We start from the raw sequence: 72,089 nt of genomic DNA on the forward strand, positions 1-72,089 counted from the left end.
ACTCAGCCAAATAAAATCCTAGTTTATCTTTAGTTATTTTTTGTTGTTGTTGTTGTTTTGAGACGGAGTTTCGCTCTTGTTGCCCAAGCTGGAGTGCAATGGCGCAATCTTGGCTCACTGCAACCTCCGCCTCCTGGGTTCAAGTGATTCTCCTGCCTCAGCCTCCCGAATAGCTGGGATTACAGGCGTGCACCACCACACCTCACCTGGCTAATTTTGTATTTTTAGTAGGGGCAGGGTTTCTCCATGTTGGTCAGGCTGGTCTCAAACTCCCGACCTCAGGTGATCCACCCGCCTCAGCCTCCCAAACTGCTGGGATTACAAGCTTGAGCCCCACCGCGCCCAGCTTATCTTTAGTTTTTTGTTTGTTTCTTGAGATGGAATCTTGCTCTGTCACCCAGGCTGGAGTGCAGTGGTACGATCTCAGCTCTGCAACCCCTGCCTCCCTGGTTCAAGCAATTTTCCTGCCTCAGCCTCCCGAATAGCTAGAACTACAGGCACCCGCCACCCTGCTAATTTTTGTATTTTTAGTAGAGACAGGGTTTCACCATGTTGGCCAGGCTGGTCTCGAACTGCTGACCTCAAGTGATCCGCCTGCCCCAACCTCCCAAAGTGGTGGGATTACAGGCGTGAGCGATCGTGACTGGCCGGCAAGGTTTTCTTGAAGTTTGAATTTTCCTTTTTGGCTGCCTGGTCATCCTCATTGGTCTTCTGCTTCTTGGTAACAATATTGTCATCCTGATCATTTTCAGCAGCCAGTTTGCCCTCAGCAGCCTCAGCTTCCTCATCTTTATCTCCATCTTCTTCCTCACCATCAACTTCCTCCTCCTCCCCCTTCCTCTCCACTTTCTTCTTCTTCTTTTTTTTTAAATTTAATTTAATTTAATTTTATTTTATTTTATTTTTTTGGGACAGAGTCTCGCTCTGTCGCCCAGGCTGAAGTGCAGTGACACGATCTTGGCTCACTGCAAGCTCCGCCTCCTGGGTTCAAGTGATTCTCCTGCCTCAGCCTCCCGAATAGCTGGGACTACAAGCGCATGCCACCACGCCTGGCTAATTTTTTTGTATTTTTAGTAGAAATGAGGTTTCACCATTTTAGCCAGGATGGTCTCGATCTCCTGACCTCATGATCCGGCCACCTCAGCCTCCCAAAGTGCTAGGATTACAGGCGTGAGCCACCACACCCGGCCCTCCACCTTCCTCCTCTTCTTTGTCTACCTCATGGTCAGCCTCCTCCTCCCCATTGCCCTCATTAGTATTCCTGTTAGCAGGGGCATCTCTTTCATTTTCCACCTCCTCCACAACTTCCTCCTTCTCCTTTAAGTCTTGGTGGTGATCTAGGAGCTGGTGTCCACGGCTGCGTCTGACATGGGGCACACAGGTGATCTGATGAAGGAGATTAAAAAGAAAGTGAGATTCGGGGACTGGTGACAAAGCTGCCTGCCAGAGGTGGCAGCAGTGAGCAGGGAGCCTGACGGCAAATAATACAAAGATGGCTTTTCAGAGCAGCCAGTGGGGGCTTCAGCACTTCTCATTTGCTTCCTTTTTCATGTATATTTCACAAATGTTAACTCCCCCTGCAAGAACCAGACTTCTCGGAGTACTCAGCATCCTCTGTGGCTTGTGTGGTAGCTCTGACTGAGCGTGGTTGGTTTGTGTTGTCACCTGGATAATTACCATGGCTGGCAGCTTCCTGGTAGATGTAGAGTGCTGGGATTATGGGTGTGAGCCACCGTGCCCAGCCCCACACTTTATTATTATTATTATTTTTTGAGATGAAGTTTCACTCTGTCGCCCAGGCTGGAGTGCAGCGGCACGATCTTGGTTCACTGCAACCTCTGCCTCCCAGGTTCAAGCAGTTTCCCCTGCGTCAGCCTCCCAAGTAGCTGGGATTACAGGTGTCCACCACTATGCCCAGCTAATATTTTAATATATTTAGTAGAGACAGGGTTTGTCATGTTGGTCAGGTTGGTCTTGAACTCCTGACCTCAGGTGAACTGCCCACTTCGGCCTCCTAAAGTGCTGGGATTACAGGAATGAGCCACTACGCCTGCCCCCCACCCCCCACTTCTAAACCACCAGATCTCATGAGAACTCACTATCATGAGAACAGCAAAGGGGGAAATCTGCCCCCATGAGTCAATCACCCCCACCAGGTCCCTCCCCAACACTGGGAATTACAATTCAGCATGAAATTTGGATAGGGACACACAGGCAAACCATATCAAGGCCCATGACCCAAGCTTAGCCAGAGTCCTTCCCTGGGACTTGCCTAATCCCTGGTCATGATGCCGTACGGCAGTGAAGCTGCACCCGTGTGACCAGGGCCCTCCTCAGGGAGACAGCCATTCTGAGACTCAAACTGACTCACCAGGAGTGGCAACGACAACAGAAGGCCCTTCGAATAGCAATGTTCCCATTTAGTGGACACGCCCGACGTTTTTCCTAAAGCCTCCACCAGCATTAGTTTCCTTTTCTGTAAAATGCGGATGACGACGTTCTGGGAGGCTAAGGTGCTTGTCCAAGATTTCAGCATGGCAGAGCCAAGGTTCCAACACAGAGAGGCTGCCTGCAAACCCTGCAGCCTCTGAGCTGGCCCGTGAGATGCTGCCTGCCACCCATTTTGGGGAGTCCCCTGCCTTAGACCTTGTTCTTGGCCCAGGAGAACTGAGGGCATCCTTTGTATAGCTCTGTTTTCATAGTGGGTGAGGGTGGGCACATGTCTGGCTGAGCGTGGGGTGAACAATAGACCCGGTGCCAAGGTTTCCAAAGCCCTCCCTCCCACCCCTCCTCTCGCTCCCTCAGGGCAGATGCATTTGGGGTCACTGTGGAAGCTACTCTCATGAATACCAGTGTGACAAAGGGCTGCTTCATGGAAGAGAAAGTCTCTTTGCCCAACACTAAGCCCAACGCCAGTTAAACAGCTGTAAAGCACACCCATTCCAAGGAAGCATTAAAGAAAAAAATCCTGTATCTCCCACTTAGGTAGGCACATCCCAGGGATGCTGGGGCAGGCTGCTAATGGCCAGGGGAATGGCTGGCGCATCTCTCAAAACTGGATCACACTAGCTCCTGGCTCCATCAGCCAGAACGGGATGGCGTGCACTCCCGAGGGGGCTCCGCGACCCTGGAGCAGTGCTGGGGGGCTCTCTGGAGGACAGGAAGGCCCCCGTGCGCCAGATTTTCAGCAACATCAGGATGTGGAGAGAGCCCAGCTCACCACATCCCCTTGGCGAACTATGACAAGAAACGCACCAGCTTTCAACACAGCTCTTGTTCTCCATCAATGGGTTCCATTGTATGCACGAATTCCCCAGCTCTAGGAGTTGGTTCTGTGCCCTGGCCAGAGTCTCAAACCAAGGGACCTGGTCTCCTCCACTCCCTTCCTCAGTGTTGTGCAGCATCCGCAAAATTTGGTCAAAGAGCTTCACCTCAGGGAGTGTCCTTTTACTTCTCTCTGTGGAGGAGCTGGGAGGGTGGAGAGCCACAGGAACCACTTGGCCATCCGTCCTCGGGGCACTTGAGCCTTTGAGGTTTTCCCCACTGGCCCCACCTCACTGCCCTCCACTTGATATTCCCCATTCAAGTCCAGGCCGGAGATTGGCAAACTACCACCTGTGGCCCATCACTTGTTTTCCTAAATAAAGTTTTATTGGAACACAGCCCATGCTCATTGTTTATATATTGTTTATGGCTGCTTTGTCCTTACAATGGTAGAGTTGAGTAGTCATGACAGAGATTGTACAGTTCACAAAGCCTAAAATATTTACTATCTGGTACTTTTTATTTTTATTTTTTTGAGACGGAGTCTCGCTCTGTTGCCCAAGCTGGAGTGCAGTGGTGCGATTTCGGCTCACTGCAAGCTCTGCCTCCCGGGTTCATGCCGTTCTGCTGCCTCAGCCTTCCAAGCTGCTGGAACTACAGGCGCCCGCCACCGTGCCTGGCTAATTTTTTTTGTATTTTGATAGAGATGGGGTTTCACCGTGTTAGCCAGGATGGTCTTGATTTCCTGACCTCATGATCCACCCGCCTCGGATTCCCAAAGTGCTGGGATTACAGGTGTGAACCACTGTATCTGGTCCTTTAAAGAAAAACTTTATCTTCCCATGATCTAGGTCCAAGAAGAACTACAGAGAATTTAACTTTTGGCATTTCCATTGTTTTGGCTCAATTGACTGATTCATTCATTAGACAAATATTTCTTGAGAATCTAATATGCATTAAGCTCTGAGCTAGGTGCTCAGGATACAGAGATGGACAAGGCAGACATGTATGTGCCTGTCCCCAAGGAAAGCAGAGGAGATGGCCACTGTGCAAGCAGCTCACACATTGTTAGTTACAATTGTGTTGAGTGTTACAAAAGAGAGGGTGGTGTGCTCTGTGGACCTAGCCAAGGGGACTCTTACTTCCCGGTGAGAGTAATTTGTCAGCTGAGACCTTGAGGTTGAGTAGGAGTTAGCCAGGTCAATGGGCTGGGGAGAGAGGATGGAGACTCCTCTAGACAGAGAGCCCAGCCTGGGCCAGGCAGGACAGAGCATGGCTCCCTCCAGGAGTAGAGTGAGGTCCTGGGAGAAACATGGAGGTTGAGCTTCCAGAGATGAGCCGTCACTCTACCACGACTGGATCTGATGAGGGACTGGGATTGACCCCTTCTTCCTCAAGACACTGAGGTTTCTATTTTCCCTATGCAAATCTCAGTCTTCTTCTTTTTTTTTTTTTTGAGACGGAGTTTCGCTCTTGTTGCCTAGGCTGGAGTGCAGTGGTGCGATCTCGGCTCACTGCAGTTTCCACCTTCGGTTTCAAGGATTCTCCTGCCTCAGCCTCCTGAGTAGCTGGAATTACAGGCACCTGCCACCACGCCCAGCTAATTTTTGTATTTTTAGTAGAGTCGGGGTTTCGCCATGTTGCCCAGGCTGGCCTCAAACCCCTGACCTCAGGCGATCTGCCCGCCTTGGCCTCCCAAAGTGCTGGAATTACAGGCATGAGGCACCATGCCCAGCCAAAGCTCAGTCTTAATTCAGATCAACATATAGTTTGTAAAGTGGGATTGCCCAATTTGATAGCCACTAGCCACGTGTGGTAATTGAAATCTAAATTAAAATTAATAAAAATAAACTTTAAAATGTTCAGATCCTTGGTCATACTAGTCATAGTGCAAGTGCTCAAGAGCCAGTGACACCCCTGTCGGACAGTGCTGCTGGAGGATATTTCCAGCAGAGTAGAACATTTCCCTGGACAGCATGGCCTCAGGAAGGGCCCTGCCCTGTCCTCCATCAAGAAGCCACCATGTGAGGACTTGTCTTTCTTTTTTTTTTTTTTTTTTTTTTTTGAGACAAGAGTTTCGTTCTTGTCGGCCAGGCTGGAGTGCAATGGCGCGATCTCGACTCACCACAACCTCCGCCTCCCGGGTTCAAGCGATTCTCCTGCCTCAGCCTCCCGAGTAGCTGGGATTACAGGCATGTGCCACCACGCCTGGGTAATTTTGTATTTTTTACAAATACAAAATTAGAGACGGGGTTTCTCCATGTTGGTCAGGCTGGTCTTGAACTCCCGACCTCAGGTGATCCGCCGGCCTCGGCCTTCCAAAGTGCTGGGATTACAGGCGTGAGCCACCCCGCCCGGCCTGAGGACTTGTCTTTCAAATGGAAAAGTAGATTCTGGGCATTGGGGTTTCGGATCTTCTGCCCATGATCAAGTCGTGTGATCTTGGGCGAGTTACTTAATTTCTTCAAGCCTCAGTTTCGCCATCTGCAATACTGGCCCAGAGCAATGTTTGGTGTATTATAGGTAGGGCTCCCTAAATGGCAGCTGAAATAGTTTTAACTTTTGTAGTAGAGTAAAAAAAAAAAAAAAAAGTACAACCTTAACAATGGCCCCTAGGATCTCTATTAGAGAGAAAATTGTTTTTGTTTGTGAGAGCATTGTGCTAAGTTGCTGTTGGGGGAGGCTGGACTCTGGGGGACGGGATGTTTGAGTCTGCACTGGGAGATCAGGAACCTGTGCGTTATAGGAGCAGGGAGGAGGCAGAGAAGTGGCAGGAGGCTGGGAATCAGGAGGGATGGAGTGGATGTGTGGCAGGCACTGAACATCCTCATTGGCTTGAACTGGAGCTTAGCTCTTCATCCGTCCATCCATTCATTCACTCATAGATCCAACAGGCCTATTTTGGCTGCATGGGTCCAAAAACCTAATTGAAGGAAAGAATTAATGACTTACGTGACAGAATCATAAGCCAGAGGTGAATCAAATCTGGCTTTAGGGAAAGCTGGATGCAGGGCTCTAGCTGAACAAAAGGATGAGGTTTCTCTCTCCTCTGTATTGGCCCCACTTTTTCCATCTCACAAGATGGCGGCCAGGAGCTCCAGGGCCACATGGGCTTCCGGATTCCAGAAGAAGGGAGCAGCAAGAACCTTCCGGGGATCCCGGTGTCAGTCTCCTTGTGAGTCTTTGGGTTAGACTGGGTCACGTGCTTATCCCCGAGCTCATGGAACAGAACGATCTGCTTGGCTCCGGCTCTCAATATTCCCCACGGGCTGGGCCAAAGAAATTAAGGAACAAAATAATTGAAGGGTCAACAAATTGAGGAAACCAAGGAACATGGAGAAAGCTGAGTGGACGCTGGGTATGGAACAAGAGATGTCCACCATAACGAATTCACTCAACCCTCTAGGGCTGGGCTCTGGGGGCAACAGAAAACAAGCTGAGCCCTCAGCCTGCATGGAGCTTATGTTCTATTAGAAGGAAACAGCCTCATCCTGACGGCCCTTCTCTCCCTCCCCTGGGGAGACTGGAGACAGAGCCTCCTCTCCCTCCTGGTCTGAGTCCAGCCCCAGGAAAGGAGTGAAATTAACTGTCCATTGTTTTAGTGACACTTCCTGGGAGCAACAAAGGGCCTTTCACAGTGAGAAAGTGAAGCAAGTAGATGCGGGATGACCTGGAAGTCACAGAATGTGGTTGTCGAGGTGCCAGATGGAAAATGCCCAACAGGTCATGTTCAGAAATTGGAGCCGAAACAGACACACTCTTGAAAAAATATCCATATATGGTTGGCATTTCAGATGCACTTTGTGAAGTCAAGGACACTAGGCTGGGTACTCAGAAACAGGAAGCACCTAGAAGGTCTTGGAAAAATCAGTGAGCAATGGGATCCAAGTTCTCTTTCAGGTCCGCCCTCACTCTGCTGGGTCCATGCAGCTGTGGACCAAGGGAGAACTGAAGCACCTGGCATGTGGCCTCAGTCCCCATCCCTCTCCCTGCCATGCAAACCCCTCTCAATGGAGAATTCTAGGCAGAGGGAGTATCAAGAAAATAGACGGTGGAGGCCCGGAGCACGGAAGAATCAAGGGACTAAAAGCAGAGAGCAGAGAGGAGGACGGCAGGCGGGGCATGGGCCGGGCTGGTGAGCTGGGACAAAACTTAGAGGAGTTTGGAAGCCAAGGACATGAGCCTCTTCATTATCCCGAGAGCCCCCAGATGCTTGGTGGGAGTGAAGCTGGGGGGCGGGGGTCGGGGGGACTGTGTTCATCTCCTAAGGCTGCCCTAAAACAACAGAAATCTATTCTCACACTTCCGGAGGCTACAAGTCAGAAACCAAGGTGCCGGCAGAGCCACGCTGCCTCCAAAGTCCCAAGGGAAGTCCTTCCTTGCCTGGTCTGGCTTCTGGTGGCTCCCATCCATCCTGGTCTTCCTCAGTTTGCACCTGTGTTGCTCCCGTCTCTGCCTCCATCTTCAAATGGGCTTTGTTGGTGTATCTCTGTGTGTCCTCTCCTCTTCTTATAAGGACACCACTCATTGGGTTTAGTGTCCGCCCTAATCCAAAATAACTTCATCTTAACCAATTACGTCTGGGAAGCCCCTATTTTCAAATAGTCACATTCTGAGGTTCTGGTGACATGAATTTTGGGGGGAACACCATTCCATCAATGACAGTGGCCAGTTATGATTTTCACTTGGCAAAAAGGACTCTAGCAGCATGAAGAAGGCTTGAAGGAGGCCAGTTTGGAATCAGGAGACAGTTAGGAGGCAGGAGAGAGGTGGAGGGGGCCTAGGCCAGGATGGGGATGGCAGGAGAGAGGTGGAGGGGGCCTAGGCCAGGATGGGGATGGCAGGAGAGAGGTGGAGGAGGCCTAGGCCAGGATGGGGGTGGTGACGAGGGAGGAAAGTGCATGGCATTGAAAGATGTTGAGGAAGGAAAATCCAAAGGATGGGTGGGATGTGGGGCAGAGTGAAAGGTGGACTGTGATGACACCACCCAGGCCGAGTGTGGTGGCTCACACCTGCAATCTCAAAACTCTGGGAGGCTGAGGAGGGAGGGTTGCTTGAGGCCAGGTGTTTGAGACCAACCTGGGCAACATAGACTTCACCTCTACAAAACAAAACAAAACAAAAAAACAAAAAATTAGACATGGGGTGCGCATCTGTGGTCCCACCTACATGGGAGGCTGAGGCAGGAGGGTTGTTGAGCCCAGGAGCTCAATGCTGCAGTGAGCTGTGATCATGCCACTGCACTCCAGTCTGGGTGACACAGTGAGACCTCGTCTCAAACGGGAAAAAAATGGAGACTCCCCAGATTTCTGGGTGGCTTATCAGCCTTATCTTCTGGGAATAAAATTTGGTGAGGCTTAGGATATGATTGAAAATAGACAGGCAGAGGCAAAGAAAGAAATGCTCTTTAAAAAGAGAAAGAAGAAAGTCTGAGTTTGCTGACACCCCACGAGATTTGCCCACGAGCTGCAGGAGTTCGCTTGGCCACTCCTAAACCTCTTGGCTCAGCGCGTGGGCACCACTCAGAAGTTGATGACGGCCCTCCATAGAATAAATAACCCTCCCTGTGAGCTCATTCTTCAATCAGGCCCCTCCTCGTCACTCACTCTGGCCCACGGACCAGGGGGATTGCTGGGGACATAGCCGAATGTAGCATCCGGTGGCTCGGGGGCCAGGACCGCTGGCGCAGTGATGAGCCTCCTCCTCCTCGCTTGCTCTCTGGGGTCACAGCCAGACACGGGGGCAGGGGCAGGTCTTCAGGGCTAGGGTCTCTGACCCAAAATGCTGGGTTTCCTCCATTGCAGTTCCCTTCGGAGCTCCTGGCGATTCAGAGATAAAGACCACAGAGGCTGACCTTGGGCTGCCTGGGTTTGCCTGGAATCTGGGTGCATTTCTTGGGGCTCCCAGGACACACTAACATGAACTTGGTGGCTTAGAACAACAGAAACCTATTGCCCCACAGTTCTGGAGGCCAGAAGCCTGAAGTCAGTATCACTGTGCTGAAATCATGGTGTGGGCCAGGCTGCGCTCCCTCCGGAGGCCCCAGGGGAGGCCCCTTGCCTGGCCTAGCTTCTGATGGTTCCTGATGTCACTTGACTTGTGGCCACTGCAATCTTCAAATCCCACGTCTCCATCTCTCCTTCTGCCCTCCTCTTCTTAAAATGCATGTGAGTGCAGTTAGGGCCCCCTTGGCTAATCCAGGATCACCCCCATCTCCAGCTCTTTAACCACACCTGCAATGATCCTCTTTTAGAAGGTAACATTTACAGGTTCTGGGGATTAGGACCTGCTACGTCTTGGGGGGCTTTTATTCTATTTCCTGCAAACTCCTTCACTTACAAGCTGTGTGGGCAAGACATTTATCCTCCCCGTGCCTCAGTTTCCTCATATAAAAATAGCTGATACTCTGCTTTTTGTTTTTTATTTTTTTAAGACAGAGTCTTGCTCTGTTGCCCAGGCTGGAATGCAGTGATGTGTGATGACCGCTCACTGCAGCCTTGACCTCTCAGGCTCAAGTGATCCTCCTGCCTCAGCCCCCTGAGTAGCTGGGACTATAGGTGCATGCCATCATGCCCAGCTACCTTTTGTATTGTTTGCAGAGACAGGATTTCGCCGTGTTGCCCAGACTGGCCTTCAACTCCTGAGTGCATAGACCTGCCCACCTCAACCTCCCACAGGTGTGAGCCACCACACCCAGCTGTCACTCCGCTTTTTAACAAAAGAACCCACAATCTCTAGCTGGCCACAAGGTCGTTCAAATACAGACAGCATTTTCCAGGCCCCCTTGCAGCTTCACAAGACCACGTGCCCAAGTCCAGCCAATGGGACATAAGCAGGGGTTGATGTGTAGGGCTTCTGGGCAGGGTCCTACTCCTTTCCTTTCCTCATTTATGCCATGATGTTTAGAGGACTGGGACCGCCATCTTAGACCATGAGGTGAATTTGGGAGTGGAGGCCAACACGTCATAGGTTTTTATGAAGATTAAATAAGAGGCGCACGTGGAGCCTTGAGGAGGGGCCTGACACGCACACATGATCCATGGGGGCTTATTTCTCTTTCCCTACCACTCCTTCTTCCCCCTCTTCTCCTTCCCCCTTCCCCTCTACCTCTTTTCTTCCTCTCCCCTCCTTCTCCTCCCCCTCCTTTGTTCCTCCCCTCTTCCTCTTCCCACTCCCCTCCCGGCTTCTCTTCCCCCTTTTCCTGTCTTCCTTCCTCTCCCTCTCTTTCTGTTCCTCCCCTTCCATCCCCTCTCCCTCCTCCTCCTCTCCCTCCTCTCCCTCCTCCTCCTCTCCCTCCTCTCCCTCCTCCTCCTCTCCCTCCTCTCCCTCCTCCTCCTCTCCCTCCTCCTCTCCCTCCTCTCCCTCCTCTTCCTCTCCCTCCTCTCCCTCCTCCTCCTCTCCCTCCTCTCCCTCCTCCTCCTCTCCCTCCTCTCCCTCCTCCTCCTCTCCCTCCTCCTCTCCCTCCTCTCCCTCCTCTTCCTCTCCCTCCTCTCCCTCCTCCTCCTCTCCCTCCTCTCCCTCCTCCTCCTCTCCCTCCTCCTCCTCTCCCTCCTCCTCCTCTCCCTCCTCCTCCTCTCCCTCCTCCTCTCCCTCCTCCTCTCCCTCCTCTCCCTCCTCTTCCTCTCCCTCCTCTCCCTCCTCCTCCTCTCCCTCCTCTCCCTCCTCCTCCTCTCCCTCCTCTCCCTCCTCCTCTCCCTCCTCCTCTCCCTCCTCTTCCTCCTCTCCCTCCTCCTCCCCCTTTCCCTCCTCCTTCCCCTCTTCCTCCTCTCCTTCCTCTCCCTCCTCCTCTTCCTCCTCCCCTCTCTACTCCCCTCCCTTCTCCTCTCCCTCCTCCTCTCCCTCCTCTCCCTCCTCCTCCCCTCCATCCTCCTCTCCCTCCTCTTCCTCCTCCTATCCCTCCTCCTTCTCCTCTCCCCCTCCTCTCCCTTTCCATCCTCTCCCTCCCCATCCTCCTCTCCTTCCCCCACCTCCTCTCCCTCCCTCTCCTCCTCCTCTCCCTCTCCCTCCTCCTCCTCTCCCTCTCCCTCCTCTCCTCCTTTCCCTTCTCCTCTCTCTCCTCCCCTTCCTCCTCCTCTCCCTTCTCCTCCTCCCCTCCCTCCTCCTCTCCTCCTTGCTGCTGCTGCTGTTTTACTTCTGCGTCTGGGGTTGCAGATCGCACAGGCAACCTTGGGGACAGCATGCAGCCTCTGACAAGTGTTTCAGGGGCTCCTTGAGCAGTGTGTTTACACACGCCACACCCACAGCTTGCTTTTTTTAGTCATTCTTTATTAGTAATAAAAACAACGCATCACTAAGCAAGCCACTGCACTGGGCACTTAACATGCCTTGTTTCCAAACTCTCCAGCAATTACTAGGTAAAATTATTATGTTGAATCTTGTGTTATCTTTATGAAAGTCATAGCTATCATTCCCTAATTTAAAGATGAAGATATTGAGGATCAGAGAGGGTGTCGCCCGTTCACAGTCCCACAGCTTGTTGTGTTGGAATCAGGGGTCAAACCAACTCTTACCCTTGACTTGGGCTTCCTTCCATGGTAATGTATGGAGCCCGCACAGGGAACTGGCTCTGTGTTAATAAATATTGGGGATACTAAGGTGAAAAAGATCAACCCCCACCTTGGAGGAATTCGTCATGGAAGGGTTATGCTGTGCTGGGAGACTGTTTGGGGTCAGGTGCTTGAGGTGGTTTCCTGGAGAAGACATGATTTGAACGGAGCCACAGAGAATGGATAGGGTGTGTATAGACAGAAAACGGAGTGAGCTGGGCGTGGCTGGGAGGCTGTGAGCTGGGCATGGCTGGGAGGCTGGGGGTGCTGGAAAATCAGGAGGTGGACAGTTTGTCCTGGGGTGAGGATCTTGAGTCTACACAAAGTAATGCTTCCTCCTTTTAATCAGAGATTGTGAGTTTCTTTCTCTTCCAAGAAAGTTTTGCTTTGTTGTATTTTTTTGACAGGGTCTCACTCTGTCATCGAGGCTGGAGTGCAGTGGCATGATAAGGGCTCACTGCAGCCTTGACCTCCCAGACTCAAGCGATCCTTCTGCCTCAGTCCCCAGAGTAGCTGGGACTGCAGGCGTGACTGCAGGCATGCACCACCACACCCAGCTAATCTTTTGTATTTTTAGTAGAGATGGGGTTATGCCATGTTGCCCAGGCTGGTCTTGAGCTCCTGGACTCAAGCAATCTGCCTGCCTCAGCCCCCTCAAAGTGCTTGGATTACAGGCATGAGACACTGTGCCCAGCCATTCTTTAATTTATGTAAACGGAATGCATATTCACTGGGAGGAATGTGGAATATACAGACAGTCACAGAGCAGGCCTCTCCACCGGAGACTTCCTGCTGTCAGGTCAGCAGCAAGCGTGGCTCACCACCGGGAGCCCTTCCCAGCACCGGGCACCCTGCTGTTCACTCGCTACTCACCCCTATGTTCCCAGACATGCAAACTAATATACTGTAGATGGGCACGACCCTCTGTGTCTTCTTGTAATATTAAAAAAAAAATGGGGGCCCGGTGCGGTAGCTCACATCTGTAATCCCAGCACTTTGGGAAACCAAGGTGGGCAGATCACTTGAGGCCAGGAGTTTGAGACCAGCCTGGGCAACATGGTGAAACCCCATCTCTACTAAAAATGCAGAAATTAGCCAGGTGTGGTCCATGCCTATAGTCCCAGCTACTCAGGAGGCTGAGGCAAGAGAATCACTTGAACCCAGGAGGCAGAGGTTGCAGTGAGCCAAGATCGTGCCACTGCACTCCAGCCTGGGCAACAGAGTGAGACTCGGTCTCAAAAAAAAAAAATTTTTTTTTTTGGGCCAGGCATGGTGGCTCATACCTGTAATCCCAGCACTTTGGGAAGCTGAGGTGGGCGGATCACTTGAGGGCAGGAGTTCAGGGCCAGCCTGGGCAACATGGAGAAACCTCGTCTCTATTAAAAATACAAAAATTAGCCAGACGTGGTGGTGTGCACCTGTAGTCCCAGCTACTCAGGAGGCTGAGGTGGGAGGATCACTTGAATCCGGGAGCAGAGGCAGAGGTTGCAGTGAGCCATTGCACTCCAGCTTGGGCGACAGAGTGAAACCCTGTTTCGAAAAAAAAAAACAATTTTGGCCAGGCGCGGTGGCTCACGCCTGTAATCCCAGCACTTTGGGAGGCCAAGGCGGGTGAATCACAAGGTCAGGAGATCGAGACCATCCTGGCTAACACAGTGAAACCCCGTGTCTATTAAAAAATACAAAAAAATTAGCCAGGCGTGGTGGCGGCCACCTGTAGTCCCAGCTACTTGGGAGGCTGAGGTGGGAGAATGGTGTGAACCCGGGGGGCGGAGTTTGCAGTGAGCCGAAATTGTGCCACTGCACTCCAGCCTGGGTGACGGAGCAAGACTCCATCTCAAAAAACAACAACAACAACAACAAAAACAATTTTTTTTAGAGATACTTGTAGATTCACACACAATTGAAAAGAATAATTCAGGGGGGGTCTCCTGTATTCTTCACCAAGTTTCCCCAAACGGTAAGTTCGTGCATAACCAGAGCGCAGTATCACAATCAGGAAGTGGACGTCGATACAAGCCTCCCACCCAGTTGGATGCCCCCAGTTGTTCCTGCAGGCGCTTGTGTGTATTTAGTCCTGTATCATTTTATCACACGTGTAGGTTGGTGCGACCCACACCACAGGTCAAGATGCGGGACGGTTCTGTCTTAGTCAGTTTGGGCTGCTGTAACAAATAACACCCTAGAGCGGGTGGATACAGCAGTCTGTATTTACTTCTCACAGTTCTGGATGCTGAGAAGTCCAAGATCAAGGTGCTGGCAGACCCAGTATCTATGACCCAGCAAGATCACAATGTGCTTAACCTTGGATCCTTGGTTTGCAGCTATCCACCCTCTGGTCGTGTCCTCACCAAGGCCAGAAGGAAAATCATCTCTCTGCTGTCTCTTGTAATCCCAAATTTGAGGGCCCCACCTTCATGACCTAATCACCTCTCAAAGGCCCCACCTCCTAATCATCCGAATACCGTCACACTGAGAATTAGGCTTGCATATGTGAATCTGCGTGAATGGAAGCATGCTGTTTGTATCAAGCTCCATCACATCCACCCCTCATCTGCCCTTTCTACAGCCACAGTCGCTTTCCATTCCTTTCCATCCTGACAGCCACTCATCTGTTCTCCACCTCTATAATTTTGTCACTAAAAGAATATTAGATAGGCTGAGTGCAGTGGCTCATGCCTGTAATCCCAGCACTTTGGAAGGCCAAGGTGGGCGGATCACCTGAGGTGAGGAGTTCAAGACCAGCCTGGCCAAATGGTGAAACCCCATCTCTACTAAAAATATAAAAATTAGCCAGGCATGATAGCAGGTGCCTGTAATCCCAGCTACTTGGGAGGCTGAGATGGAAGAATAGCTTGAATCCAGGAGGCAGAGGTTGCAGTGAGCTGAGATAGTACCAAGGCACTCCAGCCTGGGCGATAGAGCAAGACTCCATCTCAAAAACGAAAACGAAAACAAAACAAACACACACACACAAAAACAAACAAAAGAATGTTAGATAAATGGAATTATACATCATAGAACCTTTTCAGATTTTTTTTTACACAGCAGAATGCCCTTGGGTCTCCATGTAATTTTGCGTTCTATAGCGTGAGGATTGTATTCAGGTACACAGTGAGATCACAATGTGTTTAACTCCCTCCTGCTGTGTAGGTTATTTTCACTTAAACATTATTTTGAATTATGCTGTGGCAAATATCCTTGAAGCTGAGTATACACTTGTGTAAGGATTTATTTCTTAAGACAGGTTCCTTGCACTGGACTTGCTGGGTCAGTGGTCTCGCCAGATTTTAAAGGCATCTCACCTAATTGCCCACTACAAGCAAGGTTCTCATTTTTACCCCTCCAGCTGGTGAGGGAGACAGTTTGGCTCCCTACATCCTTGCATCCTTTCTTAAGGAGAAAACTCCTGTCCCCTGAAGCTCATCTCAGGCCCAGGACTGCTAAGAGTGGACAGAAAGGGGAAGAGAGCAGCGGAGCCACTTGAGCATCTGTGAGAGAGGGGACGGGGCCTGCGCTCTGGCTGGGCTCTGCAGCACAGGGTCCCAGTTTAGATGGAGAATTACGTGACAACCCTACCGATAGGACATGGGGAAGGAGTAGACCCTTCTCTGCCTTCTCCTTCTCAGCCTCCTGGACCTCTTATTTCACTTAAAAGACATCATCACAGTGCAGGGGTCACAGGCATAGACAGGGGGCCGGACAGCTCACAGAAATGGTGGTGGAAGGAAAACATGCCCCCACTCCTTTCTCCCAAGACACTCAGCCCTCTTCTCCAGCGCTCTGCCTCCCTCCCCAGGCTTTCACAGAGGCAAGAGCACTGCGAGAAAGTCTCTTTCCCCTTCACCAGGACCGCCCAGACATGCTCCAGCCTCAGGGCCTTTGTCTCTGCCGGTCCCTCCAGCTGGTGGGCTCTTCCCGTGCTCACCCCTCCCCTTCTGCAGGTTTTCCCCAGCGCCACCTTCCCAGTGAGGCCTTCCTTACCCGCCCACAGCACTCTTAACCCATTTTCCTGCTGAAATTTTCCTGTTAGCGTTTATCACCAGCCACAAGCTATGCATTTTATGTATTCATATCTATTTGCAATCTGTTTTTTTCTGTTTTTGCTGTCTTGTTCCATGCTTTATTCTCAGTGCCAAGAACAATGCCTGATGTGCAGGAAGCACTCAACATGTCTTATTGAATGAATGAGTGAATGAATCAACCCATGAATGGGTGGATGAAAGACCAGACAAATAAACAGTGAATGGAAGCAGGAGAAGGAAGGAAGGAAGGAAAGAAAAGAGAAAAAGAAAGAAGGGAGAAAGAGAGAAAAAAAGAAAAGAAAAAAGGGAAGGAAGAAAATAAAGAAAGGAAAATAAAAAAAGAAAGAAAGGGAAAATGGAAAGAAAGAAAAATAAATGAAGGAGGGAAGGAAGGAAGAAAAAGAAATAAAAGAAAGAGAAAAAGAAGGAAGGAAGAAAGAACTCTACCATAAGCAAAGCTGTCCTGGCATATGTGGCCTCTGGCAGGCAGCAAGTCTAGACTGGGGAACAAAAGGGACTGTTGAGGCCTGGGGTAAACCAATGTGTTTTGGTCTACAGCGGGCACCTGCCATCCCACTCCAGCCCACGGCTACTTGGTCTTCAGTTTTTCAGGACTGAGCAGAAAAATCTCAACTTACATTAGCATAACCATCTAAAGTTGCCAGTATTTGATCATTTCTTAACCCACAGAAATAGTAATCCCACGTGATTCAAACTTCATGCGCAATTCCTTCCAACTTAAATTGTTGCCAATAAATTAATAGTAACAACACCATTAACAGTAACCCACTGACTGCTTGGGCCAAAGGGACACATCTGTGAGGTGGGTCCTCCCAGGGCCACTGCTTTGCAAGCTCCACAGAGGCCTGGAGCAGCCAGTTGCCATCCCCCAAAGCCAAATGCGGAGCCCTGCTTTGGGCCAGGAGCTTGGTCTAGCCACCTGTGTGCAGAGAGGAGCTGGGCTGGCAGGCACGAGAGGTGGTGATGTGCGACATGCAGGGTGAATCCCTCCTCCAGGGGTGGGGGCTCAGGTTCTCGACCAGCGAGAGACCCGGCCTCTCCCTGCTGGAGCCCCAGGTGCCCAGTGCAAGCCCTTGTGAGGTGCACCCATCTCAGCGAGAGGCTCTGCCCCCAGCGGATCTCCGGGAGCCAGCAAGAGGCAGGTATCACCTTTGCCAGGCCCGGACTCAGCCAGTTTTGCTCCCGGGGCTGTGATTTCATCAGGTGGCGAGAGCTTGTCAGCACTGGTGCTGCGTGTAGTCAGATGGATGCACAGATGTTTGAAACTCGGAAAGGTGCTAAAGAGGCTTCTGGGCAATTAAGGGAGTTGGGGGAAGAAGAATCTTCTAGCAGTAAAACAACCAGTCACCCAGCACCGTAAGGGGCCCTGATGGGACTGAAAAATGGGCCTATCCGTGTGAAGGGCTGCATCAGGCATGAGCCTTCCCTCACAGCATCGTGACGGGGCTCACTACCCAGGGCCCAGCCCAAGGGGTTCAAGTCTCCCCTTCAAGGGCAAGTAGGGAGGCTCCCCCTCCCCATCCTGCTGAGCATTCCAGGATCTCCCATCCCCTTTGGGTTTGACACAGGTCCCAGGTGCTGACAGTTCATTCTGTTGTTCATTCCCCGACTGTCTCATTCATTCAGAAGCACATGTACATTAAACACCTACCACAAGGGATCCTTAAGGGAACAGGAGACAAAGCTCTGGTCTTCTGGCTCCCGCATTTGAGTGGGGCGGATGGCAGACAGTAAACAAGTGGATATGCCATATGAGGTGGGGAGTTGTGGGAAGTTCTTCTCCAAGAGAAGGCGGGGTGGTCAGTGGGAGAGAGTTCTGGGCTGACTTTGCACATGCAAAGCATGGTCACACTCAGTGCACACATGCAACACACACACAGAGAAAGAGGGAGACGGAGTCAGAAAACCTATAGGGAATCTCTTAATTTTACATTCATGGAAGTTGGCCACATTCTAAATAACCACATTTTATTCCATGGCTTCATATGATCTTTTTCTTTTCTTTCTTTCTTTTTTTTTTTTTTTTTGAGATGAAGTTTTGCTCTTGTTGCCCAGGCTGGAGTGCAATGGCGCAATCTTGGCTCACCATGACCTCCACTTCCTGGGGTTCAAACGATTCTCCTGCCTCAGCCTCCTGAGTAGCTGGGATTATAGGCATGCGCCACCATGCCTGGCTAATTTTTATTTTATTAGTAGAGATGGAGTTTCACCATGTCGGCCAGGCTGGCCTCAAACTCCTGACCTCAGGTGATCCACCCGCCTTGGCCTCCCAAAGTGTTAGGATTACAGGCATGAGCCACCATGCCCGGCCTCATATGGTTTTTATTTTGATGGATGTAAACACTCTGAGTTCCTAGGGCCTCAGTCAAGGCCCACTCATCAAGCCCTTCCCTGGAGGTGCCCATCTGGGACTTTCTGGAATAGGATTCCAGCCACCAGCCCATCCAGGAAACCCCACGCGCCTCCCTCGGGCCGTCTTCACTCCTCTGCAGCCCTCGTGTCTTGTGCTGTAGACCTGGAAGGTCCATACACATCAAAGCCCAAGTTGCTCAAAACCAAACCCTGGGCTCCTGTTCTAGATGTTGAATCGGGGTGTGCTCAAGGGTCAGCCACTGCTACAGGCCAGGGAAAGTGTTTGCCTTTCGATGGGTGTTTGTGGGTGTGAGGGGGAGCTGTCCTTCCCTCTCATCAAAGATTGGAGTTTTCTAATGCAAGAAAGAAAAAGGAAGGAGAGAAAATCATTTAGGCATCACATTAAACAGGGACATAACAGAGGTTAAGAATATAGGGCCTGGTGGGCCAGGCGCAGTGGCTCACGCCTGTAATCCTAGAACTTTGGGAGGCCGAGGTGGGTGGATCGCTTGAGCCCAGAAGTTCAAGACCAGCCTGGAGAACATGAAGAAACCTTGTCTCTACAAAAAATACAAAAAAAAAAGAGTAGAGGGGCTGGAGCCTGTGCGCCTGGCTTCAGATCCCAGACCCACTTTCTACTATTGGTGCAAAAGTAATAACAGATTTTTACATTACTTTCAATGGCAAAAACTGCAATTACTTTTGCACCAACCTAATAGCTGTGTGTTTTGGACTCCTTACCTAACCTCTCTGTGCCTGGGTTTCTTAAACTGTAAACAGGAGATAACGATAGTCTCCACCTTATGGGTTGCTGTGAGACGTAAATGGGTGAACACACGTGCACTATTTAAGACAGTGTCTGGCATATAGAAGCCCCCAGTAAATGTCAATTTGATTATTTCAATCAAGTGGAGAAGACATGTGAAGCAGTAAATGTCTGATTCCATTCCTGTGGCAGGATGGCAGCCACCTGTTGTGACCCAAGCCCTGCACTGTTTGTCCAGCCTTCACCATATAGCTGTCCCCATCTTGCAGATGAGGAAGCTGAGCCTTGGAGCTGGTCAGAGGCTTAGACGGGGTCCCGAAGCTTGAAGGGTGGGACTGAGGTTCAAGCCAGGATTGTGTGACTTGAAAGTCGATGTCCTTTTCTTCTGGGCACCACTGAAGGTTGGACTGGCTTGGCCCAGACTGCCTTCCCTTTTGACAGGGTAGTTGGTCAAGCCATGTTTTCTGAGCACTGCTGTGGGCCAGGCACTATGATCAAGACACAGTGGCCTGGAGGGCTGTCCGCGTGATTTGTGAGGCTCCTTGTTCAAACATTAAGACTTTCTTTTCTTTCTTTTTTTTGTTTTTCTTTGTTTCTTGTTTTTTTTTTTTTTTTTTTTTTTTTTTTTTTTTTTTTTTGAGACAGAGTCTCACTCAGTCTCCCAGGCTGGAGTGCAGTGATGCAATCTCGGCTCACTGCAACCTCTGCCTCCCGGGTTCAAGCGATTCCCCTGCCTCAGCCTCTTGAGTAGCTGGGACTATGGGCACATGCCACCACGCCTGGCTAATTTTTTGTATTTTTAGTAGAGATGGGGTTTCACAGTGTTAGCCAGGTTGGTCTCGATCTCCTGACCTTGTGATCTGCCCGCCTTGGCCTCCCAAAGTGCTGGGATTACATGCATGAGCCACCCACCGCGCCAGGCCAAATATTCAGACTTTCAAGAAAGCAGAGCATTGAATGCAGTGCAGGGCCCTTACAAATGCGGGGCCACATGCCGCTTGCCAGGTCTCACGACCATGAAGCCGGCCCTGTCTGCCTGCGTGATGCTTGGGTATGTGTGTGTCTTTTGGGGCTATGATACCATCAGTAAGGTAAGGAAGACATGATACTAAGATTTTTTGTTTGTTGTTTTTTTGAGACAGAGTCTCACTCTGTCGCCTAGGCTGGAGTGCAGTGGCACGATCTCGGCTCACTGCAACCTCCCCTTCCCAGGTTCAAGCAATTCTCCTGCCTCAGCCTCCCGAGTAGCTGGGACTACAGGTGTGCGCCACCATGCCTGGCTAATTTTTTGTATTTTTAGTAGAGATGGGGTTTCACCGTGTTGGCCAGGCTGGTCTCGAACTTCTGACCTCAGGTGATCCACCCACCTCAGCCTCCCAAAGTGCTGGGATTACAGGCGTGAGCAGCTGTGCCCAGCTGAGGAAGACATAATATTAATATTGATACTCAAACCAAGACAGCACAACAAGTGCTATAAAGGGAGGCCCTAGGCTTTGTGCGGAAGCCACAGGGACTTAACCTGCAAAGAAACACACACCTTGCTTAGTCTGAGATTCTTTGCTTGAAAATGAATTCTCATGGGGAACTTTTCTGCAACCCAGGACACTTTTAGAGGAATTCAGAAACATTTACCGAGAGCTGCGTGTGTTTTAGGTGCTGAGAGATGATGCTGAAGCCAAAAGAGGCATGGTCTGTGTGATGCTTAATACTGAGTGTCGACTTGATTGGATTGAAGGGTGCACTATTGATCCTGGGAGTGTCTGTGAGTGTTAACTCAGATTAACATTTGAGTCAGTGAGCTGGGGAAGGCAGAGCCACCCTTAATCGGGTGGGCACCACCTAATCAGCTGCCAGGGAACATAAAGCAGGCAGAAAAAATGTGAAAAGAGAGCATGGCCTAGCCTCCCAGCCCACATCTTTCTCCAGTGCTGGATGCTTCCTGCCCTTGGACATCGGACTCCAGGTTCTTCAGTTTTGGAACTCAGACTGGCTTTCCTTGCTCCGCAGCCTGCAGATGGCCTATTGTGGGACCTTGTGATCATGTAAGTTAATACTTAATAAACTCCTATATATATCCTATTAGTTCTGTCCCTCTAAGAGAACCCTAATACAGTCTGTCTCCTGCAGCTCATGGTCTAACTGGGAGACAGATGATAGGCATTAACCAAATGATCCGATGAATGGATGAGCAGGTACAGGTGTGATAAGTGTGGGGCCAGGGAGAGAAGGGGTGCTCTGGTTGCTTTTAAAAAGGGGCTTTGACCCAGTTTGCCCGGGATGTCTTTGCTGGGGGGAGCGCCAAAGCTTGAGCAGACTTTGACCAGATGCAAAGCAGAGAGAACAGTGTCCCAGGCAGAAGGCCGATGTGTGCCAAAGCCCAGAGGGGGATGGAGGAGCCTCAGGCCAGCATGACAGTGCCCTGTGAGGGAGGGGCAGGGAGGTGGGAGAGGAAATGCTGAGGTCCCAGGGCTAGATTAAAAAATGCCACCTATGGGCCAGGTGCAGTGGCTCACGCCTGTAATCCCAGCACTTTGGGAGGCCTAGGCAGGTGAATCACCCGAGGTTGGGAGTTCGAGACCATCCTGGCCAATATGGTGAAACCCTGTCTCTACTAAAAATACAAAAATTAGCCAGGCATGGTGGCAGGTGCCCATAATCCCAGCTACTCGGGAGGCTGAGGCATGAGAATCGCTTGAACCCAGGAGGCGGAGGTTGCAGTGAGTCAAGATTGTGCCACTGCACTCCAGCCTGGGCGACAGAGACAGACTCCATCTCAAAAAACAAACAAACAAAAACTGTCACCTACAGCCACTCAAAGATTTCATCCTCGGAGCACTGTAAAGCCAGTGACTGAGTTTAGCAGGAATTAACTGACGCAATCAGTGTTCTGAAGAGGTCACTCTATTCTCTTCTGCCGCCTTCCCTCCTCTCCTACGCACTGGGACCCTCGGACTGGTTCCAAGGAGCAGAGAGGCTGAGATTTACCACGACGTGACAGAAAGGGCTGTCATTTCATTTGAGCCAGCCTGCTGCACAATGATTGTCATCTTGCCAATTACCATCCTGTTTCCAAAAGCACTTTACTGCTGGAGGAATGAATGGGGCTCGATATGGCCTTATATAACAGTTGGACTTCCCTCGCCGGCTTGAAAACAGAGCTCCTGTCAGACTATCGGCCCTTAAGAGCATGCCTTGGATCTGATAAACAGACGTTGGCAAATGGGAGGTTGGAAGGTGGTGCCAAGCTCTGTGGTTTGGACTGGTCCTGTGAGCGAAACAATCGAAGCAGCTAACCATCTGCAGGAGGGAAAAGAGGAAGGGAAACTCAGCCTGAGACACAAAGAGGAAGTGTGGGAGACAGAGGGGCTGCAGTGGACGAGGTCCCAGTCCCACCCCCCGTTACTACAGCCTTGCAGACTACTGCATGCCCACCAGCAGGATGCCACGTTTGTAGGGCGAGTAGACGTTCTGTTGATTTCACTAACCTTCCTTCCTGTGGTGCCTCCTTCAGGAATAAAGGGGTGGATGAGGTTGCAAGGATGGAGGTGGGAAGGAAGATTGGTGGACAATTTTGTAGAGAGCTTTTGCGGATGATGAGTTGCCCTTCGTACTTGCTGATGTTCACTTAGAAGCTGTAAAGCCTTTACTGCTGTTGCCATTGGATGATTTTGGACTGAGCTAGGCACATTCTCTTGCACAGGGCTACTTGAGACCATGGACAACTGGTCAGAGGCTTGGCTGCAAGTCTACCCTGCTGGCCTGTTAGGAGTTCAGGGAACCACACAGAGACCCCACTTGGGCATACTTATAGGACAACATCTATCATTTGGATGGACAGGGGACAGAGACAAGATCTGCTCAACCAAATCCACTTCCCCAGCTTTTATCATGTAGGCCACTGTTAGGCATGTATTCTCTTAAATGCAGCCCAAAGCATCCCCAGTGAATACACCAGAGGGCCCCCTGAATATTCTTGCCAAAGCCTTTGAGTGTGCAAGGCCTTGAGCCAGCAAATGAGAATTCCATTCCTTGTGTTATGCTGCCTTGGTGGAAGCAGTGCTATTTGGCTCTTGATACAATGCACGGTTTAGAGAAGCAGCTCTTCAGATTTGATTCCTGGAGCCCTCTTCTTTTTAAGACCGATCATGTGGCTAGAGCAGGCTTCTCTGCCTGGGCACTGTTGACCTTAAGGGCGAGATCATTTCATGTTGTGGAATTATGTTCCATGTGGTGGGGCATCCCTGTCTTCCACTCACTAGATGCCAGTAACACTCTCCCCTAGTTGTGACAACCAAAAATGTCCCCAGGAGGCAGAACTGTTTCCTGTTGAGAACTGTTGGACTAGAGGAATAATCTGGAATCAGATTTGTACACAGTCTACCAAAATTCTGAGCGTCCTTCTCTCCTGACCTGCCTGTTTCTTTACCTGTGTCAAGACTGCCATGCGATCTTGGTTACATCCTCATTCACAGCTAGGATGACTGTCACAGGACTCTCATGCAGAGGGAGGGCCATCTTCCTACGGCCTCATTGGTTTGCCAGAAACGCTTGAGCAAATTCCGGGTCACTGCTGGGCAGAAGTGAGGACTTGAGAAAGTATTCAGACAGCAGCTTCTGAGCTCCTCTCACAGTTAGACTGAGATGGGGGACAGCTGAGAGGCTCAGTAATGTCCATGGATTTGGCCCCAAATTGGCTATGGAGAGTAGGTTGAAACTTTAAATAACAATAATAGATTTTCTTTTCTTTTTAGACAGAGTCTCATTCTGTTGCCCAAGCTGGAGTGCAGTGGTGCGATCTCATGTCTGAGTCTCCCCAGTAGCTGGGATTACAGGCGTGTGCCACTATGCCCAGCTAATTTTTGTATTTTTAGTAGAGATGGGGTTTTGCCATGTTGGCCTCAAGCAATCCACCCGCCTCGGCCTCCCGAAGTGCTGGGATTATAGGCATGAGCCACTGTGCCCAGACAATAATATAATTTCTTGTTAGAGGCCGTCACTCCTGGATTTGAGATGAGTGAGGTGTCAAAACCGGAAGTGGAGTTTTGGTAGAGTGAAGAGGCATTTCCAGCACCCACATGGGCCTTGAGAATCAAGAGACTTCATTGCAAGGAAATGGTCTTGGATGGGAAGTGCAGGCCCTGCCACCGGTGTGGCTCACTCTCCCCACAACACCAAACAGCAGCCCAGTCTCAACGGGGGAACCTGGGTGTGTTGGGGTTTTTGTCTAACATCTTGGAATGATTCATTCATCTTCTGCTCTCAATCAAATCCACTGGCCTTGTTGAAGACCTTCCCATCATCACAGAACCCTGTTTTGTATAAAATAAATTGGAACCACTGGCGTTGAATGGAGCAAAAAATAGAGCTCTGTGAGAAATACTTGCTGTCCAGTAAGCTGGGGGCGGCTTTTCTTTACCAATGCCTCCTTCCCTTTGAAAACAGGAAGTCACCATGGCCAAAAGTAAATGAGTTTCCAGCCGGCTGGGTCAAAATCCAGACTCCACCTCCCACTCCCACCTGTGGGCTCCATGTCAACCTGCCCAACTTTATCTTTGGGTCTTGACACCAGCGGCTGACTAAGCCCCTGTCAACGCACCCCTCCTCTTTGATCTGACCTTTCTGGCACTGTCTCTGTTCTTGTTCAGAGGGAAGCTTCCATCTTCCTCCTCATGTCTCCTCTTGGCCCCCTTTCCTAATCCTTGGAGTGCAGGCAAAACTCTGAATGTGTTTTTTCCTCAGATAAATTGTAAAAAGGGGCAGGTGCCAGAGCTGTCCAGCCAGCACTCAGTATTCTTACCCACCCTGGCTTAGAGTTGAAGAGGAGAACTGTCTGAATTCTTCATACAGGTCTCTGACCTAAGACATTTCATGAGGTTTGTTTAATTACAGGAGAGTGAAAACCCTATGCAAACTTTCTTTTTCTTTTCTTTTTTCTTTTTTTTTTGAGATGGAGTCTCGCTCTGTCACCCAGGCTGGAGTGCAGTGGTGTAATCTCAGCTCATGGCAACCTCGGCCTCCCGAGTTCAAGTGATTCTCCTGCCTCAGCCTCCCAAGTGGCCGGGACCACAGGCATGTGCTACCATACCTGGCTAATTTTTTGTATTTTTAGTAGAGATGGGGTTTCACCGTGTTAGCCAGGATGGTCTTGATCTCCTGACCTTGTGATACACTTGCCTTAGCCTCCCAAACTGCTGGGATTACAGGTGTCAGCCACTGCACCCGGCCACAAACTTTCTTAGGTAAACAAAGAAATTTATTGACTTATGTGGTTGAAAAGGCCAGTGACTTCAGGCACGGCTGGATCCAGGGGCTGAAGGATGCCATCCGGAATCATTCTCTATTTCTCTCTCTCTTTTTTCTGGAGACAGGGTCTTACTTTGGCCCCCAGGCAGGAGTGCAGTGGCACAATCACAGCTCACTGCAGCCTTGACCTCCTGGGTTCAAGCAATCCCTGCCTCAGTCCCCCAAGCAGCTGGGAATACAGGCGTGCTCCACCATGCCCTGTTAATTTTTGTATATATTTTAGAGATGAGATTTCATCATGTTGCCCATGCTAGCCTCGAACTTCTGAGCTCAAGCGATTTGCCTGCCTCAGCTTCCCAAAGTGCTGGGAATCCAGGCATGAACCACCATGCCCAGCCATTCTCTATCTCTCAATATTGCTTTCCTCTACTGGCTTTCTTCTAAGGCAGATTGTGCCCTGTGAAACCCTGACCACCAACTTTCAGCTTACACCCTATCACTGTAGAAAGTCCAGGCAAAATGCACATTGGACAGGCAAAAATGGTGGTGCTGCTGCTGGTCACTACCCAGACAATAGATGTCATGCAACTGCCTGTGCTTGTTTTGTTTTAAAATTTCTCTTTATGTTTTCTGGTCCTTCTCAAACTTTGAACAGTGAACATGGGCTTAGTCAGAGATATTTTGGTTACAAACAGCAGACACCTACTCAAACTAGCTTAAGCACTAAATACTTTCTTTTTCCAGGGATTTAATGGTCACTTGGGAAATCAAGGGCAGGTAGTGAGGCCTGACTTTGTGGAGGTTGTCAGAGGAAATCAGGACTCCATTAAGAATCAGCACTGTCATCTCACTTTCTCTTCATGATCGTTCGCCTCTGATCATCCTCCGGCATTAGCTCCAGTCTTCCTCTCTGTCTGATTGTTTTGCTTTTCTATGCTGGTGAGAGGACGCCTCTTAAACAGGTACCCAGAGGCAGAGGTGGCGCTTGGGCTTCCGGGTACCTCTTGCTGGGATCTTAACTCACTGCAACCTCTGCCTCCTGAGTTGAAGCTGTTCTCGTGCCTCAGCCTCCAGAACAGCTGGGACCAAAGGTGTGTGCCACCACATCAGGCTAATTTTTTTGTATTTTTTAGTAGAGGTGGGTTCTCGCCATGTTGGCCAGGCTGGTCTCAAACTCCTGACCTCAAGTGATCCGCCCAACTCGGCCTCCCAAGGTGCTGGGATTATAGGTGTGAGCCACCATGCCCAGACTAGAGTACTTGTTTACCAGGTATTTGAAGACTAAACAGACAACAGATTAATAACCAAAACTGCAGGTGTAATTTTATAAATAGAAAAATTAAAGATCATAGAATTAGCAGTACCAATGGCTTAAATAAAAATCCTAGGCCAGCACGGTGAAACCCTGTCTCTACTAAAAATACAAAAATTAGCCGAGCATGGTGGCAGGTGCCTGTAATCCCAGCTACTCCGGAGGCTGAGGCGGGAGAATCGCTTGAACCTGGGAGTCACAGGTTGCAGTGAGCTGAGATCGCACCACTGCACTCCAGCCTGGGTGACAGAGTGAGACTCCATCTCCAAAATAAATAAATAAATAAAAATCCTAGATAGATGATAAGAATTACTGATGAAAAATAAATTAAAATATTTTTTCTTCAAGCAAATAAAAAACATACTAGACAAATCACAAGATTTACTACTTTTAAAATCTTATTTAAATTTTAGAATAGTTTTACATTTACAGAAAAATTGCAAATATAGTACAGAGTTTCTATAGGCCCCACAATCCGGCTTCTTCTATTATGAACTTCTTATATTACTATTGCATATTGTCATAATTAATAAACTAATACTGATGGATTTTTATTAACTAAAGCCCATACTTGATAGACATTTCCTTAGTTTTCCCCAGTGTTGTTTGCCTACTCCAGGATACCACACGACATTGAGTCATCCTGTCTCCTTATGCTCTTCTTGGCTGCGGCAGTTTCTTAGACTTTCTTTGTTTTTGATGACCTTGATGGTGGGAGGCCAAGGTGGGTGGATCATCTCAGGTCAGGAGTTCGAAACCAGCCTGGCCAACACGGTGAAACACCCTCTCTACTAAAAAAAAAAAAAAAAAAATTAGCCTAGTGTGGTGGTGGGCACCTGTAGTCCCAGGTACTTGGGAGGCTGAGGCAGGAGAATCTCTTGAACCTGGGAGGTGAAGGCTGCAGTGAGCTGAGATTGTGTCACTGCACTCCAGCCTGAGCCACACAGAGTGAGACTCCATTTCAAAAAAAAAAGATGTTTTGTAAAACATACCTCAATTAGAATTTGTCGGATGTTATTTTCACCAAACAGACTGAGTTTAGGGGAGGAAGATCACAAAGGTGAAGCCCCTTCTCATCACATCCTATCAAAAAAGTACGCACTGTCAACACGAGTTATCACTGTTGATGTTGACCTTGATACCCTGGCTGTGGTTGAGGTTGTGTTTGCCAGGTTTCTCCACTTTAAAGTTACCTTTTTCCCTTTCTTACTTCTTAAATCAACCCCTTTCTTAACCTATTGTGTTTATTCGTCCACATAGTGTCTCTGCACTTGATGCATGACTCTGCATTTGATGCAAGAAGGGAAATAGAACGTCATACCGTTGTCATACCATTGAAATGCATTTTTCAAGACCATCCCAACCAAGATGGTGAAACCCTGTCTCTATTAAAAATACAAAAATTGGCCGGGCGCGGTGGCTCACGCCTGTAATCCCAGCACTTTGGGAGGCTGAGGTGGGCGGATCATGAGGTCAGGAGATGGAGACCATGCTGGCTAACACGGTGAAACCCTGTCTCTACTAAAAATATAAAAAATTAGCCGGGCGTGGTGGCGGGCGCCTGTAGTCCCAGCTACTCAGAGTCTGAGGCAGGAGAATGGCATGAACCCGGGAGGCGGAGCTTGCAGTGATTCGAGATCGTGCCACTGCACTCCTGCCTGGGGGGCAGAGCGAGACTCCATCTCAAAAACAAAAACAAAAACAAAAACAAAACAACAATTAGCCAGGCATGGTGGCGCAAACTATAGTCCCTGCTGAGGCAGGAGAATCGCTTGAACCTGGGAGGTGGAGGTTGCGGTGAGCCAAGATCACACCACTGCACTCCAGCATCGGTGACAGAGAGACTTTGTCACAAAAAAAAGACAGAAATTCATTTACAGCAGAGTTTTTTGTTTAAAAAAAAATTCCCCTTTTCAAAATATGTGGTTTTCTCAAGGGACGAGAGCATTCTGTCTAAAGCACTGTTGCCCTCAAAAAGAAAGACTGGAATGAGCTTTGGTTTGTTTTCCATTGTGACAATTCCCAGATTTGAATAATTCACCACAAGCGTAGATCTCTTGCAAGTCTCCAGTTTTCAAAGTACTTTGAATTTGTGGAAAAACAGAGTTATCCAGATGGTTGGGGCTGGCAGTTCTCTGGGGGACATACAAAGTGTGCTATAGAAATACATGATTGCCTAAAGAAACTGCTTTGTAAGCCTCCCTACAAGATAAGAGAAACTATTTTTTTTTTTCCTCCGAGATGGAGTCTTACTCTGATGCCCAGGCTGGAGTGCAGCAGCACGATCTCAGCTCACTGCAAGTTCTGCCTCCCAGGCTCAAGTGATTCTCCTGCCTCAACCTCCCAAGTAGCTGGGACTACAGCCGCCTACCACCACGCCTGGCTAATTTTTGTATTTTTAGTAGAGACGGGGGTTCACCATGTTGGCTAGGCTGGTCTCGAACTCCTGACCTCGTGATCCGCCTGTCTTGGCCTCCCAAAGTGCTGGGATTACAGATATGAGCCACCGTGCCCAGCCAGATAAGAGGAACTTTTATTTTAAACAAACAATCCTGCACCCAACTGCTCTGTGTTGGATTTAAGACTTAATTTAGATTATTATTTACAAATTTCCAGAGTCAAGTATATTTCATTTTTTATCAGTAATTCTTATCATTTATCTAGGATTTTTACTTGAACCACTGGTAATGCTGATTCTATGATCTTTAATTTTTCCTATTTATAAAACACCTCTGTGCCCCCAACAACTTCATCATTGTTTTTCTTTTTTTCCCCTCAAGCTATTTTGGAGCTAAATAAAAATTTAACATTCGGGCCGGGCGCGGTGGCTCACGCCTGTAATCGCAGCACTTTGGGATGCCCAGGCGGGTGAATCACGAGGTCAGGAGTTTGAGACCATCCTGGCCAACATGGTGAAACCCCGTCTCTACTAAAGATACAAAAAATTAGCTGGGCGTGGTGGCGGGTGCCTGTAATCCCAGGTACTTGGGAGGCTGAGGCAGGAGAATGGCGTGAACCCGGGAGGCGGAGGTTGCAGGTTACATTTTTCATATATGGCAGCCAACCTGCTTTGCTAAAGCTGCCAAATATTTCATGTCTAAAAAGGGAAATAAAAGACACTTTGAGGTATAAGGAAGAAGAGGACTAGATGAAGGATAATGCTGTTTTGAAGGGTGTGTTTATGGAAGGAAAACATTGTGTATTTTTGGGTGTTTGGAAAGCCCCAGAATGGTGGATTTTACTAATAGAAGTTTGTTGCCCTGCTCATGAGCTACTTTGCTTCTGTAGGTATCCACCAAGCTCCCAAGTGGGCTAGCACATAGTGCAGGCTGAAGAGTGAGCAGGATGAGTGAGCCCACGTCTTATCTCTGCAGGATCCTCTTCTTACACATTGACTTCATCAGCAGGCTTCTGGTGAAAGACAGTGATGGCAAGTGACTGAAATCCAAGATGATGATCCATGGGCTTCCCCCAAATCAAGGAGGGGCCAACTAACCAAGCCACGAGAGGTATGACACTGCTGCTGGGCCTCACGAATGGTCTGGAACCAAGGGATGGGTCAGTGATATTCTTCTGGCAGAAAAGGCGGGCATCAACTTGCACAAGGTAGACCTCTCATTGGCTCAGCTTGGGTCAGGTGACTGCTCCTGGACTACGGGATTGGTTCATCTGGAAACCGGGCTGCCATAGGAACCACAGGGTCCAGAGGGGCGGGGTATTAACAGGAAAACTAGGAGTTCCGTTTTCAGAGGAAGGAGAGTGGTCTGGGCAGACAAAACTGTTAAGGTCCATGACACTAACTTAATGATGAGCATATAAGTAGAAAGTTATAGATGTCGCCACATCTGGTGTTTTCTCAGTTTGTTTCCTAGAGAGGAAAGTAAACATATTATTCTGTTTTAATAGGTTGCCAGGTGGCCCATCCTATAATCCCATATCCTCACGTTCTGTTAATATGTTGGTATTTTTCCTTCTAGTCTTTTCTTTTCTCCACCCCCCATTCCAGGCTATGGTTTCTTAGGCTGCTGGTTTTTGCTTTGCGTGAAGCTAGACTGACTTTTGGGTTCTTAGCTAACTTCCAAATCTGTGAGCTTTTTTCAAATGAAGTTGGAATAGTCTGCCTAGCCAGCTATATTGACAGGAAACTAGGTGAAAAGATCTTTGAATAAATTGTTTGTCTCTGCTTGCCAATTCTAGTGAATCTTGAAATATGACTCTCAAAGAGACCATTGAAAATGACCTGGAAACTTTGGCCACTTGGTCCCATGAAATAGAGGGCCCCCAAAGTTTGGTATAACAAAATCACTTCCAAATTTTAACCTAGACATTACAGGCTGGAAGGACTGCAGGCCAAATGTGACCCAGATGTGTTCTGTTTGCCTCATACAGCTAAAAAATTTCAAATTAATTACCAACCTTTGAAATCAAGAGCTTTATCTGAATTTTGATCTTCTCTCTAGATATGGGGAGATGTGGCCGTGCCTGGTCAGCCTTCCTGAACCACACATTGGCTGGATTGCTGTGGGTGGGGCAGACTTTGTTGCTACAGAACCCCAGACCCCGCTGTTACCCAATGGAGTTATTTACAAGGCCTGCCGGATCCCTGTACGTCAGTGGCTTCAATCCGGCCACTCTCATTGGCTTGCTGCTGCTGGAGTTGCCCATGCTGAGAACCATTCTGTTCCACCCAGCCAGCGGCCAGTGGAAATTTCCTGACCCCTCCTGGGCCTGAAGCCCCAGAGCCAGGACCGGACCTTTGTGGATACTGATGGCTGGAGAAAATGTCTGTAAGACTCAGTAGAGAAATGCTAGGTGCAAAACTGCACAGGGCCTATCATCCTCAGGTAATTTAGAAATAAGTGCATATAAAATTATCCCTATCTTGATGTTTCTGTTTGGGTTGTTACCTCCGTTCCCTGATCTTCATATCTACACCAACATTTTAACAATGTAGAATTCCGGTACATGTGCATTTCACTTCTAATTTACATACACTCCAAAGAATTTTCCAAAAATGTTCTCATTGCATATTTTGCTTATGTATATACACTCTTCAGCGTGCATGCCCTCCACTCCCATGCCTTAGCCGCACCTCATCCCTAGTGGACAGGAACCCATTTCCACGCCCAGCTGTTATCTATACTTTATCCTGCACAGGTTGTACACACAAACCCTGCTTACTGCATTTTGTGCATGATTTATGGGATTTTCAAGAGTAATTCTGACCACGCCCAGTTCCTTTTAAGTGCACTGATTGAGAACTCAAGGTAATTCTTGGGGAGATATGGCAAGAAGACCAGAAACCAGAAAGAAGGCAGGAAAAAGACAAGATCTGGGTCTGCGTGGGACTTCCATTCTAGGAAGTGGGAGTTTTCAGCTGAGCATAGCAAGGATTTGAATCTGGGCTTGCCAGGTCCAGAGGCATTTGCATACTTCCCTAGCGTTGATGAATTGAGCTAACTCACACACACCAGGTATCCACACATCTTGGAACCAGATAGTAGATGGGAAAACATGGAAACACGGCATAAACACAGGAAACAATGAAAGGTTAACAGTGTGTTTTTTGCTTGTTATCTGTGTGACCTAAAGCATGTATTGAACCTCTCTGATATCACTTTGCTTGGGTCATGTAATGGGCCCATTATAGTGGGTTCCTTATGTGGTTGTTGTGTTCATGGAGATTAGAAATAGCAATAACACCACCATTTATTGGGCATTAAAAATATATATATATAAAATATATTAATATATATGTGTGTATATATATAATATATATATCTATATTTTTATATATATATTATATATATATTTTATATATATATTATATATATATCTATATTTTATATATATATTATATATATATATCTATATTTTATATATATATATATATTTTGAGACAGGATCTCACTCTGTTTCCCAGGCAGGAGTGCAGTGGTGTGATCTCAGCTCACTGCAGTCTCCACCTCCTGGGTTCAAGTGATTCTAGAGGCATGTATTATATTTCAGGTAATGTGCTCAATATTTTATATCCATGATATCACTTCATCCTCTCAATCATACAAGGGATAGGTACCATCACTATCTCCATTTTACAGACAAGCAAACTGAGGCTCAGAGGTTTTTTTTTTTTTTTTTTTTTTTGACAGAGTTTCGCTCTTGTTGCCCAGGCTGGAGTGCAATGGCACGATCTTGGCTCATCACAACTTCAGTCTCCTGAGTAGCTGGGATTCCAGGCACTCACCAATATGCCCAGCTAATTTTTTTTTGTATTTTTAGTAGAGATGGGGTTTCACCATGTTGGCCAGGCTGGTCTCGAACTCCTGACCTCAAGTGATCTGCCTGCCTCGGCCTTCCTAAGTGCTGGGATTACAGGCATAAGCCAGCGTGCCTAGTTTAAAAAAAACACTTTTTTTCTTTCTTTTTTCTCTTTTTTTCTGAGACGGAGTTTCACTCTTGTTGCCCAGGCTAGAGTGCAATGGCATGATCTTGGCTCACTGCAACCTCCGCCTCCTGGGTTCAAGCAATTCTCCTGCCTCAGTCTCCCGAGTAGCTGGGATTACAGGTGCCCACCACTGCGCCTGGCTAATTTTTTATATTTTTAGTAGAGATGGGGTTTCACCATGTTGGCCAGGCTGGTCTCGAACTCCTGACCTCAGGTGATCCACCTGCCTTAGTCTCCCAAAGTGCTGGGTTTACAGGCGTGAGTCACTGCACCCAGCCAAAAAAACAAACAAACAAACAAAAAACCACTTTTTAAATCTAAAATTTAAAAAATATATAGTTTATTTTTTAATATTAAAATTTTTTGTAGAAACGGGGTCTCACTATGTTGTCCAGGCTGGTCTCAAACTCCTGGCCTCAAGTGATCCTCCTGCGTGAGACTCCCAAAATGCTGGGGTTACAGATGTGAGCCACCATGCCCAGTCAATCCCTTGGCAATTTAAAAAATTTAAATATTTAGGAAGTCCAAATTTATTTTTTACTTTTTAGATAACATACAGAAATAGAACCTCTGATCATTTTTGATGACCTTCAAAAAAATATTTGCTATCCCAAAGCCTGCTTTCTCATCTGTAGAGGTAATAATGGCCCAACTTCACATCATTGTTGTGAAATTTAAAAAATAATGTAAGTGAATTACTTACTGCAATAAGAGTGCAATCAAAGTTAAGTCATTATGAGGTCAACGTTGTAAATTTTATTTATATTTACGTGCTTGTTTTACAAAATGGAGCCATACTTCCTATGCTGTTTGCTACCTTGCCTTCTTTTTTAAAAAATGTAACAGCATATGGTGACATTAGTATATAATCATCAGTGTCATTTATAATAATTGCCATATATTTTGCTGTGCGGATTTTTGATAGTTATTAAACAAAACCCCTATTGATGGGCATTTTGGTTGTTTGAATCTTTCCCATTCTTACAGGTTTAGGAGACCTTTAATTATGTTTTAGGGTAAATTCCTACCCAGGGGAACCTTTTCTTCCTACCCCACCCTGGCGTTTCTGGCTCCTCCACTCTGGCAAGGCACAGAAGGTTTGTTTGAAATTGACAAAGAAATCTAGGCTGGGGACTGTGGGGTGTGGAGGTAGGGGCAAGGGATGGGACTTGGGGATTTTGCTGGTGGCCCAGGTAAAATCAGATAAGGAGGCCGATTATGCATGCTGATAGAGGCCCAGATAACCACCGGTTTACAAAATCCTTCTTGCAGATCGTTTTAAAGATGCCCTTCTTTTGTGATTTTAATATGTCCTGACTCCACCCACCACTGAAGCTATTCCCAGGTTGATACCTGCAAAGAGCCAGAGAAACATTGACCATCTCTTTATCTCTTTCTCTCTGGTTTTCATTCCTCGTCGGTTTTCATTCCTCGTCTATTTTCATTCCACCAAATAGGTTTGGTTTTTAAGCTTTTCCTCAGGAAAATGAAATACAAGATGCAGATTTTTTTTTTTTTTTTTTTTTTTTTTGAGACAGAGTCTCGCTCTGTCACCCAGGCTGGAGTATAATGGTGCGACCTCGGCTTAACTGTAACCTCCGCTTCCCAGGTTCAAGTGATTCTCCTGCCTCAGCCTCCCGAGTAGCTGGGATTACAAGCGCCTGCCACCATGCCCAGCTAATTTTTGTATTTTTTAGTAGAGATGGGGTTTCACCATGTTGGCCAGGCTGGTCTTGAACTCCTGACCTCAAGTGATCCACTTGCCTCGGCCTCCCAAAGTGCTGGGATTACAGGCATGAGCCACCACGCCTGGCCAAGATGCAGATTTTTTGTTGTTTGGATGCAAAAGCACAGCTTTGGGGGAAAAAAAAAAACCCAAAAAACTGATGGAGGCACTTTCTTAAGCAGATTGGAGGCCCTGCACCCTGCTAGGGGCTGGGTCCCCACCCTGGAAGCCTATATTTAGATATCTGAGAGTGAAACAGGAGGGAAAGAAACAAAATGAAGAAAACTTCTGTAAGCCTCAGTTTCCTCATGCAAAATGTGGACGTTAATAGTATCTCCTTACCTTGGAGTCACCACGGTATTGGATAAAATAATGCCAGTAAAAGGTGTCCCAGTATCAGAGAAGATGGCCATTACTCAAAGGCTTGCACTAGCAAATGTCAAGCTACAGACAGAAATCAGTGCTCTCAAGGAGAGCTTGAGGGTGAGATTTTGGTCTAGATTTGGGCATGGCAGTGGCAGTCGGGAGAGGCTTCCCTGGGGAGGCAGCCAGGCCTGCAAACCGTGTTTATCGTTCTCTCCATCTGGCATTAGGGCCAGAGCACTACTGTCTCTCTGTTCCCCCAACACGACGCGCTGCCAGCGCCCACACTGCTGCAGAGCCTTAGCACAGGCTGCTTGCTCCGCTGGATCACACCCAAACCATGGCCTGGCTGGCTCCTTGTTGACTTTCAATTCTGAGATGAATGATCATCTCCCTGGAAAAGGCTCTGTCACTCTCCAATGACCCAGTTCTGGTTTATCTTCACCGTGCTGATCGCCCCGGCAATCTGTTTGCTTTCAGCTCTTGGACCTGTTCTTCCCTACCCACCCAGGTGCGCTTGGTGCTGTGTGCACAGTAGGTGCTCGGTCAATATTTGTCCAGGGGATAACACGCCTTCCAGCGGTGCGGCTCCAGCTCCGAGGGCACATTCATCATCGGGGGATCTTGTTAGAATCAAGGGTCCAGTTCAGTAGGTCTGGAGTGGGGCCCAGGAGTCTAAGTGTCTGAGAAGCTTCCAGGTATTGTGATGCTGCAGGTAGGTGGGCCGTGCTTTGGGGTTCAAGAGTGTGTGAATGGGACAGCTCCGACCTGGGGCGTCAACAGAGGGAGGGGCTGGTTGAAACAGGGAGGGGCTTCATTGAGGAGGAGACCCTGATATTTAAGTAATGGAATTTGTCTCCCCCACCCCCACCCCCACCCCCACCCCCACCCCCACCATCCCTTCATCCCTGCTGCCATCATTTCTCAGCCACATTATTATTTTTTTTTTTTTGAGACAGAGTCTCGCTCTGTCGCCCAGCCTGGAGTGCCATGGCGCGATCTCGGCTCACTGCAACCTCTGCCTCCTGCGTTCAAGTGATTCTCCCGTCTCAGCCTCCGGAGTAGCTGGGATTACAGGCATGCACCACCACACCCGGCTAATTTTTGTATTTTTGGTAGAGACGGGGTTTCACCGTGTTGGCCAGGCTGGTCTTGAACTCCTGACCCCAAGTGATCCACCTGCCATGGTCCCCCAAAGTGCTGGGATTGCAGGCGTGAGCCACCGTGCCTGGCCTCTCAGCCACATTATTGATCTGCTCATCATGTCTTCCTTCCCCCTGATCATTGTCCCCAAGCTAACCTGAGCTTCCTAAAGCCCACAGAGAGCTTGCCATGGCCTCGGGAACACTCAGACTCTTGCCTACTCCTCCAGCCTGGCGCTAAAGAGGCACCCCCCCACAAAAAATTTGCTGAATAAAGGACTGAGTGATGTCATTGGGCCACAATTGACTCCTGGGGCTCTCTTGTCCCTTCAACTCCGCCTCTCATCTGCATGTGTGAACCTCCCAGTTGGACTGGAAAAAGGTTTAGCTCCTCTCTTAATCCTGAAAGGAAGCTCTGCAGGAAACTCTCCAAGAGGACAATAAGCCCCCTTGCCTTTGCAAAAACATTTTAATACCTGTTATTTTCAGCTGATTCCTGCAGAGATCGGCAGCACCGGTTTTGAAGGCCACGTGTACTCCAGGTAAGGAGGACACAGGTGCAGGGGCCAACTGTCTGTGCTTGTTCCCTTACACACTTGTTGTTTTAACTTCTTTGTGCCTCGATTTTCCCATCTGTGTAATGGGGATAATAAAATGTACCTCCAGGCCGGGCGTGGTGGCTCAAGCCTGTAATCCCAGCACTTTGGGAGGTCGAGGCAGGAGGATCACCTGAGGTCAGGAGTTAGGGGACAGCCTGGCCAATATGGCGAAACCCCATCTCTACTAAAAATACAAAAATTAGCCAGGCGCGGTGGCTCATGCCTATAATCCCAGCTACTCAGGAGGCTGAGGCAGGAGGATCACTTGAACTTGGGAGGCGGACGTTGCAGTGAGCCGAGATCGTGCACTGCACTCCAGCCTGGGTGACAGAGCGAGACTGTCTCAAAAAATCAAAAAATAAAATATAAAAAAAAGTAAAGTACCTCCGATTGCTGTTAGGATGACGAAGTAGTTAATACAGCTGCTCAAGCAGAGTGGCGCCTGACATATTGTGAGCCCTCGGTTGTATTCGATGCTGTTGTGTTTAGCAGAGTAAGAAAGACTGTGAACAACTGAGTGGCCAGTTCAAGCCTGCTTACCTTGCTAATGGGAGAACTGGGCTGAACAAGTTCTCCTGTCTATAAATGCTATGGGCTTTCCTTGTATTTCAGGAGTCCCCAGTATGGGATATTTTTGGACCAGAAAATTGAAATGCCAGTGGTACCTTTGAGGACCCCTGGCATTTCATTCCAGATGGAACTAGTAAACATCCGGTGGAGGGGGGCAGGGAATTATCTCAGACTCAAGAAGGATCATTCTCTTGAAGACAGAAAGTGTCTGCATCCATAGGGTATGGTCCGCTCTTATCTCAGTTCTGTGGAGAATCTTGACAATTTTGTTCTAGAGCAGTGATGCCTCCATTGGTACCTCAAAGGGTCACTGAAAATGTTTGGGGAACTCTTTGATTGTCACAATGGCCAAAGGGCAGCTGGTGACATTCATGGGCAGAGGTCATGGATGCTAAATGTCCTTCAAGGTGCAGAGCAGTCTTCCGCCCACAAAGGCTGTCCCACCTCCCACATGACTTGGTGTTTTGTTTTGTTTGAGATGGAGTCTCACGCTAGTGCCCAGGTTGGAGTGCAGTGGCATGATCTCAGCTCACTGCAACCTCCACGTCCTGGGTTCAAGGGATTCTCCTGCCTCAGCCTCCCAAGTAGCTGGGATTACAGGCACCCGCCAACATGCCTTGCTAACTTTTGTATTTTTAGTAGAGATGGGGTTTTCCATGTTGGCCAAGCTGTTCTAGAACTCCTGACCTCAAGTGATCTGCCTGCCTCGGCATCACAAAGTGTTGGGATTACAGGTGTGAGCCACCATGCCTGGCCTCCCACAGGACTTTGAAACCGCCCTCAGCCATTCCTGTAGGCAAAGAACCAGTTTCTCATTATCCAAGTCTAGAACCCAATTACATATAACATTGAAATACAAACTATTTTTGCATACTTTTAATAATCACTGATTTTTTTTTCAGAAATATAACTACTGGATAAATGAGGGGGAAATAGGTTTTGTTTTGTTTGAAATTTTACCAAGAGTTGGCCATTTTGCAGATTCTTGTCACCAACGGTACCACTGCTCCACCTTGAATGCTGTCTCCCCTGAGCTGTGAGTCCCAGGGCAGATGCTACCCTTCTCACCCTGTGTCCCAGCTCCAGTCACACCCACTGGTCCAATGTGGGCTGGCACAGAAGACTGCAGGCCTGGGGGTGCCCAGCACTGGGACTGGAGATCAGAACACCTGACTTCAAAGTCTGGTTTGAGCACTTTCTAGCTGTGTGCCCTTGGGGTAAGTCTTTGGTCATGCTGAGCCTTGGTTTCTTTCACTGTAAAATGGGATCCTAAAGTGCCAACTCGGCCGGGTGTGGTGGCCTCACGCCTGTAATCCCAGCACTTTGGAAGGCTGAGGGGGGCGGGTGGATCACTTGAGGTCAGGAGTTTGAGACCTGCCTGGCCAATATGGTGAAACCCTGTCTTTACTAAAAATACAAAAAATTAGCCAGGAGTGGTGGCGCGCATCTGTAATCCCAGCTACTCAGGAGGGTGAGGCATGAGAATCGCTTGAACCCAGGAGGCGGAGGTTGCAGTGAGCTGAGACAGTGCCACTGCACTCCAGTCTTGGTGACAAAGTGAGACTCTGTCAAAAAAAAAAGTGCCATGGGGTGGATATGAGGGCGCAAGGAGATCATGGGGGCCTGTGCTCAGCCTGGCAACAGAAGCGCACAATTTACACCTGTTATCAAAGACAAAAGGCCAAATGAATGGAGGAATGAAGGGAGTGGACCTCGAGATTGCGTGCATTTTCTATTTTTTCCATGGCACGAGATGGTGTTTAGGGAGTCAGTGGTGTTGGTGAAAACACACACACAGCAGGATAAGAACAGGTGGGTCCTTCTGTTGATCCACGTCCTTCCCCTCCCCTTGGCCTTCCTCCATCCTTCTCTCTCTCGGCCCCCTCCTCCTCCCACCACTCCCCATCACTCTCTCAGGATGAATGTGAGGGAAGCACTGAAACCCCCTGACCAGCCCCCACTGCAGCGTGGCCTTGAGGAGCAGAGGCCATAACTGAGAGCAGGAGGGCCTGGATTCACGTCCTGAAGCCACTGTTCCCTGGTGGGGTGACCTGGAACTCTTGATTCTGTTTCCTCCCTGGAATTCCCCATTACCTCATCACACCTTCACATCCACTCTATGAGGATGGTACTTTAAGATCCCCATTTAGCAGCTAGAGAAACAGAGGCTCAGGGTAACTAAAGAGTTCCTGCCTTGGAGGGTTGGGAGGATGAAATGGGTTCCATGTGCAAGTTGCTTGGCCCAGTACCTGAGGACAAGGGATGGTCAGTAAACAAGTCCCTGTGCCCTCCCTCCTCCTTTGTCCTCCTTTTGTTTCTGGGCTATGATTCACACCTGGGTTATGGGGGCTTCAGAAATCCTGTATTTTCTAGGCACCAGAGGGCTGTCAGAACAGGGACAGGAGATGGGGAGCTGGAATGGAGTCATGGAGAAGTTGATCAGGGAGGCCACTCAAGTGTCTCCACCTGTGGAAACTCATGCTGGCTCCTGGATGCAGGCGTGTGCAGCAGGTGAAGGGGTTGAGGCTGGGGAGCGGGATCCCAGGCAGAAAGAAAGGCAAGAGCAAGAGAGCAGGGTGTCCATGGGCGTCTGCGAGGAGCCACTTGCCAGACACCAGTGACTGATCAGCTCCGGAGGACGTGCCATGGTCAGAGATGCCCCACCTGTCTTGTTCTCGATAAGGACACCCCACTTGACTGAGAATTATAGTGGAGATCAACCCAAATTCCTCAAGGAATTTGAAGCCTCAAATTCCAGGGACCTGCAGATGGATACTAGTGTCCTTCAATATCAAGATTCTGGAATTCTTGCCTCTCTATTTATTCAAATGGATTAACTGAGAACCTACTGTGTGCAGACAGCATTCTCAGTGCTGGGATACAAGCATGAACAAGACAAGGTCCTGGCCTTCTGTCTTAGTCCATTTGGGCTACTGTAACAAAATACCTTAGACTGGGTGGCTTATAAACAACAGAAATGTATTGTTTACAGTTCTGAAGACTGGGAAGTCCAAGACCTAGGCGCCAGCAGATTCTGCATCTGAGCTCTGTGCTTCACGGTGTCTTCTTGCCACATCCTCCCATGGCCAGAGGGCAAAAAGCTCCCTCAGGGCTTTGTTATAAGGGCAAGAATCCTGTTCATGAGGGTGGGGGCCTCCCTAACCCCAAAGACCCCCTCTTAGTACCATCAGACTGAGGATTCAGTTTCAACACATGGATGTGGGGGACATAGACATTCAGACCAAGTGGCCTCTAGGATGGCCGTGATGCTAATGGAGGCAAAAATGGTGCAAATCAGAAAGGCAGGATTTTCCTCCACTCAATCCGGTGACAAACTTCTTTTCCTGTCTCACTTTACAGGCAAGGAGACTGGTCCTTTGCCCAGATCCCACAGCCAGAGAGGGGCGAGGCAGGATGGAAACCCTGGTCTGTGTCCCTCGGAGCCTGGGCCCTGGGATGTGAGTCTCTTCTGGCTTCTGTAACAAATGACCACTAACTGGCTAGAGACAGCACAACTGTAGCATCTTACAGTTCTGGAGCTCAGGAGTCAGAAACGGGCCTTGCCTGGCTAAAATCAAGGTGTCAGCCGGAAGGCGCTCTCCCTGGAGGCTCTAGAGGAGAAACTTGTTTCTTGCCTTTTCCAGCTTTTAGAGGCTGCTGCATTCCTCGGCTCATAGCCGCCTCTTCCATGTTCAAGGCCAGCAGTGGAGCATCCTTAAATCTCCCTTTCTGACTCTGGCCCTCTTGTCTCCCTCTTATGAGGACCCTTGTGATGACACTGGCTCCTCCGGATCAGCCAGGATCACCTCCCCACTTGGAGATCCTTGACTTCCTCACATCTGTAAAGTCCCTTCTGCCGTGTGACATATAAGGAGGCCAAGATGCGTCTGATCTTTGAAAGACTAAAGCCCCTCAAACAAGTCTGAGGAGACTCCTGGCTTGTTTTTATTTTGGCCAGGAAAGTTTTCCAATATCCCTGGCCTTCAGGCTGGTCCCCTAGGAGGATGGAGGGACTGAGCTGGGGAGATGTCTGTGAATGGGGGTGGGGTGGATTCACAGGTTTCAGGGGTTAGAACGCCAATGTCTTTGGGACCCATTATTCTGCCTTCCACTGTGTGGATGATGGGAAAGCTCCTGGTTCCAGGGCGCAAACTTAGCCTGGCTCTTTGGCCTCTCTGTGCCTCAGTTTACATAATCAGGGTGAGGAGAATATCTGTTGGGGTTGTTGAAGTAGTGAAGGAGTTGGTAATTGAAAAGTGCTAAGCATATGCCAGGCACTGTGGACACATGCGCTGTACCTTTCGGGAGGGCACATCCCTCCCCCACCTGCTACCACCCCACCCAGGCTGGCATGCAGTGGTGCAATCACAGCTCACTGCAGCCTTGACTTTCCGGGCCTAAGTCATCCTCCCACCTCAGCCTCCGGAGTAGCTGGGACCACAGGTGCTCACCATTACACCCAGCTAATTTTTAAATTTTTTGTAGAGACGGGGTTTTGCCATGTTGTCTAGACTGGAAGTCCATCTGACATTGAAGTTCTCTTTCAGTTTTGACATCTGATCCATCTAGGGCTGTGTGTGTGTGACAGTGTGTGTGTGATTGTGTGTGTGTATGATTGTGTGTGTGTGTATGATTGTGTGTGTGTATGATTGTGTGTGTGTGTATGATTGTGTGTGTGTGTATGATTGTGTGTGTGTGTATGTGTGCACATGTCTTTATGGGGCTTGAGGGTGGGTGGAACAGAGACTGGGAGAGACACTTTGTGAAATGTTTATATTTTATGCCTTTTGATGTAATTCCAACTAGATCTTAAATCATGCAGCAGGAAGCTCCTTAAAATTTTTAATTTGTTGTTTTTCTTAGAAATGATTATTTCCACATTGCGCCCAGAGACACTCGTGCCTCGTCCTGCCTCCCATCCTTGTGCTGTTCTAAAAGGTCCCCAGGCGGTGGTTGTTTACTGCTGCCAATCAGGTGGGCTTTGCACAAACCATGCTTTGGGCCCACCCTGTCGTTCTGTGAAGCTGTAATATCTTTGGGAAGATTTTCATAGCTTGTCCCACATAGGCTGGGGCGGGATATTTAGAAGGCCAACGTGTAGATTCCTTGCTAAAAACTACATGGTATTTTACAAGACGGGTTGAGAGGGAGAGCTGGGGCTGGGTGTGGGGCGGCATAGAGCTGGATTCTTGGGGAATCGTCTCCGCATTTAATTTAATTTTTGATGCCGAGAGCTTGATCCTGGTTTTGAAGAACAGTGGAGTATAAGAAGAAAAAAAAATCACATAAATTTAATTAGAACGGAGGAAAGAGATGCTTTTGATCTTTAAGAGACTAAAGCCCCAAACAAGTCCAAAGTGTGTCCCTGGCCTTTAAACTGATAACCCAGGAGGACGGAGGGACAGAGCTGGGGGAATATTTGAGATGGGGCGGGGAGCGAGCGTGGGCTAATGGGTGACCCACAAGCTGACTTCAAAGGCTAGCTCTTTACAAGCAAGCAAGGACACCAGAGGGTCTGTGAGGGTTGCGGGGATGCCTCTGGGGGCTGGGCCTGCAGGAATTTCACACCACCACAAGGCACCAGCGGCAAGAGGGGCTCAGAGAAAGGACTTGAGGCCATGGTCGCACAGGGTCCCTTTGCAGGGGACACCTCCTGAGGGTCGGGATGGGGGTAAGGGCATGAAGGTGGGGCTTGGGAGCGAGGCAGAGATGGGTTCAAATCCCAGCTAGCAGTGCTGGGACAAAGCACATGACTCTCTGTGTTTCAGTTTCCTCATCTGTAAAGGGAAGGTGATTTTAATTCATGATGTTGTTGCAAAGGTGGAGCGAGCTGGTGGGGACAAACAGGCCCAATGAGGAACAGCCATGGGATTTCAAGATGGAAACAGCTTTACTGTTTTTGTCTGATTCTAACTGGGGTTTCTCAACTCTGACACTCCTAACATTTCTATTGATTGACTGATTGATTGATTGATTGAGACAGGGTCTTGCTCTGTTGCCCAGAATGGGGTGCAGTGGCACAGTCATGGCTCACTGCAGTCTCCTTCTCCCTGGCTCAAGCCATCTTCCCGCCTCAGCCCCACCAAGTAGCTGGGACCACAGGTGCATGTCACCACACCTGGCTAATTTTTAAAATATTTTGCATAGAGATGAGGTTTCACTATGTTGCTGAGGCTGGTCTTGAACTCCTGGCCTCAAGTGATCCTCCTGCCCTAGCCTCCCAAAATGTTGGGATTACAGGTGAGAGCCCCTGCACCTGGCCACTCCTGACATTTCAATCAGGATCATCCCTAGCATACCCACTAGATGCCAGCAGCAATGCCCAGGCCCCAGTTGTGACAACCAAAAACATCTCCAGACATTGTCAAGTGTCCCCTGTGGTCAAAATCCCCCCACCTCCATTGATAGCCACTGAGTGTGCCTATTGTAAACGAAACAAAAACCAAAAACAAAGATTGTATCAGACAGAACAGAAGAATATAAAGAAGAAATAAGTATCCAGAGATTCTGAAATAACCACTGTTTCCATTTAAGTATACATTTTTTGGAGATTTTTCTATGTAAACACACACATAGTCTATACATCCAAGTGATATAAATTTAATTTTTCATACAACCGATCATATGTATATACGATACGTTTTTTTCTTAAATAAAATTTTCACTTTACTGGCTTTTCATAAAAATATCAAAAGGAATGCACACTTATTGTTAATAGGTCAAACAACATACAGGACTGCAGAGAAAAGGAAACGACTCCTCCCCTCCTACTTTGAGTCCTACTCATTCTATACTATTATTGCTAGTAATGACAGCTACTATTTATGCAAAGCTCTCTCGGTGCCACCAAGCAGGTGCTAAGCCCTGTTCACAGGTGTCTCATTCAGGGCTTGCTGCAACCCTCTGCGATGGACACTTTTATTGTCTTTCTAGTTTATGGATGCAGAAACCCAGGCACAGGAGGTTCCCCTCCTGCTTGCTAAGGGCTGGCTCCACGATCTATTACATGCTACACCCATCACAGGCCTTTTCAAGTTTCCTCGCCCTTTGAAGGAGTTGATGCACTCCGTGGAGTCAACCCTTCTGTGTTTTTGTTCTGCTGAACTAGGCTTCCATTTTCAAAAGTATCTCATGGATCAAGATGGCCTTCAGAGCTCCAGCCATCACACTCATATTCCAGCTGTCGGGAAAGAGAAAGGAACAAAGGAAAAAATGAGGAAACACAATACTCTCCTGAGCTTGGAGCTCTCCCCCTTAAATCCTTCCATAGAAGCAGCCCCACTTCCACATCGGTGAAAGAGAAAACCCAGACACTCTGACGTGCTCTCTCTCTCCCTTTTTTTTCCTTCCTTCCTTCCTTGCTTGCTTTCTCTTTCTTTCTTTCTTTCTTTCTTTCTTTTCTTTCTTTCTTTCTTTCTTTCTTTCTTTCTTTCTTTCTTTCTTTCTTTCTTTCTTTCTTTCCTTCCTTCTTTCTTTCTTTTAGACAGAGTCTCGCTCTTAGTCTCTGTCTCCCAGGCTGGAGTGCAATGGCACGATCTCGGCTCACTGCAACCTCTGCCTCCTGGGTTCAAGCGATTCTCCTGCCTCAGCCTCCTGTGTAGCTTGGATGTGCCACCACGTCCAGCTAAGTTATGTATTTTTAGTCGAGACAGGGTTTCACCATATTGGCCAGTCTGCTCTCGAACTACTGGCCTCAAGTTATCTGCCCACCTCAGCCTCCCAAAGTGTTGGGATTACGGGTGTGAGCCACTGTGCCTGGCCTGACCTGCTCTTTAAGGTCATTTATGTTCTGTGCACCAGGGCCTGGGCACCGCACAGGGCTCGGTTCTCAGAAAGGCCTGTGCTGGGCTTTGTGCTCTGCTGACACTGTCTAATGGCTCTTGCATGAGGGGCCCCACACTTTCGTGTTGCATTGGCCTGTATCATATCAGGGAGTCACAGAGCTGGGCTTGATGCCAGCTCCTCCTTCTCCAGCCCAATCCTTAGTCCCCTTAAGCTTATGATGCCTTCAGGGGGACCAGGACCCCTCAGACCCCCACAGCCTTGTGTTTACAACACTTCAACCCTTTAAAGCAGGATTTGCAAGTACCTGACATGGGCACAAAGGGTCTGGGGAAGGAAAAGTGGGGATCAGGAGCAGCTGAGGTTCCCAGGGAAGCCATAGCCTGCCTCGAGGGGCTGCCTCTCAGATCTGGCCATGGACAAAAGTACACTTGGCTGTGCCACAGCCTTACTGAGGGCAAACATCCAGAGTTGAAGATGAATGTCAGACTCCCAGTGGTTGGCAAAATCCACATTTTTAAAAGCGCAAATCCACATTAGGAGATTTTCTCCAAAAACTAACCTGGATTCTTGAAAAAGGTCGATGTCATAAAAGACAAAAATGAAAACAACAGCAGAACAGTTCCAGGTGAAAGAAGACAGAGGAGACGTGACAGCTCAGAGCACAGTAAGGAACGCTACTGGGACAGCTGGGGACATAGGGACACAGGCTGCATGTTAGATAATAGTATGGGTGCTGTTATATAGGTATTAGTGTAAGAATATGCTATCCTTATATCATATACATGATACATTTCCCACTAAATAGTTTGAAAGCTGTACTCTAGTTATGTAAGAGAAAATCCCTAGGAGATATATATTGAAAGTTTTATTTATTTATTTTGAGACAGAGTCTCATTCTGTTGCCCAAGGTGGAGTGCAGTGGTGCAATCTTGGCTCACTGCTACCTCCACCTCCCAGGTTCAAGCGATTCTCCTGCCTCAGCCTCCTGAGTAGCTGGGATTACAGGCATGTGCCACCGTGCCCGGCTAATTTTTGTATTTTTAGTAGAGACAGGGTTTCACCATGTTGGCCAGGCTGGTTTCAAACTCCCGATCTCAAGTGATCTGCCCTCCTCAGCTTCCCAAAGTGCTGGGATTACAGGTGTGAGCCACCACACCTGGCCATATATTGAAAGTTTTAGATGCGAAATGTTATGACATCAGCAAGCTGTGTATGTACATCCACACACACACATCTCCACCATCTGTCTCTATACACAGAAAGATACAGAGAGAAGGTGGTGTGAGAAAATAGTGTCCAGTGCTGAGCCTAGGTGAAGACGGGTGGATGGTCATTGTACTTTTTGGGGCAGCTTTTCAAAATAAAAAGTTGGTGGCAAAACTTGGATGGCTCACACTCTCAGGCAAATCTGCAGGCCGTGTGTGGCCCATGACCTTCCTGGTTTGTGACATTTGCATTAAATCACCTGATGCATAGGCAACTTCCTGCCTGGCTGGCAGGCCCCAGAGAAACATCACCTCTGTGATCACCTGAGAGCTAAGCCGGGACCTTGTCCCGTGCACTTGCAGGTAGTGCAGTCCACTGAGTTACAGCTGGGTGCCTATTTGTCTTCTCTGAACTACGCTATGAGCACAGCCGGGAATGTTTCCTACTCACTTTCGTATCTTTCTCCCCACGCCCTACCCCATATTATTAGGACTAAAATGCAAAGACTCTGAATCACAGGGATGTGAACGAGAGAAACATTTACTTCTAAAACATCCTTAGAAGGTCAGCAGGAAAGGGGTCCAGGCCTTGTGTGGCTGGCACTCCATGCGGTCAACCCTTCTGTGTTTTTTCTTTTCTTTCTTTTTTTTTTTTTTTTTTTTTTTTGAGATGGAGTCTCGCTCCTCGCTCTGTCGCCCGGGCTGGTAGCTGGGACTACAGGCGCCCGCCACCACACCCAGCTAATTCTTTTTGTATTTTTAGTAGAGATGGGGTTTCACCCTGTTTAGCCAGGATGGTCTCGATCTCCTGACCTTGTGATCCACCCACCTCGGCCTCCCAAAGTGCTGGGATTACAGGCGTGAGCCACCATGCCCGGATAATTTTTTGTGTGTTTTTAGTAGAGACAGGGTTTCACCCTATTTAGCCAGGATGGTCTTGATCTCCTGACCTTGTGATCTGCCCGCCTCGGCCACCCAAAGTGCTGGGATTACAGGCGTGAGCCACCATGCCCAGATAATTTTTTTTGTGTTTTTAGTAGAGACGGGGTTTCACCCTGTTTAGCCAGGATGGTCTCGATCTCCTGACCTTGTGATCCGCCCGCCTCGGCCTCCCAAAGTGCTGGGATTACAGGCGTGAGCCACCATGCCCAGATAATATTTTGTGTGTTTTTAGTAGAGACGGGGTGGGGTTTCACCCTGTTTAGCCAGGATGGCCTCGATCTCCTGACCTCGTGATCCACCCGCCTCGGCCTCCCAAAGTGCTGGGATTACAGGCGTGAGCCACTGCGCCCGGCCAACCCTTCTGTGTTTTTGTTTTGCTACACAAGGCTTCCATTTTCAAGAATATCTCACAGATCAAGATGGCTTCCAGAGCTCCAGCTATCACACCCACATTCCAGCTGTCAGGAAGGAGAAAGGAACAACAAAAACAAAAAAAATGGGGAAATAACATGTGTTACCTGCTGGGGAGGTTTTTAGAAACTTCCAGATGATGCTTCTGTTTGCATCCCCGACAGTCACATGGCCACTCTCACCTCCAAGGAGACCTGGGAATGGAGTCATTATTCCGAGAGACCAAGTGCCCATCTGAAATGTGGGGGTTCTGTTCATGTAGAAGAGAAGAATGGTGACACTAAGGTACAAACTGCTGCCTCTGCCACCCTTCCAAGCCCATGGAAGGCCTGGCATATACTTCATTGAGAGGCAGCAAACTAGATCTCTTGGGCCAAATCTGGCCAGCTGTCTGTTTGTCTACAGTCCATGAGCTAAGCATAGCTTTTACACTTTAAATGATTATATTTATTTTATTTTATAATTTTTTTTTGAGGTGGAGTTTTGCTCTTGTTGCCCAGGCTGGAGGGGGCCGATCTCGGCTCACTGCAACCTCCGCCTCCAGGGTTTAAGTGATTCTCCTGCCTCAGCCTCCCAAGTAGCTGAGATTACAGGCATGTGCCACCAAGCCAGGCTAAATTTTTGTATTTTTAGTAGAGACGGGGGTTTCACTATGTTGGTCAGACTGGTCTCGAACTCCTGACCTCAGATGATCCACCCACCTCGGCCTTCTAAAGGGCTGGGATTACAGGCATGAGTCACCGTGCCAGGCCTAATTGATTATATTTAAAATGGATATGCAAGAACCTATGTTAACAGCCTTGATGTTGCCTCTGACCTTTAAGAAAAAGTTTGCCGACCCCTGTCCTGGATGCTTAATAAACTCTTTTAAAGATTTGTTTTTCAAGTATTTACCAGCCTCTCCCCATGTGCCAAGCCCTGGAGATGCAGCAGCAAGCTGCCCTCATGGGGGCCCTGGCTAGGACGGAACAGAGAGAAGAAATAACTAGTGAAATGTAGTTAACTAATTACAGCTGTGCTTCCTGCTATGAAGAAGTGTCAGGTGTTACAAATGCATATGATGGAGCAGCTAATCCATTTAAGGCAGGCCAAGCGAGGGCTGAAGAAGGGCTGGTTGGCTGAAATCCAAAGCAGGTGAAGTGAGTTAGCTTGATTAACCCTTGAAGTGAGTGCTGGGGAGGAGTGGAGAGTTCCAGGCACAGAGAAGAACAAGGATGAAGACCAGAAGGTGGGAAAGATCTGTGTTGTCTGGAAGTGGCAATAGGCCAGTGTGTTGTTGTTGTTGTTGATGTTGTTGTTGTTGTTGTTGTGTAAGAGTGAAGGGAGAGGAGAGAGGCAACATAGAAACGAAAAGCTTTCTCTCCTGGACCCGCAGGAAACCATTCACATTGCCATTTGCTTCCGTCTGTTTCCAGGAGCCTTTCAAATCCCATGAAATAGTCATTTCTAAATTGTACCCACTGCCCTCCTTTCTTTTCATCCCCCCTGCCTTTCCCTAAGTCTTTAAAAAAAAAAAAAATGCAGGGATTCCAGAAAGACTGGTCCAGCCGCATGGAAAGCGGCCCAGGAAACTGCCTGGTGATGGTTGCAAATGCCGTGAGAAGGAAATTGTCCTGTAATTGAAGGGGAAATTCTTTACTAGGATTGTTAAAGAGTTCTACAAGCTCCTTTCATCTGTGGCTTGTTCCATGCCTTAATTAATTTTGATCCGGGAGGTTTCCCGAGCCTCTGGTTGCACCCACGTCTCTTGGAGATCAGACCTTCTGTTGCAGGTGGAGAAACTGAGGCCAAAGAGGCCCTGGGGTGTGGGGGACCTTGGGGGAACAAGTCCTGCATCAGAAGGCTGGTTTCTGAACATTTTGAGCCTCAGGCTTTCAGGAAAGAGCCCAAAGCCAGCCATGTCAAACAAGAGAAAGAGTTTCTACCTTTAAAAAATGTGTTTTTGTTATAAAATTAGTGAAATCACATTTTATAAGTGATTAGAAAAAACCAACATATAAACACAGGAATATTCATGACCTGTTTTTGTATTGTAACTGGCTAAAAAAAACCCTGATATTGCCCACTGGGTTATTCTCCTTTTTCTTGATTCTTGACTGAAACCCAACTCAAACTGGCTTAAATAAAAATTGTACTTAGTTGGCTCACATAATAATAAATCCTGAGGTAGATCCACCTTCAGGCATATCTGGTTCCACGGGCTTAAGCAATGTCATCAACTTTCTCTCTCAGCCTTCTTTGCTCTGTGGCTCTCTCTCTCTCTCTCATGCTTTTTCTCTTTTGCTCTTCAAGTTTTCTCTCTCCTCTCTGCTTTCCAGACTCATCATGAGGTGGTCTTAACAGCTCATAGAGCTTGCTCAGTTTTGCAACTTCAAGGGGAACGTGGTGTCTTCTTCTCAAGAGATCCAGGAAAATCCCAAGAGGGAACAATATTGAGAGGCACAGAGATAGTAAAGAGGACTTCAAAGAATTTTGTTTATTGCTCTGACAATATTTCTCCCTTGGGGATGTTTAAGTGACGTTTGTAAAGTTTCCAATTGCTTTCAACTGTGTTTTTTTTTTGGTTACTGAGCTGTTTCTTTGAAATCATGTAGAAAAACAGACACACACAAATCATCACCCATTATTTTACCATCACTGTTATTATTTGGGGGTGTCTTGTTGTCTGGGTCCCAACGCACTTCTGTGCTAAGTGTAATTGGGGTGGTGATGGGAGGGGTAGGGTAGTGTATTTAGGCTTTGGAGCCAGATGGACTTGGTCTGAATTCTGCTTCTTTTATTCTTATTAAGTGCATGGTCTTAAGTAATAAGCACGGCATGGGGAAAGGAAGAAAGAGAAGGCGTCCCTCGAGTCTTGGAACCAAAGCCCTGAGCTCGATGCTAATTGGATTAACCCTGACCATTGCCTGCGGCCAGGAGAATGCCACGTGCTGACTGGCTCAGGTTGTAGTTACCTGAGCCAATCACCGTGGAAGGCAGGGAGGGGGGGCACCCTGATTGGCTTAGACAGGTGAAGGGTGCTACAATGATGGACTGGACTGCAGATGTGCGGAAAACTACCGCAGAGCTGGTGCAGGCTCCCGGGAGGCTGGGCTGCGGCACCTCCTGGGCCGGTAGGGTCCTTAGGCGCGGAGGGGAGGGGGTCCTGCCTGGGCTTCTCGCTGGGCATGGCTCTGGGGCTCTGCCCTCCACCTGTTCCTTGACCTGTGTCCGTCTGCTCACCCCGCCCGTATCCCAAGCCAGGGTCATGCCACGTCCCTAACCCTCGCCTTTCTTCTGCGCGAAGGGAGCCCTCACCGCTGCAGTTTGGAGGCCAGACGGTTTTTTTCCTCCTTGGCAAAACATGAGTTCTCTTTTTCTAAGAAAATAAAGGGACTTAAAAAAAAAAAGAAGAAGAAAATGGGAAAATCGTATAAAAATAAAAGCCCAAATCCCAACTCCAGTAGCAAATTATACTCCAAATAACTCTTAACAAACTAGGCTTGGAACCATTCTATAGGAGGCAACCAGACCCATCAGAATTAAGTTTTTCATAAAGGCAGAGCCAAACCGAGAAAGGTTCTCAAGGAAAAGATTGCTCGAGGCTTCCGAAGCAGAGATTTTAATAATTGTTATCAATACCCACGACTTACTGAGTGCTTACCCTGCACTGTGCTAAGTGTGTTACCTATTATCTATAATCCTCCCGATGACCCTGTTTTACAGAAGAGGAAACTGAGACACAGAGTTAAGTGGCTTGCCCCAGGGCACACCGTTTGCAAGCCACAGGGCTGGCACCCAATCCTGTCTCTTTTTCCAAAGCTCCGTAACCACTGTCCTTCCCTACCTCCCTCCACATCTGGGATTTCAGAATGTTTGCAGAGTGAGGTTGCTGGAGTGAGTTGGGGCTTGAGGCAGGTAGAGCCTCCCCTCCCGGTCCCTGGATTCTGTTGGGTTTTGGTTTGGTCCTTGTAGGACTACTTCAAGCTGGCTGGAGAAGGGGCTTATTCTTTCTGATTTCTTACCCCCTAGATTCTTCCACAAAGCGAATTAGCTCCAGCCAGCCTGGAGTTGCCTGTCTTCTTGTTTTTTAGATGAGAGGGAAGCAAAGCATAATGAACTGTTGCAATAGGCAAGATCCCTGGACTTAAGAAGGAAATAGTCTCCTCTCCTGCTGACTTTGTGAGGCAAAGCAGACCAGAAAGGGTCAAAATTCTTTCACCAGAAGTAAGTGCTAAAAAGACAAGAAGAGCAAGCTAAAGTGGAGAGGTACTGGAGGTGCTACTTTGGGTGGGTGATCAGGGAAGGCCTCTCTGAGGAGGCGACATAGAAGCAAGGCTCTGAATGATGGAAAAGAACCAGCTGTGGGAGAACCTGGGGAGAGAGCATTGCAAGCCCAGGAGCAGCAGGTGCTGAGATGTGGAGGCTGAGCAAAGGTTACCTAGGGAAGGAAGGGAAGCATGTGGTGGGAAGGAAGGCCTTCCTAGAAGAAGAAAATGCCTATTGCCTTTCATGCCGGGAATGTCCCTAAGCCAGTGGAAGCTTCTGCCACAGTCAGCTAGGATGTCATCTGAGTCTATGCCACAGTGGTCTTCCCAACCTGGTGACCTGGGGGCCCACTCAGTGGCTAAGGAATGTACTTATTCATGCCTGCAGAGAGTGGGACTGTGCGTGACACCCTGCACTAGGTGGGGAAAGGAAGTTTCAATAAGAAAAGTTGTCCCCGCCATGGGGACTCTTGGGGCTGCCTTCACCCTTGGGTTTAGCAACCTGCGAAGGAAAACAGCCCAGGGAGGGAGGGATGTGGCCTGCCTGGCTGCCAGGCTCAGAGTGCTGGCAAGGAGGAGGAGCACGCTTTGTTGAGGAAGCATGAGTCGTCACTTACAAAATGCTTGCTTGCTTCTTTCTTTCTTTTCTTCTTTCCAGTTCAGAGCAAAAGGCACCGCCTTATCCTGGAGGCAACATCAGGTTGTTTTTCAAAAGTGAAAATTGATATTTGCTCTCTGCGTTGTGTTGACCTTCATTTTAGTAGCCCTCCAGGCAAGCAAATAAGAAAATATCAGTTTCCAGGATGGGAAAGCAGGGAGATACAATACTTGAGGGGCAACAACCCAAAATTTAATATGGATGATTTGCTTAAATATTCACTGGGTCTGTTTAAACATTCCAGATAACCAAAATTATATCCTGAGGAGGCAGCACAGCACATATTTAAACAAGCCGAGTGCATGAGTCCTGATAACTTGGGTTTCAGTCTAATTTTTGCTTCTTACCAGCTCTGAGAATTTGAACAAGTGCCTTAGCCTCTATGAGCCTCAGTTTACCTGCCTAAAAAATGGAAATAACTTTCTCATAGTATTGTTGCGTCTCTCAGTACAGGCTTGGATATACATGAAATGCTTAGCATAGTGTCTGGAACATGATAACAGTTCACAACATTTAAACTAGTTGTCTAATAATGATGATTAGTGGAATTCGTATTTGTAGTAATAGTGATGAATGGTAGATTCCAGAGTCAGACTTTCTGGGTTCAGTTGCCTGGCTCTGCCACTTACCGTCTGTGTGACCTTAGGCAGGTTAGTTGACTTCACTGAGCCTCAGTTTTCCCATCTACAAAGTGGTGATGAGAGTAAAACACAGTAGTATGAGGACTAAATGGATAAGAACTAAGAACCAATCTTGGTACAGGGTGAGCATTATACGAGTGTTATTATATTATTAACAGTCATCTATGATTATTCTAATGCTAGAAAGTATTCTTCCTGAGAGCAAGGACTTGGTTCTATTTTCCACTGTATCTCTAGTGTCTTCAACCGTGCTGAGCTCAGAGTAGGAGCTGAGTAAATTTTCACCAACTGGCTGGGAATGGTGGCTTACGCCTGTAATCCCAGCACTTTGCAGGCCCGAGGCAGGTAGATCACTTGAGGTCAGGAGTTCAAGACCAGCCTGGCCAACATGATGAAACCGTGTCTCTACTGAAAATACAAAAATTAGCCGGGCATGGTGGCTCGTGCCTGTAATCCCAGCTACTTGGGAGGCTGAGGCAGGAGCATCGTTTGAACCTGGGAGGCGGAGGTTGCAATGAGCTGAGATCGTGCCACTACACCAAAGCCTGGGCAACAGAGCGAGACTCCGTCTAAAAAAAAAAAAATTCACCAACTTGGTTAAATAAATGGAATAGAAGGCCATGAATGACTCCAGAGTTCCACTGCAGATGGAAAGAGCCTCACTCTCTATCTGCTAAGCATTCTGGTAGGTCTAGAGTAGAAATACCTCTCCTTCCCTTCAATTAGATGCCTTTCAGGACCAGGTCTTGTGCCACAAATACATACAATGCTCAGTAAATGGGTGTAAAGGCTTCTCCGTTCTCCATGGACTCACAGCACCAAACACCAATTCTGTCTCCAGCACGCATCTCCCAGTAGGAGCTCCACTGGCTCAGGAGCCTGAGATCTCCTTGGTGACCCACTGTGTTCAGTTCATTGGCATCTCCAGGGCCTTCCACATAGTAGGCACTCCACTCAGGCAAGTTGATGAAATAGTACTGACACATACAGAGGACACTCAGTAATGGCATTTTGGAGTTTGCATGTTTGACTGAAGAGGAGAAGAAAGAGATGCATATTTTTCTCCTCAAGCTGGAGCACACAGGTCGTTGGGGGGCAGAGCTTGATTAGAGACTGGGCCAGCTGAGTAGCCACAGGGGCTGCTAACATCTCTAGGACACTAACTTGTCACTGGGCAGGCAACGAGATAGAGAAAATTACATTTGTCAGCCCTCCATTCTGAGAGAATATTCTCTCAAGCATCTGCAGTCATAAGGAATATTTTGATAAGCGGCTTGGGCTGAGGATGAGACGATGAGACCCTCTCTGTGTTGGTTAATTTAAGGTGCCAATTTGACTGGAACAAGGACTACCTAGAGAACTGGTAAAGCACTTCTGGGTGAGTCTGTGAGGGTGTTTCCAGACAAGATTGGCATGTGAGCTGAGTTGGTGAACTGAGTGGGGAAGCTTTGCCCTCAATATGGTGGGCACCATCCAATCAGCTGAGGGTTCAGAACAAAAAACGCAGAGGAAGAGCAATTTTTCTGTCTTTCCTAGAGCTGGGACATTCTTCTCCTGCCATTGGACATCAGAACTCCAGGATTTCTGGCCTTTGGACTGCAGGACTTACACCAACACCCTTCCCCTTCTCCCTACCCCCAGGATTCTTAGGACTTTGGCTTTGGACTGGGAGTTACACCATCGACTTTCCTGGTTCTGAGGCCTTTGAACTTGGGCTGAGACATCAGCCTTTGGCATCCTAGTGTTTCCAGCTTGCAGATGGACCTCATGGGACTTCTCGCATTGTCTTGGGGAATAGCACGTGTCTTCCTTCTATCTGTACTAATCTTTTAAACAAATGGCCACACCCTTGGTTTGCTCTCCTAAAGATGCCTTTTATGTGGCCAAGTGTGACTCTTCCAAATCTCTCTGCTATGCTTTTCTTTTAATTATAAATTTTTTCCTTAAATAATTTCTCTCCTCTCACGTCTTACTCTATGTCGTTAAAAGTAGCCACACAGTTCCTACAACATTTTGCTTAGAAATTTCTTCTGCCAGATATCCTAGTTCATCACTCTTAAGCTCTGCCTTCCATAAAGCCCTTGGGCATGGACACAGTTCAGCCGAGTTCTTTGCCTCCTTGTAATAAGGATGACCTTTACTCCAGTTTTCAATAAGAGAGTCTTCATTTCCATCTAGACGTCATAAGAATGGTCTTTACCATCCCTATTTCTACCAGCCTTCTGGTCATGACCACTTAAGTAATCTCTAAGATGATTCAGACTTTCCTAAGCTATTCTCTTATGAGCTCTCATCAGAATTGCCCTTAATGTTCCCTTCATGGCAACAGAAGCTTTTCTAGCATCTTCCTCTGAATTCTTCCAGCCTCCACTCATTATCCAGTTGTTGTTATTGTTGTAGTTTTAAGATGGAGTCTCACTCTGTCGCCCAGACTGGAATGCAGTGGCATGGATCTTGCCTAACTGCAACCTCTGCCTCCCAGGTTCAAGCGATTCTCCTGCCTCAACCTCCCAGGTAGCTGGGATTACAGGCATACACCACCATGCCCGGCTAATTTTTGTATTTTTAGTAGAGATGGGGTTTCACCATGTTGGCCAGGCTGGTCTCGAACTCCTGACCCCAGGTGATCCTCCCTCCTCAGCCTCCCAAAGTCTTGAGATTACAGGCATGAGCCACTGTGCCTGGCCCATTACTCAGCTCTGAAGTTGCTTCCACATATTCAGGTATTTGTTATAGCAACATCTCCACTCCCAGTGCACATTTCCTGTCTCAGCTCCTTTTGTGTTACTGTAACAGAATACCTGAGACTGGGTAATTTGTAAAGAAGAGAGATTTATTTCTTATAGTGCTGAGGACTGAGAAGTCCCAGGTTGAAGAGCCTGCATCTTGCAAGGGCCTTCTTGCTGTGTCATTCCATGGTGGAAGGTGGAAGGGCAGGAGAGCATATGTGTAAGAGAAGGGGGCCAAACTCATCCTTTGATTAGGAGCCAACTCTCGTGATAACTAACCCACTCCTGAGATAATGCCATTAATCCATTCACGATGGTGGAGCCCTCATGACCTACTCACCTCTTAAAGGTCCCACCTCTCAACACTGTTCCATTGGGGATTAAGTTTCTGACACATGAACTTTGGAGGGCACATTCAACCCATAGCACTCCCTCACTCACGTTAAAATAGAAGTGAATTGTCACCAGGCTGCCTCCCTGGGACTCTGTGCTAGTGGACTAGGAGTGGAGGGAGGGGATGCAGAGTAGGGCATGCAAGAATAGGACAGAGCTACATTACCCTAGAGAATGAACCTGAGAGTCCCTTCTGGCATTGCTTCTCAGTTTGAAAGTCAATAGAGTTTCTAGCTTGCTTCCCAAGATGATTGTTTCTGAGGCAGGGAGTGATAAGCCAAGGCGTACGTGAAGCCACAGCTTAAACGTGGTATTTCTTTCGAAGCTGGTTGCAAACCCTTTTAGGATAATTTAAGACAAGTGTCAGGACATGATGGAGTAGAATAACAAATGTCTTCACAGATTTTTAAACACAGTATTTCAAAAAAATCTTGAGCTTCTTCCAGCCAAGTCATCCAGACTCTTAGATAATGTGTTTGCTATTTTCTCTGCAGTTAGAAATATTTTGGTGGACATGGTTATGAAGCACTCACATCGCGTTCCTTTTTTTTTTTTTTTTTTTTAGACGGAGTCTTGCTCTGTCACCCAGGCTGGAGTGCAGTGGCGCAACCTTGGCTCACTGCAACCTCCGCCTCTGGAATTCAAGCAATTCTCCTGCCTCAGCCTCCTGAGTAGCTGGGATTACAGGCGTCCACCACCATGCCCAGCTAATTTTCATATTTTTAGTAGAGACAGGGTTTCACCATGTTGGTTAGGCTGGTCTTGAACTCCTGGCCTCAGGTGATCCACCCACCTTGGCCTCCCAAAGTGCTGGGATTACAGGCATGAGCCACTGTACCCGGTCTCACATCCCATTCTTAAAACCCGAAGAGGGACCCATAAAACTGGCCATGTCTCTTTCTCTCTACTTCTTCTTTTAAGACTAATTTCTGCAAAAAGATGACTTCTTTGATCTTGAACTCCTTCAGAGGGGCAAGCTAGAGTTAGACTATCATTGGCATCAATGGGGCATTTGGGAGGCAGTCAGAGTTTCTGGGTTTTTTGGGATAAAATCCCAATTCAAACTAAGTTAAAGCCAAAACGGATGCTGTTTGGCTCACAGAACTGGGGAGCACAAAGGTGGCTCCATGGATTCACATGTTGTCATCAGAGCTCTCTCTTTTCCAGTTCTCCTCTCTCTCTTTCTCTATATGGCCTCTTGCTCTTCCATGGAGGGACTTCATCTATGTGGCTCTGTAAAGGTGGTGAGGGTCATGGGCACAGACAAAGCCAGGATTACAATGTAACCTTGCTTGTGGCAATCACAGAGGCTATAGAGAGCTTGAGTTTCTCAGGGTTTGCCTATAAAAAACCCAGGGCAGGGCTCTGATTGGTCCAGCCTAGATCATATGCATATCCCTGGGCCAATTAGAATAGTGAGGGAGATGGAATCTTGTGATTGGCCAGGCCTAGATTACTGTCTCTCTCTCTCTAAAGGGAGTGGTGGGCAAGTGAATGATTGACAGCTGAAGTGGAATCTCATGGGAAGAGGGGCAAGGTTCCAAAGGTAGGAAGAAGTCATTTACCAGATTGGGGAGAAGTATTGAGCAGAAAGAAACCAAAGATTTTTACCACCCATGAAAAGATATTCTCATAGGAGAAATGGGAAGTCACCCAGTGATTTTTTATGGAGTTAGCACCAGGTTGGTGTGGGATTGTGTGACATAAACTCAGATCTTTACCTAAAACCAGGACATTTTATGGGTCTCCATATCCTCAGGGGACCCTATATTCCTTCTCAGGAGAATGTTAAAAATTAGAAAAGGAAGGATTTTCCAAGACCAGAGCATGACTGGTTCTGATTTCTCTATGTCTTAAGAGATTAAGGTGGGAGAATGTTCTGGAGCAAATGGCTCAGTCTTCTTCCAGTTTCAAATTTTGTGCATCCTTCAATGCATCTGACAATGCGGCTAGACTAACTGGGTATGTGAAGGAGATGGGCTAATGGATACAACTTTCCAAGTATTTAATAGCTTCCAGCCAGAGGCCACAAAGTGATGGCATGCTTTCTTTGGCCAGCACAGGGGTTAAGGGGGAAAAAAATCAAATGCTTGCTAACGTTTGAGATATTGGAATATCTCACATGAAAGCCTGGATTTCCATCTTCTCTAGGTAAACCGGAAGGCGTAGTCAAACTTGGCTATAGTTGGCTGGAGCTGAGGAGCAGCCCCTCTTAGATAAGTGTGTATACTCTAGTTTACCACAGTCTCCGCCACTCCGCCCCGCTACCCCTAACCCACTTTATTCATTTATCCCATTATGTGTTTGGCCTAAGTAAGCATTTACCTTTGCAAGTCCTGTATTTTACAACAACAAATTCCCTGAGCACAGTCACTGAAGAACCGGATATTTCTTTTTCTAACTTTGTGCCCTTAAGCAAGTTACTTTCTCTTTCTAAACCTTCTTTTATCTGCAACATAGGGATGAGATGCTTACTTTATTTAACCAATCCTTATGAGCACCTATTATTCTGAACACTGAGTTTACATCAGTGAGCAAATAGACTAAGTCCCTGATCTCATCGGGCTTAAAATCTAGTGTGGGGGAAACAAACATAAAGAGATAAATTGACAAATAGATGGTGGGGGCAGACAAAGGTAGGTGTTCTTGACCCAGGGAAGTGGGACCACACATTGGGGAGACGATTAAATGTCATAATGTATCTAAATCGTTTAGTCCAGGAGTTGGAAAGCTACAGCTCATGGGACCAATCTTTCTGCCACCTGCTTTGGTAAATAAAGTGTTATTGGAACACAGCCACTACACTCATTTACATATTACCTGAGCACTACAGACTGCTGTATGATGGCAGGGTTGAGCAATTGCGACACAGACTGTGTGACCCTCGGAGCCTCTAATTTTTACGATCTAGCCCTTTAGAAAAAAAGTTTGTGCAGCTACTGCCTTAGCCTAATGACTGGATAAATAGAAAGACCTCAGCTGGGTGCGGTGGCTCACGCCTGTAATCCCAGCACTTTGGGAGGCTGAGGCGGGTGGATCACCTGAAGTCAGGAGTTTGAGACCAACCTGACCAATAGGGTGAAACCCTGTCTCTATTAAAAATACAAAAATAAGTTGAATGTGGTGGCGTGTGCCTGTAGTCCCAGCTACTCGGGAGGCTGAGACAGGAGAATTGCTTGAACCTGGGAGGCGGAGGTTGCAGTGAGCCGAGATCATGCCACTGCACTCCAGCCTGGTGGCAGAGCGAGACTCCATCTCATAAAAAAAAGAAGGACCTCATTAAATCGCAACTTCTTCTTAGGAGTAGTGCAAATGACCTCCCTCCTTGATGGTTGCTGGCCCTCCAGTGCTGGAGCCTTTACCCGCTCACTGCACCTCCCTAACCCACCTGCCTTTTTCTTTGCCTGCCTAACAGGCATGCTCCTTATTTAGGGATTAGCCACAGTGGGACTTCCATGGAAAGTTGAATGTGGCCCTAATCGGGGGCAGGGTTGGGTTTGCCCACTGTCCCTGTCGGTGCATTAGATCAGGTTAATCAGACCAAATCACATACAGGATTAGGCAGGCCACAGCTTGAAGCTTCATGGCAGAAAGGGCTGGATCGGTGTTGACTTACATTTTTCAGTGGGGTGTGTGTGATGGGCTTGCTGAGGTTTTCTGTGGCTCATCAATGGTCTGCCCATGTGCCAGCTCCCACAGCCTGGCTGCCTCCCAGGGACCTTTGCTCTCAACTGCTTGGGGAGATTTGCTTATCCTGGGCGTCAGGGCACTCATCAGCACAGACCTCCAGCCAGGGTGGCCATAGGGAAAGAGCAGGTGGTGTGCAGAGATGTCGAACAACAGCAAAGGGTTCTGGGTGGGGAGCCACGCAGGCCAGCAGAGTCCTTGGGCAGGGCCTGCTTCACGGGCACATAGAGCTGGGCAGCCACACAGGACCCTGCACTAAAAAAGGCCCTGTGCTTGGTTTGATGCTCTGTGGTTTATGTCTTGAAATTCTTAATAAGTTTGGAGCATTTGCATTTTTATGTATTTATGTATTTATTTATTTTTTGAGATGGAGTTTCACTCTTGTTGCCCAGGCTGGAGTGCAATGGCATGATCTCGGCTCACTGCAACCTCCACCTCCCAGGTTCAAGCAATTTTCCTGCCTCAGCCTCCTGAGTAGCTGGGATTATAGGGATGCACCACCACGCCCGGCTAATTTTTTTGTATTTTAGTAGAGACGGGGTTTCTCTATGTTGGTCAGGCTGGTCTTGAACTTCTGACCTCAGGTGGTCCGCCGTCCTTGGCCTCCCAAAGTGCTGGCATTACAAGCGTGAGCCACCGCGCCCAGCCAACATTTGCATTTTTTACTAGGCCCTGAAAATTACATAGCCAGTCCTGTCTTTGGGGTAGGAAACTGATTTGTATTTCAGTTGCTAAGGGGCCAGAGGGGGCGGGGCGCAGTGAGATGTCTGTGGGTGAACTAGAGAGTTAGAAATGACCTGGTTTCCTAGCAGGCTTTAGAGCTCCTGGTTCCTGCCCTCATGACTTGCAGGGTTTTACAGGGAGTAATAATAATGTGGCTGAAGTTGGAGACAAAGAAGACCCTCCCTTCCTCCTTCGGCAGCTGATGGAGCAAGAGCAAGACAGCAGCAACTGCATCATTTATTGAGTGCCAGGTGCTTTATATTCATCTTCTCATCCACTCCCACAATAACCCTGTGAGGTGGGCATCCTTGTTAAACTCATCTTGTAGGTACAGGATTTGAAGATCAACCAGGGGATAAATTTGCTAGAGGTCACTCAGCTAGTAATTATGTGGAATGGCCATCTAAGTTTAGAACATGAGGAAGATGTTATTAAATCTATTAAATCTCTTAGGTTTTACTTTTCTGGTCCGGAAAATGGAAACACTTAAAGCTACCTTGTAGTATTGTTGGAAGGATTGAGGAAGGGATGTACAGTGTCTAGCATACAGCATGTAATACACACTCACTAAATGATACCCACGGTGATGATGATGGTGAGGCTGGTGCTACTACCGCTGCTGATGGTGGTGGCGATAATGGTGATGGCAATGGTGGCGATGATGATGATAAAGGTGATGCTGCTGCTGCTGCTGTTAATGATAGTGATGATGATGATGGTGATAATGATTATGATGGTGTTGATGGTGATGGTGATGATGGTGATAATAGTGATGGTGGTGGTGGTGGTAATGGTGATGATGATGGTGGTAGAGATGGTGGTAATGATGGTGATGATAATGATGGTGATGATGATGATGGTAATGATGGTGATAATAGTGATGGTGATGATGATGGTGGTAATGGTGATGATGGTGGTGGTGGTGATGGTGATGGTGAAGGTTACGATAGTGAGGGTGATGGTGGTGATGGTGATGATGCTGATGGTGGTGATGGTGATGGTGGTAGTGATGGTAATGGTGATGGTTATGATAGTGATGATAATGGTGATGATGGTGATGGCAATGATGATGATGGTGATAATGTCAAAATATTGGACTGTTTCCAGCTCCAACTTTGCTGACTTACACCCACCCCCTGAAAGGGCATTTTGCCCCATGGAAAAAATAGAGCAATGTTCTTTTACTCCCTGAGTGTGTTTGCTTTCTATAGCTGCCATAATAAATTACCATGAACTGGGTGTATTAAAAGAAAACAGAAATGTACTCTCTTATAGTTCTGGAGGTCAGAAGTCTAAAAGCATGGTATTAGCAGGGCCTCTGGAGGCTCAGAGGGAAAAACCCGTCCTAGGCCTTTCTCCTCACTGTTGGTGGCTCCTGGCAATCCTTGGTATTTCTTGGCTTGTAGACTTATCACTCCCATCTCCACCTCCATCTTCACATGGACTTCTCTGTGTGTCCTTTCCCATCTCTTACAAGGATACTGTCATTAGATTTAGGCCCTACCCTAATCCAGGATAATCTCATTTCTATCTTTACCTTAATTATATCCACAAAGACCCTATTTCCAAATAAGGTCACATTCTGAGGTTGACATGAACTTTAAGGAGGCACAACTCAACCTACTGCCTTGACGTAGGTCAATGAAAGTCCAAGGAAATGACTGGAGACATGTCATGTCCCCACCAACACCAGGCCTCCTGCAGCACTGACCGGCCCCTTCTGCTCCTGTGTGCTCCCCTGACGGCTGTCACAGTGACTGTTGTTTGGTGCCATGGAATCTGACCAACTCCTCCATGGCACCTCTTTGAACGTCTGAGGGCAATGACTCACCCAGGAGTCTTTCTGGTGTGTGATGATGGTGATGATGGTGATGGACTAGAGAGTTAGTGGGTGAGTCCAGCCGGAGCTCCTGGGCTGCTGGATCACAACTGTGGCCTCTGGAAAATGGAAGTGGCAGCTCAGGGCCCCACCATCCCAAATCCCAGGGGTGTTTGAGGCACAGAGACTGTGGGGTAGAGATGCTGTGTCCAGCAGCAGTGGACTGCTTTTGCTCTTTCCTTTCAATAACAATTTGGAAAAGAAAATTGGAGTTAGCCATCATCACGGGCAAGCAGAGACAGGTCCAGGGAGCTAAGCCCTCTGTGTCGCCTTCCTGGAAGCACTTAGAGAATTCAGACCTACACGTTGAAGTGCCTATAGACCAGGGGAAGCCCGTTCCGACGTGGACAAAACTTCTTGAGTTTATTCTACCGCAGTGACAGGAGGGTGTTTGTGCATCATGAAACAGGAAGGAGATTGTGGGTAAGAGAGAAAGGGCCACTCCTACTGTCTGGTATGAGATTAATTCCAAGGTAACCACTCACCCTTTAGTAAGAGTGAGAGGAACAGCTCTATTGAAAAAGGAGTTTTCCCCACTCTCTACTGTTTCACCCCCAATGCCAACCCCATGAGTCTTCCCTGTCTCCTGAGGTGAGAAAGAGCAGCTGAGAGCCGCACACACTATTTTTAGAAAGAAAACCATACAGAGGGGGCTGTGTTGGAGAAACGCTTTGGGTGCATGAGGTTGGGGAGAAGGACCTGAGAATGTGGGGAAGGGGCGGGGCAGGAAAGTGACTGTGGATAGGACAGTTCTATGCCTCTGTTTGGGAGCTGGGGGCCTCTGAGGGGTCCCCCCTCCATCAGCATCTTGACCCCAGGTTCTGGAGAGTGCCAAGGCTTTGGGCACCAGATGGAAGTCGCTGATGGTTCTGACGAAAGCCAATGGTTTCTCTGCAAAGAGAACTTTTCTTCATAAAAATAGAATTTGCTGGTTTTACTAGTTAGAAAAGACAAACATGGGTGGACAGAGGGGAGGGCTGAGTCTTTCCATTGTGAGCTAACATAAATGGAAACCTATGCTTTTAGCACCTCCAACAATGATGCTGAGAAGAAAAATAGGGAAGAAGGAAGGAAAAGGGGAGGGAGAGAGCGAGGGAAGTGGGGAGGGAAGGGGGAGGAACACAAAGAAAGGAGGAGTAGAAAAGACCAAAAATAGGCTGGGCGCGGTGGCTCGCGCCTGTAATCCCAGCACTTTGGGAGGCCGAGGCGGGTGGATCACGAAGTCAGGAGATTGAGGCCATCCTGGCTAACACGGTGAAACCCTGTCTCTACTAAGAATACAAAAAAAATTAGCCAGGCATGGTGGTGGGCGCCTGTAGTCCCAGCTACTTGGGAGGCTGAGGCAGGAGAATGGTGTGAACCTAGGTGTGAACCTAGGAGGCGGAGCTTACAGTGAGCCGAGATCTCGCCACTGCACTCCAGCCTGGGAACAGAGAGAGACTCCGTATCAAAAAAAAAAAGAAAAAAAAAAGACCAAAAGATGAAGAAACAATGATCATTTTATTTATTATGATTATGATTATAAGACAGGGTCTTGTTCTGTTGCCTAGGCTGGGGTGCAGTGTCGTGATCATTGCTCACTGCAACCTCCATCTCCTAGGCTCAAGCAATCTTCCTACTTCAGCGTCCTGAGTAGCTGAGACTACAGATGGACAAACCATGCCCAGATAATTTTTTACTTTTTTGTAGAGACAGGGTCTTACCATGTTGCCCAGGCTAGCCTTGAATGCCTGGCCTCAAGCAATCCTCCCACCTCAGCCTTCCAAAGTGCTGGGATTACAGGAGTGAGCCACCAGGCCCAGCCTGCACCCAATTATTAACATCATCTTCTGTGCAAGGAAAAAAAAAAGCCATCAAGTTTTTTTAACTCTTGAATATCAAAATTCTTCAAGTATCTTAATAAAAATAAATAATAATAATAATTAAAAGAAAAACAATGAAAGAAAAAAGGGAAGGAAGAGAAAAGAACAGTGTGTCTGAGCATCACTGGAAGGAGATGCTGTGGATGCGGAATCCCGTCCAGGCCACGGAAAGCAGCAGGCTGAGCAGCCCAGGTGGGGGAGCGCATGCAAAGGCCCAGGGGTGGCAGAGAATGTGGTGTGTTTAAGAAACAGAGAGAAGCATGGCTCAGCCTGGTGGGTGGGGGAGAGTGGGACCAGACGGGCTTGGAATGGGCTGGATCTGGGACCAGGCAGGAAGATGAGGCAGGCAAAGCAGAGAATGGCAGACCCAGAGCGCGTCTGCCTCCTGGAGGCTGGCGGCTGCTCCTCAGCACGAACCAGTGCAGCTACGGGGCGTGCGGGCTCCGCGTGGTCAGATTTTCTACTTCATGACTGGGGCGGGGTGGGTGGGGGGTGGGGTGGTGGTGGAATCCCAATTGCTGCATGAAGTCTCATGTCTTTTAGACGCTGGCTTCACATAGAAAGATGAAGATAGACTTTGCAGACTGAACGGGGACTGTGGGCTAGAATCAACTCAGGGGACATCAGTTGCAATGCTGAGACTTGCTCCAGGCCTCTGATCGAAGTGGACCACGGACTTGGTCATTATGGGATGGCTCTGGAGCTCACCAATGATCATCTTTCCGTCCATCCCCACCAGAGCTGGGCCAAGTCTTAGGAACAATCCTTTGCTTCTCGGTTTGTGAAGCTGGCCCAGGGACTTAATCCAAACAAGGGCACAGCCAGAAGGAAAAGGGCGTGTCTTCCTGAAAAAGACTTGAATAAAGGGATCCTATTCAGGGCCTGAAAAGGCCAGTGTTGAAGCGCGTGGCAGCCTGTCCAGGCAGGTCTGAGTGCGCAGTGACCTCTTACAGGAGGGGGCTGTGCTGCTTGAAAGTTCACCGCTCCTGCCCAGGAAGGAATCTCTTCAAGCAAAACCTGACACATTTGGTTGCAATCTCTGCTTGGATGCTCCACAAATTGGTTACCCTTCCTTCGGGTATTATGAGAAGGGCCCTCCTGGGTACATCTGGTTCATCCAGCATGGAGCCTCCAGCTTGGAGAGCTGAAACTCAGTCCAGAAGAAGAGGCTGCAACAGATGTATTGAAAAGCATGCTCATTCATTTTCACTTAAGAAATGATTGATGTCTGACTGAGCTGCAGAAAGAATGGGAGGATTAGGCAAGACTTTTTGTTGTAAGGCTCAGGAAGTACACTCAAACTGGGTTGAACAAATAAAATAAGAACGGATTGGCTCATGTCACTGGAAAGTCAGTCCATGGGTACTAAAGTCCCTTGACTCTGATTTTTATGAAGACAGCTTCCTTCCCAGTCACCCGCAACTCTACACTCAGTTTCTAGCCAAGTAAACTCAGCAGACAGCGTATCCAGCCAAAAATCCCAGGGCTGACTCTTAGTGGTCCAGCTTGGTCATGTGCCCATTGGTGACCCAATCACTGTGACTCTGACTGTTTTGCCCTCATTCAAGATTCTGCCCCAAGCCAGGGGAGAGGGTCAAACCCTGTAGGACCACATGGACCAAAAGTAAGGGACGAATGGTTTCTCCAGAGCAAGTCAAACACCATTATTAGAAGCAGCAGGAATGGCTGTTGTCATGGCCACACAACTGGTAAAAAGCAGATTCCCTTGCTGTTGTTGTTTTTGTGGCAGGGTCTTGCTCTGTCTCCCAGGCTGGAGTGCAGTGGTGCAATCTCAGCTCACTGCAATCCACCTCGCGGGTTCAAGTGATTCTTGTGCCTCAGCCTCCCAAGTAACTGGGATTAGAGGCATGTGCCACCACGCCCGGCTAATTTTTTTTTTTTTTTTTTTTTCTGGTAGAGACAGAGTTTCACCATGTTGGCCAGGCTGCGTATCCTGGTTTTGAGCCTAGGTCTGAATGAGAATAGACTCATGTTTTTAATTTGGGAGTTCGAGAATGGGTGGCTCTAGGGATTTAAACAACATCCACGTGACTTGGCCTGCCTTTCTCTCTCTCTCTCCCCTGCTTCCCCATTACTCCTCTCTGCTTTCTACTGGTTGGTTACTTCCTCAGGCACTTTTTTTCCCCCTCTGTGGCAGCCACGAGCAGTTCAGGATTTATGACTACCAGTTTAGCAACCTCAGTGGAAAGAAATTTGTTGTTTCCAAAATAGCAAAAAAACAACAAAACAAAACAAAAAATAACCCAGGGCTGATTCTCATTGGGCTGACTTTGGCCACATGTCCATCCCTGAACCAATCACTGTGACCTGTGGTGGACTACACTGACTGGCTGTGCTTATGCCATGTGCCAGCCCTGGAGCAGGGACTTAATTCCTACCCGAATAGATGCACGGGAGGATGAGGATGGAGTGGCTTCCCTAAGGCAGATTGAGATGCTGTTCCGAGAGGAGGGAGATGCAGACCATCTGAAATTACAGACATCCTCTTTGGAGAGGGGTGAGCATGCACTGGTGGGGCCCCAGCCCTTCAGAGCACTGGAACGCCATGCTTGGCAGCCGGGCTTGGTTGGCAGAGCTGCAGCTCGGGAGTCAGGACCTTAGACTGTCAACCACAGAGATTTATCAAGTGCCTGTTACGGGCCTTATGCAGGAAATTCCGTAACCCCAAAGTCTTCTGGATGTTTAATTTGGCAGAACTGGAGTTTCCAGGAGCAAGTGTGTTTGACAGAGAATGGGGACCGTCCCTTAGGAGACACTGGTACCCGGCATGGCAGGAAAAGAGTTTTACAGCTCTGCTGTGTTTCATAAGGTTTAAGAAGAGTAACGCATTAGCCGGGTGTGGTGGAGTACGCCTGTAGTCCCAGCTACTCGGGAGGCAGAAGAATTGCTTGAACCCAGGAGGCGGAGGTGTAGTGAGCTGAGATTGTGCCACTGCATTCCAGTCTGGGTGACAGAGCGAGACTCCGTCTCAAAAACAAACAAAAAACAACAACAACAACAAAAAAGAGTATTTCTTGCTGGGTGCAGTGGCTCACACTTATAGTCCCAGCACTTTGGGAGGCCGAGGCAGGTGGATCACTTGAGGTCGGGAGTTGGAGACCAGCCTGGCTGACATGGTGAAACCTCGTCTCTACTAAAAATACAAAAATTAGCTGGGCGTGGTGGTGGGCACCTGTAAGCTACTCAGGAGGCTGAGGTAGGAGAATCGCTTAAACCTGGGAGGTGGAGGTGGCAGTGAGCCGAGATCGCACCACAGCACTCCAGCCTGGGTGACAGAACGAGAATCCATCTCAAAAAAAAAAAAAAAAAAAGAAAAAGAAAACAAAAGTAATACTTTCTATTTGCACATCACTTGGTGTTTTTAAAAGCTGTTGAAATTTGGGAACTCAGAGGAGCCTCATAACAGTCTGTGGGTACCAGAGCCTGGAAGATCAGCCCCATTTACAGAGGGGGACACTGAGAGGGTATGTGATGAGGTGCAGGTTATTGGGAGACCTAGGCTGGGAACCTGCTCACCTGCCCCTTAGCAGCACCCATTTTTCCTATCTAACCTCAGCATGAGCCCTGGACGCAGAGAGCCTGAGTGAACTGCCAGTGCAAGCTCCTCCTTAGCTGTGTGATATTGGGCTCTCTGCCTTGGTTGCCTATTCTGTGAAATGAGTCAACGGGGGCACCTACATAGTGGGATTGTGGTAGAGGTTAAATGAGTTATTATGTGGAAAACCTTAGTATCATGCTTGGAATATGGCAAATACCATTAATCTTAATAATGCATCAGGTAGAAATTAGAGTCAATTACTTCTAGGGTTTATTTTCTCAGACGATGCCAGAGATGGGCAGTCAGTGGCACTCAGAGGCTCAGTGGTGCCAGCGCTGATGTGGCTATGTTTCCTTTGGCCTTTTTCTTCAGTCCCAAGATGGCTGCTCCTGCTCCAGCCATCATATTTGTATTCCAGCCAAAAAGAATGAGGAGTGGGGAGTCACAAAAGGGCTCACCTCCCATCTGAGTCAGCCCCTTAAAGAACTCTCATGGGCGCCCCACCCACTGCCTTCTGCTTATGCATGGATGGCCATGCACATTGTAAAGGAAGTGCAGAAATGTAGTCCTTTGGCCAAACTCATCTCAGGATTCAAAAACTTACGATTTCTGTTAGAGAAGAGGAAGGAGAATAAATAGTGTGAAGGCATCCAGCAATCTCTGCTACAGAGTTTTTTGTTTTTCATTTTCTGAAGACCCTTTTATGACCTGTTAGACATCACTATGTGTAATGGTTTAGAGCAGGAGTTACAAAGTAACATACCTACAGGCGGATCTCCTCACATGCATGAGGGAGGCTTCAGAGGCAGAGAGGTAACAGGGAGTGGTGGGGACTGGAGCAAAGTGGAGAGCTCATGCCTCATCTGTAGGTGGCTGCCAATGAGAACCAGCTAGTTTTGCATAAAAAAGAGAAGCCCAGTGTTATGAGAGCTTTTTATTTTTAATGAAAAGTGGATATTCCTTAATTTTAGATGAGATCAGCCAGGTGCAGTGGCTCATGCCTGTAATCCCAGCACTTTGGGAGGCCGAGGCGAGTGGATCACCTGAGGTCAGGAGTTCGAGACCAGCCTTACCAATATGGTGAAACTCCGTCTCTACTAAAAATACAAAATTAGCCGGGCATGGTAGTGGGCACCTGTAATCCCAGCTACTCAGGAGGCTGAGGCAGGAGAATCATTTGAACCCAGGAGGTGGAGGTTGCAGTGAGCCGGGATTGCACCATTGCACTTCAGCCTGGGCGACAGAGCAAGACTCAAAAAAAAAAAAAAAAATTTAGATGAGATCTGATTTTTAGGTAATGATAATGATTTCAAATTTACTGAAAAAAATTATATGAACTAAATAACACGAAATTGTGGGCATGAACTTACTTGGGGCTGATTCTTTGTCCTTTCTTTCTTTCTTTTTTTTTTTTTTTGAGATAGAGTTTCGTTCTTGTCACGTAGGCTGGAGTGCAGTGGTGCGATCTTGGCTCACTGCAACCTCCACCTCCCAGGTTCAAACGATTCTCCTGCCTAAGCCTCCTGAGTAGCTGGGATTAGAGGTGCCCACCACCACGCCCATAGAGATAGGGTTTCACCATGTTGGCCAGGCTAGTCTCGAACTCCTGACCTCAGGTGATGCGCCCGCCTTGGCCTCCCAAAGTGCTGGGATTACAGGCATGAGCCACTGCGCCAGGCCAAGGGCTGATTCTTCTTTTAAAGTCAGTTTTATTGAGGTCTAAGTTATACACAACAAAATTAACCCTTTTTAGTTGTACAGTTCTATGAATTTTGCAACACATGCCATTGTGTGACCATGGTCACAATCAAGCTATAGAACATTTCCACCCCCCTCTAAAATTCCCTTGTGTTGCTTTTTAGTCAGTCACCACCCCTAGCCTCAGCCCATGGCAACTAGTGATCTTTTATCTGTCCCTACAGTTTTGCCTTCTCCAGCAGGTCATATAAGTGCAATCAGTCAGGAGGCAGCCTTTTGAGTCTGGCCCCTTTTGCTCAGTACAATGGACTGGAAATTCTTCCATGCTGCTGTGTGCTGGTTTTGTATTGTTGAATAGCTTTCCACTGTGTAGGTATACCACAGTTCAACCATTCATCTGTTGATGGACATTTGGTTTGTTTCCAGTTTTTGGCAATTATGAATTAAGCTACTCTAAACATTCACGGACAGGTTTTTGTATGAACATCTGTTTCTGTTTATCTTGGATAAATATCTAAGGTATATCTAGGATGTTTTCCAAGGTGCCGGGGCAATTCTGCACCCCACATGCGGTCTTCAGGGGTTCCAATTTTTCATATCTGCACCAGCACTTGGGATTGCCAAGTGTCTTTTTTCAGAGCGGGATGTTTTGTTGGTTTAGGCATATTCTAGTATGTAGTGGTATCTTTCTGTGGTTTCAACTTGCAGTTTTCTAATGACTAATAATGTTGAGCATCTTTTCATTAGTCTATTGGCCATCCATATATATTCTTTAGTAAGGTTGTTAAAAGAAAAACTTCAGCTGAATTAAATTTAAAGGAGTTTGAGCAATGAACGATTTGCGAATTGGGCAGCCCCCAGAATCACAGCAGACTCAGACAGACTCCAGGGTGCCTCGTGGTCAGACCCAATTTATAGCCAAAAAAAAAAAAAAAAAAAAAGAGAGAAAGAAAAAGAAATGGCGTGTGGAAATCAGAAGTGAGGTACAGAAACAGCTGGATTGGTTACAGCTCGTTCACCTTATTTGAACACAGTTTGAACGCTCGGCAGCGTAAGGGTGGCTGAAGCATGGCTGCTGGCATTGCCAAGACTCAGCAATTGTTACAGGTGCCTCCTCCTAAGTTAGGTTTGCAGTCTCGTCTACCCATTAAATTAGGTTATGGTTCATCCGTAAGGGCTCAAATATAGAAGTATGGAGTCCTTCTCGGCTGTATTTCATTCCCTTTAACAAGGTATTGGTTCAAATATTTTGCCAATTTTTAATTGAGTTATTTGTTTCCTTATTACTGTCTTGTGAGGGTTATTTATATATTCTCCATTCCAGTCCTCTATCAGATATGTGTTTTGCAAATATATTTTCACAGTCTGTGGCTTGTCTTTTCATTTTTGTAACAGTGTCTCTTGAAGATAGAAGTTTTTCGTTTTGATTAAAGTCCAATTTATCAATTTGTTCTTTACAATTTATGCTTTTTGTGTTCTATCTTAAAAAAACCTGTGCCTAATCCAAAGTTATGAAGATTTTCTCCTATGTTTTCTTCTAGAAGTTTTATTTATTTATTTATTTATTTATTGAGGTGGAGTTTTGCTCTTGTTGCCCAGGCTGGAGTGCAGTGGTGCAATCTCTGCTCATTGCAACCTCCACCTCCCAGGTTCAAACGATTCTCCTACTTCAGCCTTCTGAGTAGCTGGGATTACAGGTGCCCCCCACCATGCCTGGCTAATTTTTTGTATTTTTAGTAGAGATGGGGTTTCATCATGTTGACCAGGCTGGTCTCAAACTCCTGACCTCAGGTGATCCACCCGCCTTAGCCTCCCAAAGTGCTGAGATTACAGGCATGAGCCACTGCGCCCAGCCTGTAGTTTTAACTTTTACACTGAGGTCTATGATCGATTTCAACTTAAAAAAAAGTTGAAATATGGGTTGAAGTTCATTTTTTGTGTATGGGTGTCCAACTGTTCCAGCACCATTTGTTGAAAGACTTTCCTTTCTGCACTGAATTGCTTTGACACTATTGTTGAAAATCACCTGGCATTAAATGTATGGGTCTCTTTCTGAACTCTCTGTTCTGTTCCATTGATCCATGTGTCCTTGCTTTTGTCAATACCACACTAGTGCCTGCACCTGGTAAGTACCGTATCAATGTTAGTTAGCGCTTGCCATATTTTATCATTTAAAAAAAATAAACTTTTAATTTTGGAATTTCTTTACTTGGAAAATTTATTTTTGAATAATAATATGATGGAAAAGGTTGCAAATCTAGAACAGAGATTTATATCCTCATATCTTTCTTCTCAC

The sequence above is a fragment of the Pan troglodytes genome, chromosome 21, assembly GCF_028858775.2.
Source record: "Pan troglodytes isolate AG18354 chromosome 21, NHGRI_mPanTro3-v2.0_pri, whole genome shotgun sequence".
NCBI classification, from domain to species: Eukaryota; Metazoa; Chordata; class Mammalia; order Primates; family Hominidae; genus Pan; species Pan troglodytes.